Source organism: Numenius arquata, chromosome 5 (genome assembly GCF_964106895.1).
Source record: "Numenius arquata chromosome 5, bNumArq3.hap1.1, whole genome shotgun sequence".
In the NCBI taxonomy this organism is placed as follows: Eukaryota; Metazoa; Chordata; class Aves; order Charadriiformes; family Scolopacidae; genus Numenius; species Numenius arquata.
In genome coordinates, this window is record NC_133580.1 from 48,424,857 (window position 1) to 48,496,945 (window position 72,089).

Consider the following 72,089-nt stretch of genomic DNA (forward strand, 5'->3'; position numbering starts at 1 on the left):
CCTTAAAGATCGTCTAGTTCCAGCCCCCCTGCCATGGGCAGGGACACCTCCCACCAGACCAGGTTGCTCAAAGCCCCATCCAGCCTGGTCTTGAACACTTCCAGAGATGGGGCATCCACAACTTCCCTGGGCAACCTGTTCCAGTGTCTCACCACCCTCACAGTAAAGAATTTCTTCCTATTATCTAATCTAAATCTCCTCTTTTTCAGTTTAAAACCATTACCACTCGTCATATCGCTACACTCCCTCATAAGGAGTCCCTCCCCATCTCTCCTGTAGGCCCCCTTTAGGTACTGGAAGGCTGCTATAAGGTACTGGAAGGCTGCTGTATGTCATGTCTCCACTCCTCAATATCATATTCCTGTTTTTTACTCACCTGGCTTGAGACACTGCACCTCAGATCCAGATTTTGCCTCCATCATGCACCTCAGATCTATAATTTGCCTCCATCACCTATGTGTCTCCTGCCTCTGCCCACAGTTTATCTAATATCTCTTTGTGTCTCATTGCCTGTCTGAAATTTGATAAAACCAGTGCCTGCAATACATGGCCAAGCAGAGTTTGGATGACCATTTTTCTGAGTTGCAAAGCATGGTTTGTGTGAGCCTGGTCAAGGTGGACCTGTCATAGCTCCAACCTCCCTGTGGTCCCCAGAGGAGGCCATGGTGCCCTCCTGAGGGGAGCTCACACTCTGGGGCTGTGAGAAGGGCAACACCTCTCTTCCTCCCCCCCCCTTATTGACACTGCTTTTGACCATGCTAGCAGACGTAACCAAGGGCAATTTTTGATTGTCACCACAGGCTTTGATGTTTCAGGTATGTGGTAAATGACTGGAGAGAAATGTCATGGGTGTGACCCTGACTGGGGCAAAGATCCATCTACACAAGGGAGCTCCAACTGCACGTCAGCTCTGTTTTAGCTTTGACTCTGTGGGTAGTAGAAACAGGCCCCAAACTCAGCCATCCCACCTTTCCTGAGCCACAGCGCAGGTTGACTATGGACCTGAGTGAAGCCCCTAGGGTGCATCTTTATTCCATGTTGTTTGAGAGGTACAACAACAAGAGCAACAAAGGGACAAAAAAAGACTGGGGATGACCAACACCAAAAGGAGCTGCTTTCCCTCTGTATCACAGAGGGATGTGCACTAGAGCAAGGTGGGTTGCAAGTGTTTCACTGGGAAGTGAAATGAGAAATGCATCACAGGTTGGAATTAGAGAAGAGAGACCTGCACACCCTTTGGCATCAGTGTATACATCTGGACTGCTCCTTGGGCCTAAAACCAGATTATGTGCAAGGTCACTGCAGACATGATGGCTGACAGCCAGGATCCTCCCACTCTGTTTGGGAATACCACAGTCTGCTCACCCTCCAAAGCAAAGGCCTCAGCTGCAGGTCCTGCCCAGCCCTGTAGACCTACAAGCTCCCCACCCATTATCTAAAGGCTCAGCTGCCGCCTACTGTTCATCAGCATCCTTTCTGAGTGCTGCCTCTGGATGGAAACATGATCACATGTACTAAGGCAGGGTTGGCATCTTTTGGGGTTTGACCTTTCCATTAGATTTTGTGGTGGTGTTTTTAAGGCAAAGGAGGCATCCTGGTTTCCCTTAATTGCACAGCTTCTTCTAAAGTCAAAGATAACCATCCACTGGAGGAAACAGCTCTTTTCCTAAGGCCATATCCACCCCATATCTTTCCTTCCTGCTGTGGCTCATTAAAATGGGATATGCCATTGGCTCTTTTTTGAGGAACCCATAATCCCAGAGAAGAGGCTGACCTCTGCATGGTGGATGCTTGTATAACCTTTGGGCAACTGCATTTTATACCTGATTGCTGCTTCCAGTCTGCCTGACATCCACAGATGGTATCCCGTCTCATTTCTGCTAGATACCTCTAAAGAAACCGTCAACAGAAGTCCCAGTATCTTCAAATATCTGTTTCTCGCAGCCCACAGCAGTCTGCTAAGTCATAGGTTTGATAGTCAATGGTTTCTGCAAAGTCATGAGGGACCCCAATAGAGACAGACTCCACCTCTGTTTTGTAGGTGGCTGTCACCCCGCCTTTGCTGGAGCCACCGCGGATTTTGTTAGAAAGGCTGTTCATCTTCTCCTTCAGCTGGGTAGATGCTGGTTTCTGGAAAGGAGTGAGCATTTTCCAGCCCTTGAAGCTGAGTGTTCGGCTCTTACCGGCTCTCTCCTGCAAGGAAGAGTTAAATATGAACGAGCTGTTCAGGGTGTTAATCCTGGGCCTCAGGTCCATCTCAGGGTCTTGCACTGAGCTGTTAATGGAGGCCCCTCGCCAGTGATGGTCGTAGACACGCCAGATGGGCCTTCTTCTCCGGTGGCATTGGCATTTGAGCAGCCTGATGAAAGCTCGTTTGAACTCTTTGCTAGAGCACGGGTAGATTATGGGGTTCACACAGCTGTTGAAGTAACCCAGCCAGAAGATGACCTTGAAGACAATTTCGGAGGGCTTCAGAGATGGGAAGAAAGAACCTTGGAAGAGAGTAAAAGAAATATGGTTAGAGGAAGGAGAGGGGTGTGGCAGTGCAGGGTAGCAAGGGTGGTGGTCAGCCCAGTCTGGAAGAGGAGACACCTGCAGAAAAGGTTGAAGGTGTGATTCTGCTGTTAGGTCCTTGGCTAGCAATGTTGTTGCCACCAGAGTGAAAAAATGACCACTGCAGGACTGCAAGCCATCAACCCTAAAGTAATAATGATGTACAGTACTATGTCTTTACCAGGAGCCTCTTAGCCCCCACTGCAAAAGGGCTCCTAGCAATGGACCCAGCACCCTCAAACGCAGCTCTGAGCCATTAAGGCAAGCCCATACAGCTTGCAGGGAGCCTGTTAATTGTTGCAGCAGCTACACAAGTCTAAGGGGTGGGGGGGTGTGTAGAGGATTTTTCTCACACCTCCCTCCAGACCTCCATCCAGCTAAACCCAAGTCCAGCATGCACTCCAGAGGCGAAAGTCCTGCTGCAGAACCCAACAGCCAAACCTGTTTCCCTCAGTGTGGGTTCAGCCATCCTGCTCTGAACTGATGCAGGATACTTGCACTGAAGATGTATCTTCCATATCTAGGGGGTGGGTTTCTTTCTGAGACCCTACAGCAGGGGATGAGGGCATAATTTGGGGGAAAAAGTTCAGTGGTCCCCAATGCCTCCTTGGTTTATCAGCAGCCAGGCCCTGCCCCATTCCAGATCAGATGGAGAAAATTGTTGCTTGGACAATGATGGGCTGCATCAAAATAAGTGGGGCCGGGAGGTTGAGGGAGGTGATTCTGCCCATCTGCTCCACTCTGGTGAGACCCCACCTGGAGCAGTGAGTCCAGCTCTGGAGCCCTCAGCACAGGAAAGGCATGGACCTGTTGGAGCGGGCCTAGAGGAGGCTCACAAAAATGCTGAGGGGGATGGAACACCTGTTTTCAGCCTGGAGAAGAAAAGGCTCCAAGATCTTATTGCAGCCTTTCAGTCCTTAAAGGGGGCTTACAAGAAAGACGGGGACAAAGTTTTTACCAGGACCTGTTGCAATAGGAAAAGAGGTAATGGCTTTAAACTAAAAGAGGGTAGATTTAGACTAGATAGAAGGAAGAAATTTTTTATGATGAGGGTGGTGAAACAGTGGAACAGGTTGCTCAGAGAGGCTGTAGAAGCCCCATCTCTGGAAACATTCAAGATCAGTCTGCTGGGGGCTCTGAGCAACCCGATCTAGTTGAAAATGTCCCTGCTCGTTGAAGGGGGGTTGGACCAGATAAACTTTAAAGGTCCGTAACAACCCAAACTATTCTTTTAGTCTTTGATTCTGTGTTTTTCAGGGATCTGTTCTTGGTGCCTGCTTCTTCCTACGTGGTGCACTGCACAGTTCACCACTGCAATGTAGATGGATGGATACATCCCTGGCATCTGCACTAATGGAAGAGCAACACCCTTTCACCTCCTACACTCACATATTTTGGATCAGCAGTGTCACACATCCCCTGTTCAAATTTTGCACTGGTGCTAAGCTGGACAGTTAAAGAGGACTCAGATAATATCCACCACCCCAAACTTGTATCTGCTGCTTGAAAAACCTCTTTTGTCTACCCTAACCCATATTTATGCTTTTGTGCTGGAGGTTCCCGGTGGTTTTCTTGGTGAAGAAGCTGGAGATTTTTTTTATGGCCAGAAGATGTCAGTGTTGCTCCCACATGACTGTCACTCAGCATTCCCCACTCAGATCTGAAATAACTTTCTGACTCAGCCTTAATTTCTTTTAATTTTAGCTCTGAATGACAAATTGTGCTGCCATGTGACCGAGCGTTAATTTGTATTTTAGTAAATAACATTAGCTCTAGATATCATTATTATTTTTCCTGTGCTCAAAAGCCTGGTGTCAAAACAGTAAAACAAGTGCCAGGAGCCAGGAATTTGGGACTGACACTACATAAAATCTCCCCAAGCTGTTTGCTGGAGAAAAACTATCATCCAGGAAACCTAGAGAACTGGTTCCAGCAAAGCTTTCTTACACTTACCGCTAAAAAGTGCAGAAATTACAGCCAGACTCAGCATTAGGTACGTGGGCTACTCCATCATGGGGATATGGGAGAAGACAGACAGATCTCAGCATTTTCTAATGGCAGGAAAAGCACAGATGTGGCCATACAGCTTAAATATCTGCTGAAGGTCAACCCAAGTTGTAGGGCTAGAGTACTGGCTGTCAATATGTGCTGAAGGAGGTATCGAATAAGGACAGTAAGCAGGACTGACATCTCTGAGCTGGAAAGACCTGGGGCCTTCATGGAAATGAATGGCATTTGCAGTTTAATGAGCAGCCGCTGGTGTCGTAGCCTGTGGTTTTGAACAGAGCAATAACACCAGGGTTAGGTTTTGTAGAGGTTGTTTTTGATTATCATAGAATCATAGAATGGTTTGGGTTGGAAGCGACCTTAAAGATCATCTAGTTCCAACCCCCCTGCCATGGGCAGGGACACCTCCCACTAGACTAGCTTGCTCAAAGCCCCATCTAGTCTCACCTTGAACACTTACAGAGATGGGGGATCCACAACTTCCCTGGGCAACCTGTAAAAAGTGGGTTTATTCTTTCTGGGACAGTCGTGAACATTATAGGTTAGTGCTAGGCTGCTTGAATCACCACAGCAGAAACACCAACCCCTGCATGTTTAGCCAGGAGCTTTTAAACACCTCAGTGGTGATGGGGACGAAGCACCTTTGCATTGCATGTAGTATTTCTGTTCTCCATCCAGCCATGGCTTTGAGCCTTGCCCCTTTCTCACACTGCCCCCAACCCACCACCTGGACCTACAGGCACCATCCGATGCTTTGGGTAACATGGACCAGCAGCAGCTTTCCAAGCCTGGCATCAATTCCTCTCCTAAGTCTCAAGTCTTGGCAATAGTGGATGGGTCTGTTTTTCTGCCCAGACTCCCCACTCTCTATCCTGCCCAGGGATCAGCCTCTACCCGGAGCCCTGTGCTCTCTGCAAGGTGATCCCTGGCTCTCAGCCCTAAGACATTGTGTTGTCCCCACTTGACCCCGCCATAGCTCAGTGTGAACGTTTGGGGCCAAGACAGGTGAAGGACTTCATTAAGCATGTAATCCTGCTCATTCCCTTGTTGGGGAGAGGTTTTGTGCCTCAGTTTCCCCACTGGAGAAAGAGGCTAATTACCATAAACTCTTTCAACAGTGTTGCTGTGAACCCTGTTTGCAGTGCGCATTGGGTTCTCAGAGGAGCTGCAGCTTTATGTAGCATTTTTTAACTTTAACAGAGAGAAAAAGAAAACAAAAAGCTATGGTAACAAAGCAAATAAAAGAAGGGTCTCCTTAGAAATGAGGCTGGTAATTACTGCTTGAGCCGGGCCACTTAAGAGATTGGTGCTTGCTTAAACAGCCTGATGGTTGTTAAAATAATAACTTACATCTAAGGTTTAGTGGTTCATTGCACAACGCAGTTTCTGTACTACATGCTTTGCCTTTTGCATCCAGATAAAAATTACAAATTGAAAAGATAAAAAAGCTATGAATTCTCTGAATTTCAACTTTGGCTGTTTTTCACCCACTAGAACTTTGTGTACATCTGAAGACAAGGCGCTCATTACCATCCTCATTACCATGCAAATAAGCGTGTCCCTTGGAAGAGAACTGTACTGAGTGCATCCATAGTTTCCTCATTTGATCACACTGGGATGAACAGAACTAGGCAGGGAGCTCCCAGAACAGGTCTTTGGCTGGTAACTTTGTACATGCTGGGGTATCAGACTGTCTTGATAGGCACTGGGAGGCTGCACGTGAGGAAGAGTTGTGGGATCTTATCTAGGGAATGAGTAAAGAATGGAAGAAATTAGCTCTTGCTTTCATACACATTTTGAGAGAGGGAGGTTTTTTGGACTGGGCTTTGTAACAGTTACTATATAGGAGCATAGATGTTGTTCGGATGCGTGGAAGACAGTACTAGGTAATGCAGAGCCTTGTCTTTCATATTTCCCACTGCTTTGTTGAGAAGGCTCCATGTTGGCTTATGGAGATCCTGCTGAGGACTTTGTCTTCTCTTAATAAATAAAAAAATTATAATAATACTGCTGGGCGCTTGAAAGTCTATTTGGGCCCTTAATACCTTTTGTCATTTTATAAAATGTTATTCCACGTCTTGCAAAGTCTGAATCCTAGTCACAGAGCTGGGTCTGAGCAAGCGCTGCAGGTCCGTTGTAATTCTAAATAATTATCTTCAAGATCATTAAGAAATTAAGAAAGCTGCAGTTGAAGTCAGGGAAAGCCTGGCGGCACCATGCAAAGTGACTTGACTCAGAGACTAAACATGATCTGAAGACTGAAATTCATTTTTTCGGTGGTGCAAACGTTGAGCCAATAAAGTATGTGCTCTGAAGTGGAAGCAAAAAAGTAATTTATTTACTGTTCTTACAGCATGTGTATATGTGTGTGTGTGTGCGTGTGCAGGACATGCATATGTGTCTGTATGTTGTGTGTGTGCTTACACTTTTTTTTTTTTCCTAGTTAATGTCACCTGCTCATAAAAAAACAGCCAGGTACAAATCTCTGAAGCCATTGGCATTCTCCCCAACGTTGTGACACCCTGTGTTGGGTGGCTAGTGGATGCAATCTCTCTTCCACATATCCAAATACATATCCCATATTTTTCAGATTGTTTGGGCTAGCACATTCTCATGATTTTTTCTTGTCTGCACTTCTCCACCCTGCCCTCCCCATGACTCACTTGAAGGTGATATCACTGGATTGTTTGGAGAGTTGCTGGTCCCAGTGTTCAGCACTCAAAAATAAAGCAAAACAAGAAAAAAGACAAATGCACAAATGAAAATGGACCCAGTCCAATCTAAATTCTGGCCCCAGCTCCCAGTACGCAGCCAAAATCTGTGAGCAGACTTGCTTTTTGCCGCAGTTGGCAAGGGTATCTTTGTTTTAAAAGGGCCCTGCTTTACAGCATGTCCTGAATAGTCCATAGCACAAAATGCTGCAGACGTGATAGCAGGTGGGAAAAACAGAGTGCCAAATTCGTGGCTGTCCTACCATGAATGGGAAACGTGAGGACCAGCAGGATCGTTCACACTGACAAGGGGCCTCGCTGTTCCTTGGTGTGGGCTTTGAATGAGGAAGGGCCCTGGACAAAAATAGCTTATGTAGAGTTGGACCTTGCAGGTGTTGATGGAATGTCACGGAGAAGGCAAACAAGGAGCTATTATTCACTGCCTTTTCTACTATGAACGTCATCACAGGAGATGGAGACGGCGGGTGGTAGGTTAAAAGCCAAGAAGAGGAGACAGCTCATCTCATGGCACGTTGCTCAGCTGTGGATGTCCCTGCAGCAGGAGGCTGTGGATTCTAAAAAATGATGGGCCAAACTCAAGGAAAAGAAAAAATGTACCAAGGTGCAAACCACTCTGTTCCTGAGTTAGGAAGCTTCAGAAATCCATATATAGGATTAGGCCTGTGGTGGAGACAGATGTCCTATCACCTGAGCTTCTTATGAATGTGGCCTCAAAGGTCAGGAGGTGTCTGAGGACTCCCTCAGGATGTATCAGAGCAGCAAGTCAAGAGAACTGCAGCTGTTACAGGAAAAAACCTGACATAGGAGGTACCATAGCTGCTGAAGCTCAGCAGGCTCAGCGAAGCTCAGCGGGCTCTCCTGGCCAAAGAAAGAGTCAGTCTTTTCCTTCCTTTTTTCTGGTTCTCACAAAGTAAATTGATTAAATCCGATCCAAAGTAATCATGAGCTGCCACTTTCTGTTCATTACTCAGCTTGCATCCCTCCTTGCCAGCTCCTTCCTGCGCCCCCATGATGGATAACCTCCCTGATGTGGCTGCCAAGCTATGGGAGAATGGGCTGGAAATCAGCAAGGATTTCTGCCTATGTGTGGGACTGGGAGTCTCAGCTTCTGACCAGTCTTTTTTGACCTCCTCCATCCTCTACTGACCACCTCCACTGGACATCTGTAAGTGTATCAGGGTCCCTAGAGGGTTAACACCTCCTTGCAGCTGGTGGCGTGTGTTGGAGTGATGAGGGAGTTCACTGCCCTCCTAGGATGGATCCAAGAGCTGCTTGGCGTAGGGAGGAGGACAGCACGTTCGCAGTGACTCCAGTGTTTTCCCTGGAGGACGATGGCGTTGGGATATCGGGTGGAATTCCTCAGGCCTGTGAGCCTTCCAGCCGACACCATAAACAATGTCACGAATAAGCGACAGCTTCTGTCACGCCAATGAAAGTCCCTGTGAGCTGCCTGTGTGCCTCTCTGTGCATAGGCATGACTGCTTGCTCCAGCTTCTGCACCCTGATCTGGCCATGAAGAAAAGCAGGGAGAAGACCCTGGCCATGCCAAAACTCATGGTGGGGTGTGCATATCTGGCATGTAGGGTCTCCATGGGGAGGGAGTGCAGCCTGTGGTGTGGTGGGGCTCAGGGAAGCATGGTTTAGTCTGGGGGTGGTGGGTCAGTTGCAAAGGCAGGAGAGAACAGCCTGGGGGGCATCAGGGCCTCTGAAAAACACCAACACTCTCAAGAAGAATCCCCAAGTTGAGGTCTGAGTGCAGTTTGCCTGTCAGCAAGAGAATGATAATGCAGCAGAGCCTTGTTCTGATCATTTATTGGTCTAATTCATGGTCGTCAAACCTGGCCCCTAACCTCTAGGCAGTATGGTCCTAGTGATGTCTCCAAAAGCTTCCCTCTAAGTTGCAACACATCAGTAGGACATTAACTGAAATTGTCCTTCATTTTCTTCAAAGCTCATGTTGGAACTTTTCTCGAAGCAATCCAGAGAACCTGGACCACTGATAGGAGTCATTGCCATAAGGATGTTTCTGAGGCATCAAATTTCCTGAAAACAATGCGTCTCTTATGTGAATCACCTAACTGAATTTAGGTATCTCAGCAGGTCCCTGGGCTCCTCTTACAGTGAATGGTTTAGTCAGTAGACTCTGTAGTGAGAATGAGTGACCCATCTCATCCTAAGTGTAAGTCTGTCCTGGGTAGGTGGATCACAGTAGGTTTCAGATGATTGGACCTGGCTCATGGGCAACCACATCATGGGCATCCGGGCTTACTCCTGATAGATTTCACCCTTAATGTCATTGGCATCTGGTGGTCTTCTCCTCTCTTAGGAAGAGTTTCCAAAACTTCCCATGCATCAGGGATAGGGGGCAGGATAGGATTTTCTCTCCTGTGCAGGATAGGACTGCCATCACTGGAAGAATTTCACCAGTGAGCCTTTCATAGTGGTGAACGGTGACATAGTGAAGAGCCACACAGGTACATCTATGCTGTTACCTAACAGAAAACTAACAAGTAATACCAAGTCTTGGATTGTGCACGGTGATAATTTGTTTAGCGTGGTCCAGCTAGACCTCTCCAGATAAATTTGGTCCAGGGAACAGTTCACTCCAGAGACTGTTCCCAGAAGTCTGTAAAGATTTGACACCTCCGACAGTGTCCCAGCAGACTTTGCACCCTTAATTACCTCCATGTGCCCTCATGCCACATCATAGGGCATGCAATGCAAAGCATCTGTTTCAGACTGAAGATCCGCTGTGGTGGGCTGCCACACAACACCGCCTGCTCTTCCAGAGATTCACAAATCCACAAGACAGTAATTATGTTGTAGGACCACTGGGGCACTGCATGGGGCCCAAGAAGAGGCTTTGGGCCAGGTGCAATAAAGTACTTAATCTGCTCTAGTCTGTTCTAGATCCATTGCTCTGGGGTCTTGTGACCATAAACTGGCTTTTTTTTTTCTACTTTTTTTTTTTTTTTTCCAGAAGTATAGTTGACCTCTAGTAGTTAGCTTGGTTCCTGAGCAAGTTGAGCTAAACTTGTAATTTGCTGCATACCATTGGGAATATGCTTATGTGATACTATTCCAGACAGGTGAGGGGGCCCAAAGAAGGTTCAATATGCCAGGTTTCTTGGGAGGGCACTGACCTTTCGTTTGGGGGCACACAGCTGAAAGCAGCAGCAGCAAAACCCCAGAAGGTCATTACATTCATTGCATTCTTCTTCCAAAGACCTGTGTGTCCCATGCTAGCAAATGCACAAAGCTTCATTGCCCTGAACTGAATGTACTGCATTCCATCTTTCATTAGGAATCTATAAAGAAGAAAGTCGTGCTCAAGATAATAAAGGAATAATTAAGGGATTGTGGCCAGCCACTGCAGAGATGTTGATGTATAAATATTTAGAGTATTGGGTCTGTAGAAGGTCCAAGAAGGGATTCGCTCCAACTCTGTAGCCCTGTGTCATGATGACACAACCATACTTTTGAAGTATATATGTCAGCAGGATAAGAATGTGGGCAGAATCAAGGAAGACTACAAAGCCCTAGGGGTGCAAGTGCAAAGTATCGGTGCACAAGTTATCTTTTCTTCTGTTTTACCAGTTAGAGGAAAGGGTGCATCCAGAAATAGACATATAATGCAAATCAACTTCTGGCTTCTTGGCTGGTGTTGTCGTGAGGGTTTTGGCTTTTATGACAATGGGACATTCTTCAATGACTATAGCCTATTAGGAAGGGATGGCACCCATCTGCCTAGAAGAGGCAAGGAAATCTTTGGTAGCAGGCTGGCCAACTTGGTGAGGCAGGCTTTAAACTGAAGGACTTGGCGGGCAGGGTCCAAAGTAGCAACTCTCATGCCATTGCAACCAATCGGGGAAGAAACCAGGCCAACTAGAGCAGCCACAAATGTTCCATCCCAAGACGAGAACCAGAAGACCAATGATCTCTAGTGTAAGTATACCAATGCATGCAGCCCGGGGAACAAACAGGAGGAACTGACTGACTGTGCCCAGTCAGAAAGTTACGATGTCATAGGAATAACTGAAACATGGTGGGACAACTCACATGACTGGAAGATCACGATGGATGGCTATAGGCTGTTTCATAAAGACAGGCAGGGAAGAAGAGGAGGAGGAGTTGCACTCTATGTTAAGGAGAACCTTGAATGTATAGATATCAACTATGGTGATTGTGGAAGCCCTATTGAATGCCTCCAGGTAAAGATCAGAGGTATTGTCTGCAAGGGGGATCTTACAGTAGACATCTGCTACCAACATCCAAACTGAGATGATAAGGCAAACAAATCAATATTTGGGTCACTTAAGCAAGCTTTGGGTCATCAGAACTTGGTTCTTATGGATGATTTCAACTACCCAGACATTTGTTGGAAGAACAATACAGCAGCTCACGTGTCATCCATCAAGTTCCTGGAATGTGCAGAGGACTGCTTCCTCAATAAAATGTTAGATGTGCCAACCAGGAAGGAGGCACTGCTAGACTTGCTACTCACAATCCAAGAAAACCTGCTTTGTAATATCTCAGCTAGTGACAGCCTTGGCTGCAGTGATCACAATATTGTGGAGTCTGGGATCCTGCTGAGCACACTGAAGGTTAGTACTAGGACAAATGTTTTAGATTTTAGAAGAGCAAACCAGCTCACTCAGAGCTCTGCTGGGAGGGATTCTGTGGGAAGCTTCCATGGAGGATAAAGGACCTAGCGAGTGTTGGGAGTTTTTAAGGAACACTCTCCTGGAAGCACAAAAACAGTTCATCCCCTTTAAAGGTAAGAGACGTAGGCAGAGTAAGAGACCTTCTTGGCTTAACTGTGAGCTTCTGAGTCTGCTCAAAACCAAGACTCCAGAGATGGAAAAGCAAACAAATACCCATAGAGAACTACAAGGTCATTGCCAGGGCATGCAAAGATGCAGTTAGAAAAGCAAAAGCTCAGCACGAATTGAAATTGATCAGAGATGTCAAAAAATTACAAGCAAGGGTTCTTCAGATACGTAAACATCAAGCAGAACCAGAAGGAAAAATAATGGCCTGCCATTAAACAGGAGAGGTAAATTAGCCACCAACAATGCTGAAGAGGCAGAGGTTCTCAGCCTCTCAACTTTCTTCACCTCTGTCTTTATCAGCACCGTTGTGCCCAGGCCTTGGGAACAACAATTCAGGTTGATGCAAACACAGACCCACCATCAGTGAAGGAAGAGTTGGTATGTGAACTATTAGAGGAGCTTGACCCCTACAATCAATGGGCCCTGATATTATCCACCCAAGGGAGTTCAGACAGCTGGCTGATGTTGTGAGGCTGCTCTTGGTAATCTTTGAGAAGTCATGGAGATTGGGGGACATGCCAGAAGACTGGAAGAAGGCTAATGTCACCCCTGTCTACAAGAAGGAAATTATAGGCCCATCAGTCTTACTTCAGTCCCTGGGAAGGTTATGGAACAAATCTTTCTGGAGGCTGTCATAAGTCCAATGAAGAAGGTGATTAGGAAAAGCCAGCATGGATTCACCAAGGGCAGATCATGCTTGACAAACCTGATTACCCTCTATGACAAAGTAACCTGCTTGGTTGATGTGGGGTGCATGGTGGACATTGTCTACTTGGATTTCTGCAATGCTTTTGACATGGTTCCTCCCAGCCTCCTCACAGAGAAACTGATGTGTTTATGGTCTAGACAAGTGGACTGTGCAGTGGGTAGGAAACTGGCTGGCAGGTCGTATCCAGAGGGTGGTGGTAAATAGCTCATTTTCAAGTTGGCAACCTGTCACAAACGGGGTCGATGTTGGGCCCCAGGGATTGATATTGGACCCAACTCTGTTTAGTATCTTCGTAAGTGACCTAATGATGGGATCAAGTTTTCTGAAGTTACCTGATGAAGTTTTCTGATGATATCAAACTGAGTGGAGAAGTGGACTCTTTGGAAGGGAGACCCACCTTGCAGGAAGACCTGGATAGGCTGGAAGAGTGGGCTAACAAGTATGTTATGAAGTTCAACACGGACAAGTGTAAGGTCTTCCATCTGGGAAAACATAATCCAGGAGTGTAGCACGGGCTGGGATCTACCTGACTGGGGAGCAGCTCTATGGAAAGTCCTGGTGGACAAGAAGCTCAATATGAGTGACCAGTGTGGTGCAGCGCAAAGACAGGATGCCGGGCTGCATCTACAAGGTCATCACCAGCAGAGATAAAGGAGTCATTATTCCACTCAGCACCTGTCAGACCACACCTGGAATACTGTGTTCAATTTTGGTCCCCGCTATACAAAAAAGATGTGGGCAAGCTGGAGAGGGTCCAGAGAAGGGCCACAAAGATGATCAAAGGATTGGGAAGCCTCCCATATGAAGAAAGGCTGAAAGAATTGGATTTGTTCAGCCTTGAGAAAAGGTGGCTTAAGGGAGACCTTATCACTATGTTCCAACATTTAAAGGGCTACAAAGAAGATGGAGAGTTCCTTTTTACCAGTAGTCAAATGAAAAAGAAGAGGGGCAACAGGTACAAGTTACTTTTGGGGAGATTCCAATTGGACACAAGAGGAAAATTTTTCACAATGAGAAAAATCAACCATTGGAATAATCTCCCTAGGGAAGTGGTGGATTCCCCACCATTGGACACTTTTAAGATTCAGCTGGACAAGATGCTGGGACATCTTGTCTAGACTGTGCTTTTACCAAGAAAGGTTGGACCAGATCATCCTTGACATCCCTTCCAACCTGGTATTCTATGATTCTTTGAGTTTTTCCCTGCTTATTGATTTTTAACAGGAGCTCTGTGGACCTTTTTCCAAGCCTCAGGTCTCAGGCTTCTAATACAGACTCCCTTAAAGGTAATATTTTTGCAGTGTTTCTTATGCTTGAGAAAGATATATGTGTATCCAACTGCCTATTCCTTTATGATTCACAGATAATAGCCTCACTCCAGCCTCAAAGGGGACTTTAAAATGAATCTTAAAATCCTGAGCCTCAGCAAAAGGACATAAATGAAATTAGGAGGAAAAAAAAAAAAAAGTCTAGAAGATTGCCCAATCTGGCAAATCCAAAGGGAGGTATAAGGAAGGTTCTTATTTGCCAGATGTAAATGAAGAAAAAGAAATATAAAAATGCCTCCTGAGAGAAGGAAAAAGTCAGGGTAACAGAGTTGCATGTCTGAGCAGGAAGAAGACTGGAATCCACGTGCTGATGTTAGAGTGAGCATGGCAGAGACCACAGTGAAAGTCTTGCCTGGATGGTTCAACAGAGGAAACACGCTTGGGGTGGTTTTGAAAGGAAAATTTCCATCTGGCTCAGGATCTGAATGAAGACAATGGCCTTCTGGGGTTGCTAGGTTCCCTTCAGGGCAATGCAAAAATCAGCGTGTCTTTCAGAGAGGAGCACTCCTGTGGCTCTCCATTCTGCAAATGTGGAAGTGTCCTGAGCATGAAGGTCTTGCTGCATCTGGGCCTGGGAGTCTCTTCTCTGCACGATGGCATCTCAGGCACACTTCCGGGTAACAGAGCCAGCATGACCAGCCCTCGGGGAAGGGAAACATTTACTGACAAGCTGACTAGCTGCCATCTGCCAGCAGGAGCAAGCCATAGCTAGAGTGTCTCATGGGCAAAAATCCAACCAGAGGTCAGGTCACAAATAATAACAGGCAAAGATGCTGCTTATTCAAGTTCTGTATGAGCTTACCAGTGACTCAAATAGTATGATGGCAAACCATGAAAGTTCTTGGCCTTGGATAACTTTGTCCTTAACAAATGCCTTGCAACGGCCTTGCAAAATGCTCCCTTTTGGTGGAACGTAACTCTTTGCAGTAGGAGGCTATGTCCTTGGCTTCTTAATGCTTTCATTGCTGTCCCACTGTTGTGACTTGTTTAGACATAGGAGGCTAGGATCATTTTAGACACCCAAGGTATCTTGGTCTACTGCTAATGTTTCAAAAGACTTCAACTTAGCTCCAACATAAAATGTCCCTTTCTGTCAAGCTCTCTCCTCCACTCTGGTCAGAAATATTGAGAACATGTATTTTTTCTAACTAAAGAGTGAGCTTGGGAAATCCTGTAGAAAAGAAGTGGAGGGGAATGATTCTCAAGCAAGTCATTCAAGTCTCGGAAAAAACACTGTGTTTGCTGGGTCGGACCCAAGACTACTCTTTGTTTTTCCAACTCAGAAGTTCTTTTCTCTGCACTTGGTTTTCTAAGAATGTGAACTCACCCGCCCTGTCCTGTTTACAAGCTCATAAATATGTAGATCAGATTTAACTGTGGGGCAGGCCTTGGAGGGGTTGAATCCTGCTGGGAACACATGGCATTTTATGTATAGTGAGGCCAAATCCAAGCTGCACAAAGGAAAAAGGCAATTTTTCATTGGGCCCAACCCAGGAAAAAATTTTGCCCCACAACAAAATGCATGACTCCTTACTGTAATTTATAGAGCAGGGTGAGGAGAATTTACCTTAGGTGGGTGAGCATCACCAGGACCCAAAGAGAGATAAGACCATTGATCTAGAAGGATGCTACAGTGGAAGGCTTACTTAAGCCAATTGCTGGGAAAGCTGGTGGCCCCAAGCCTGGAGAACTTGCTAGTGGCGGAACGCCAGCGTTTGGAAAACACACTATCAAGGGGAGGTGTGGGAGCTTTCTCAGCACATTTCCACCATGCCGGTCCCAAGCACATTCTGTTTATATCAGAATTGGGCAGACAGCACGTCATCGGCCATGGAGCCTGGCACCGCAACACTTTCAGCCCATGCCCCCCTCCTGGTGTTGCTGGCTGTGAAGGATTCTGAACAGCATCCTGCGGAGAGCCGCACTGCCGGACCCAGGCGCTGTGACGTCACGGAGGAAAGGGTGGGGAAGAAAGGATGGGGGAGGTTGATATTTTCAGCTCTGATGAAAAATTGGGATTGGCTTTGCAGGCTCAGGAGGGTTTATTCAAGACCAGCCAGCCAACTTCTTGTTTCTTTTCAGGCTTGGAGGGGAAAATCCTCCAACGCCTGCCCTGTTTCCGCACCCAGCTCCAAGGCACAGCCCTTCTGGCTTTTGCTTGCATGGGAAAATCTGCAGAGTTTCTCATCTCTTGCCTTCTCTTTTTTTTTTTTTTTCAAGAAGAAGGGAAACTTAAAAAAAATAATCATATTTTCTTCTTCTCCCCAATGTGGAATTATTCAGGGGAGATAGCAAAGAGTTGCTCTGTCTCTCTGCAGGCCTGGAAGCCAGTGTTCAGCTGATATCAAGCTCTAAAAACATTGCACTTCAAAAAGAGATGTTTTTCCCCTCTCAGAAAACAATGGGTCAGTGTAACAGGGCTCCAAAAATATAACAGGAATGGTGAGATAACAACATCCTCATCACTCCCGACAGTTCCCGAAGCCCTTAACTTGAAGGGATAAAGTCTCCTGTTTAATGTTGCATCGGTTGCCTGCAAAGGATTGTTCTTACTTGGTCTTTTCCCTCATCTCCACAGCAGGGGGGTCATGTCATCCGTCTGATGTGACCAGCTGTACATCTCTTGTCTGGGTATTTGGCAGTGATGCACTTAAGCCATATCTCTGTGGTACAGCGAACAGGAACAGGACCAGATTTTGATGCAGGGACACCCAGACTTTTAGCATGGACCCTGGCATTACTCTGGCATGGACATGGTGCATTGGATAGCAGAGGCAAGGGATGTACCTGCATGCATATCCCTGGTTGGGAGGGTTTAGTTGTGGCAATGCCAGGCACATGGCTAACATATTGACCCTGATGCCATTTATTTGCTAGCATCGATGTGATGGGGGGACCACACTTTGTGCTAGGTACTATACAAACAGAGAGTGGTGGGAAAACCAGTCCCCAAAGGTGGTGTTTGCTATCCAATGCTGAGCAAAGGTTTCCTGCATGCCTACAGCACACACAAGGTTTGTACCCCAGGATTTGTGATCCAGCAATGTGTCTGGCAGTGTGGATGGGAGAGACTGCATGGGTTGCACCACATCAGGAAAGGAGAGAGCTTGCGATGCCTGAACTAGAGCAGTCTCCAGCAGTGCTGGTAGCATGATACAACCACGCAGAATGGTGTCAGGAACTGTCAGTGGGAAGGGATGATAAGCCCGGAAAACCCAAAATATTGATATTTTTTGTTACCTGAGCATTCCACGTGGATGTCATGGGTGAATAGAAAGCAAAACGACACAAGAGGCAAAAACTGGCTGCCTGGTTTTGTTAGGCACAGAGTTGAGCCTGGGACAAGCACAAAGACATATGGGAAGGACCAAGAAATGTGGCAGCAGACCAACCATCATATCGCGGTGGTTTTGTTTAAGCTTTACAGCCACATGGAGTTTTAAGGAGACATTTCAAGAGAGAGAGAATGCAAGAAACTTGCTGCATTGCCTGGTTTAAATGCATGCACAGGGCAATGGGATCTCTGCTGAGAAGAGTTGAGTGTCTCAAAGTGCCTCATTATGGTGATGAGGCTCATTCTCCACTGACATGCTTCCTGCTTCATCTCTGCCCTATCTCTATTTCTTTTTTAATCTCTGATCCTAAAGGAAAAGGATGGAAATTTGCATTCAATTTTCATGGCAATTTGAGTACATCCCATGAGATATCTGCCTGCCTCTCTCTCGCCTTTTCTTTAGATAAACAAGCCTTTTTGCCTCCTGTGCTCTGCACTCACTGTTCAAAAGTAATAGCCATGGGATCTCAGGTGCACTCCCTGTCTTGATGTGGCCTTGATTCCAAATTAAGTTCTGGATATGCTAATTTTGCATATTCACTTCTCATTCCAGGGATGCGACCCTAAGTGGGCTTTATACCCCTCCTTAGGAAAGTGCTGCTTTTGAGGACAACCCTTGTCAAGACTAGTGTCACCTCAGGTAATTATTATCTCCTCTTCTTCCATCATCACCAGCTAGCTTCTGACTTGCCACCTCCCTCTTAGGAGATTTTGATGGGTCCTTATGTCAAGGGAACAAAAAAACTCATGCCATGTAAAACTTGCTTTTCTTGTATACTTCTACCAACAACAGTGTTGTCTAAAAGTGAGGTGACTGGGGGTCCAACAGGGGGCTTCCAGTGGGTCCCCAGGATGTCTCAGTCAGTAGGTCTGCAAACAGGTATTCAGTGTTATCTTGTGCAATGAATCTATGGCTGGGTACGGACTTTACATTTGCTGTGAGACTGGATCCAGCTTTCCTACAAATGCACATCCCCCTACTAATTGCTTCCAAATATTCAAAACGCTGAAAGGAGCAATTTCTCTGGCAGCTGAAACCATCTGTCTCAGACAACATCAGTGATATGCTTCTTTAAGACTATCAACTTGTTTGTACCAAGACAAATATCTTGTAGTACTGGGTGAAGCTAAGACATCTGATGATCCCTAACATAAATGTTATGGCACAGATTTTAAAGGTAGCTACACATTGAATTCTCATTAAACTCATGGGCATTAAGCATGAAAATATCTTCCGAACATGAGGATTCCCAGTATCAATCCCAGTATTGCATACGTTAGCAATACTGTCAGCTCTGGGTTAGTATTCATGCCTGCTCTGGATAGTAGCACATGGGAACATTTTGGTGAAATGGCTCTTTACAGGAATATCAGAGAATCATAGAATCATTTAGTTTGGAAAAGACCCTTAAGATCATCAAACCTAAACCTAACACTTCCTCGTTCACCACTAAACTATGTCCCTAAGTGCCACATCAACATGTCTTTTAAATACCTCTAAGGGCTATCTTTCCCTCCAGTAACAGTTGATGACTTGCTTTTACAGCTACCTCCTTGACAGAAAGGCTGTCAAAGCTGTTGACAAAAAGGTATGTGTGATCCACCTAAGAGTAGCATTTCAGAGACCGCTAGTAATAATAACGCAAGCTCAGATCATAAAAAAGCCAAGAACAGGAACAGATGAACAAGACCAAGGAAGACTGAAAAATGGAGGCTGCTCATATGGAAAATCAGGTCCCATTTTGGTGCCCACAGTGCAGAAAAGAAGCCAAGGAGACAGAAAATGCACTGAGGAGCTCTATGAGACAACACAGAAGTCTGGAAAACTTGATTTAGAGCGTGATATTAAAGGATCTTGATCTATTGGCATTATTCAAGAGAAACGAAAGCAACTTGCTCATGCAGCACAGTGAAATATAGGGGAAGCTCTTTCTGATAGCAAACGCATATTTAAACTGGCCAAGAATGGTAGAAAAATGTAATGGCATGAAGTTATAGCTAGATCAATTTAGCCTGGAAAGCAAGCAGTCATTTTTAATAGTAAGGATCTAAAGCAACTGGAAAAAGAGTAACTAGAGACATGGATTCTCCATTATTTGTAGTTCTGAGTTAATGCTGAGCATCTTTCTAAGGACAAAACTGTTTTTGAGTAATGGGGGAGTAGAAGAAATTATTGAATGAGGTGTTCAGTGTTGCAGTCATCTGCAAATCACAGCAGGTAGTCGGAGAAGTCCCTTCTAGCCTTGCAAACTACAACTACTATTAGCAAACTCTATTCCAAAATGTGGCAGGTCCTGAATATAGGAGAGTTGTAAAAATTACCATGTCACAGAGGGTGTGCAGACATGATAAGTGCAAGAACTGTTTGAGAAACCATTGATCTGTTCCAGAAACTGCTTTAATTGAGAAGATCAGTGGACCTTTATTCCCTGCTGCAAGATCTTTCCCCGGGATCTTTGACACACGTGTGCTATGATGTCTACATTTCTATGCATTTAGTCTTAATTAGAGGGACTGACAATGAGTCAAGCATCTGTGTCAAGGGGTTTAATTGAATATAATGAAGGTTTTGCTTCTTGGGGATCATGTCAACATTTAATTAATTACAATGAGCTACAATGTTGGTATTTGAGACCAGTTAGTCTCTCCGCACTCCCACATCCAGAGCTAATACCCTATGGTGTACTAGTAATTACCCAGAGCAAACAAAGTTGGGAAGAAATAAGCATAACAGAGGGCTTTCTGGGTCCCTTCTCTCAAAGCAAGCTGCTGCCTTTTGCTGGCACTGATGGCAAGGTCTGCAAGGACCTGTGGATGCCATGAGCAGAGACCTAAGCCAGCTGTGAACAGTCGTTCAGGTTCCAGCAGCATTCAAGCTGCATTTTTTTCGCTGCTAAAGAAATTAGTGTGTGACATGCTCATACTGCTTTGCAGCTCTGGGGACAGCTGGTGGGAGCAGCCTGGGGTACCCCTGTGCTGCACCGCTTGGTGCCTGCCTGCCCTGCCTTGTATATGCGGGGCCCACAGACAACCTCTGTGTGGTTCTAAGGACTCCGGAAAGAACTGGAAGAGCAGATGTACTGATGTAAAACTCAATAAAAAAGAACTTTTCTAATAACAACCCTTTCTTCTGACCTGTGAGATTTCCCCTCTCAGTCCAGCAGAAAACGTAAAACCAGTATCAGGAGAAAAAAAACACCTCTCAAACAACCAAAATGGCTTATTAAAAATTTATCTCCCTTCTCCTTCCTACCCGTAGTGCTTTCTCTGGGGAGACTGTCCTAAGGCCCCCATCAAAATACCCCCTCCTTCCTGTCAGGGAAAGCAAACAGCCTCTGCCAGTGACTCTTTCCTGTGCTTTTCACAGTTGCATCTCACTCTTGTAGGGACAGGTGCCAAAGGACACACACTCATTCCTGGCCATGTCCAAATGAGGAAAATCAAACCCAGGGCAGCCCTGCCTGCAAGAACTGGCAGATTCTGCCGGTTGCTCAGTGGCACTGGAGTCCTGCATAGCATCAGCACTAGGAGTTGGGAGGCTTTGCGTCCTGGCACTCACATTACCCTCCATTGCTTCTTCTCTTAGACATGGGTAGGTGACTGCCTTGTTTCTCCATTGCCTCTACCTGATTCCTCTCCCTAAGGTGTTTCCACCTTATGTCCTTGGTTGCCTGTGGCCTTTTCCTTTGCCATTATACTGCCACACAAAAGGATTGAGGTAGACATTTGCTGAGAAAGTCAGAAATGGAGTTTAGCCATGCCAGAAACCAGCTGAAGTCATCGAGGTTAGCCACAGGGACAAAAGTAAGTGATGGGATGGCACCACAGCTGCTCTCATATTTTCCCAGGAATATACTAGTGTCCCTCAAGGAGAATGTTTAGCCCCATGAAGACAGGTCAGGGAGAAAGCAAAAAAGTTCTCCTCAAATGTCTCTCAAGGTGAGTGCATCTGTCCTTTGTATGCCTGCCCATGTAGACCTACACAAAAGGAGGTTTTTCCAGTGGCTTTTTTCACCTTAGTTGAATCCTTTGGCTCCAGGTGTCAGATACCTTGTAGGAGATATGGGCTTTCTCATAAGAAGATCTCAAATGCCATGACCGTAGCACAGAAGCATCTGGGATATTTTTTTATCCTACCTGCAGATGTGAGTCTTCAGTAATCATCACCTCGCTTCTGTCTTTGAGAGGTTCCCTTATGTCCTGCTGGCCCAGAGGAGATGGGGCTGCTCTTCTTAGTGACTTAAATGGGGTGAATGTCACCTGGACCTCTTGCTGCAAGGTGCTGAAGGAAATCCTTGAGGGATGGTACTTTCAAAACCTGACTGCTCTTCTGGGTCAGACTGGGCAACTAGAGCTGGTCCACTTTCCAAAATGACATGAATATTAAGAAAATAGTAATAATAATAATAAAATCCCTGATGAATGGGCCAGGATGCTTTTTGGGATACAGAAGAGATAGGCTGAAAGTGGCTGGGACTTGAGACTCTTATGTCCTTGGGAAGCATGTCAGCATAAGACTATGAGAGAAAAGGATGGCTCTTTTTCAGAGAATATCTTGAAAAGCACTGCAGGCCAACAAACACTTCCTTGGTGCTAGATCTCCAGCTGGAGCTGTCCCGGATGGATGGAAAGGGGGGTACACAAGGCTATAAAAAAATCACACCTATGTCTCAACACTCCTCCTTTGTAGGAGTCAGATCTGTAGGTCCACCTGGCACTTTGGACCTCTCTCTCACTGCTGTGCCCCTGTTTTCGGAGGAGCAGACTGTTGTGCTGAGGAGCCAGATGCAGCTCTAAGAGGCTTTGCAGAGCCAGGACTGGCCTTGTGTATCTACTGCCTGCCAAGAAATCACTGCAGATGTGTGCCTTAATAAATATAGTTTATTCCATGTGTACCTTGGATGCTGAGCTCTCTATTGGGCTAAGCCCGATGATACACAAAGTGACCTCCTAGCATTTGTCTCTAGAGGAAAGCAGATAAATCCCCTGATCCTAGCTCTTCCAGTACTGTGTATGCTGATGGATACTATCTCCCAATTATGCATCAGGCCACATAGTATCACTCGGATACCCCAGTCTTTTTAGCATATGCATCTGACTTCCAGAGTGCATGACCCAAGACAGCAGGGAATGGGGCTGTAATTACCGTTTGCAGCCAGACAACTCCTTCACTGTTTAAAAAGAAATGATTGCTTTTCTAACTGAACCAAGCTCTTATTTAAAATCTTGATGTATGTGTGTGTGTGTTGGAGTATCTGCATGAAGAAAAAGGTATTTGGGCTGTTGTTCCTCTATATGGGGCCCAAAACACAGAGATTATATGAGGCTTGGCCCTCCTTCAACCCTGGATACCTGCAAGTGAGGCCTTCTCTAGCACCCCTGAGCATTTTTCAATCCTTCCATTACACTTGGAAGGCCCAAATCACTCCACTCCACACATGAATTTTCCATGAAAGTAGAGCTTATTTGGTTCCAAAACTGCACGCAGCCATGTGGCTGCCCAATGTCTAGTTTCTAAGGTTGAGCCTTTTCAGGTGTATTTTTTCCTACTGTCCTCCAAGCTTGAAAGCTCAGATTAGCTCTGCTGTGCTTGCTTTGGTCTGATAACCTCTTTAATACCTCTTAGAAGTAACTACAAAACATCAATACACTGCCATTACTAATACCATTAAGTCCATGTCTAAGCAGAAAAGAAGGAGCTCCTTGCCAGGCATGGAATTGGATCTGGAGTGATCCTGGATCCAAGGAAAACCATTTCAGATTTGCTGACATGTCTCTGCACACAACATCTTGTAACAGATACTATGTCACTGCAGGAATAGATAAACAGGACTGGGCTGAGGTGCATCAGTAGTAGAAGAGACAATAGCAACAGCAAAACCAACTAGATTGCAGAAAGTGAGTTAGAGGCTCCCGTGTAACTCCATAACTCCCTTGAAGATAAAAGGTCAGCTTGTAATAGACATTTCAAGCCGTTGAGTTGCTCAGGTTGTTTTTGAAAAAGTACAGTCCCCAAAACTTTGCTGTTTCTCTAGACTTCCTCTACCATGAAGTTCTCTCATAGACCAGAACAGCAGCTCAGAACAACCACAAGTTTCACTGCAAGCTCACCAGGCAGTTGGAAGGTTGTCCCATTAGGGCAGCCAGATAGTTCCCCTAGCTGTTTGCTGACAGGGATGGAGATGGGTGGACTCCTCAGTTCAGCTGGATTTCATTCCCTGTGTGCCAGCAAAGCCAGCACGAAGGAGTCAAAGGTCAGAATCTGCACAGCAGCAAGCTGTTTAGCAGATGTGCCCTTACTCCATGCATAGACAAATGGAAAGATTGACGCTTCAGAGTTCTGCTTCAGTAAAGAAATTAAAATGTCAGCTCAGAGTCCTTCCTTGATAGTGGCACATACATTTGAAACAAGGATAGGCTCAGTGGATCCCAGCAACCTCTGGAGGTGATGGATCTCATAGCAAAGAGCAGGAGAATCAAAAGACCTGCACAATGTTCACCTAGGTGCACTCATGAAGTCAAGTTTCACTTGAAGGTGGAGCCAGTCAAATGAATACAGGCAACGATATGGAGGGAGCAGAGAAAATATTTTCACAGTACTAGGATTTGTTAGTCTTCATGGTTGGACTGGACCAAACTGTTTAAAAAAAAGGAGATCCACCAAATGACAAGAGGAAGCATAAGAGATGGTTTCAATGAGTCAGAATATCTGGGACCCAGATTAGAGATCATCAAGGGTAGGATTCATCTCACAACTTGACCCCTAAATTTAGTCATTTGCATGCGAGTGGAAGGCTCAATTCTGATGCCCATGCAGAGGTGCCTCATGCTGCTTGACATGACACAGGACATCCAAAACTTTCACATGGGACTGGCAACTGTGGCACAGGACCTACAGGAGATATGCCTCTTTCTGCAGAAGAGATTGGAGGTTGGCTGGGACATACTAGGATATCTTCAGTGGAAACAACATGATGCCCCATACCTCCCTTCACAGTGATGAGAGTTTAGGTATCTCCCTCCCTCCCATGTAAATCCCTGGATGTGTATGTCTGTCTTCTAGAGCATTAGTAAGCCATCCAGTTTGCCCTGGCTTCATACTCATTGAAAATATTAAGCTTTCCTAGGACTACCCCTACCACTGGAGCAGACATTTCCATGAAAGCAAAATGGAACAACTTTGGCCTGTGCAACCAGCACAAGGCATGGTGTGGGACAAGAATCTCCCAAGGTCCACTGCCAACAGGTGGCTAGCACGCAGCCAGACTGTTTTGAAGGCTAAGAGAGTTCACTAGCTGAGATGAAGGCTGTCATCTTCCAGCTGGCCTAAGAGTCTGGTAACTTCCCAGGCATTAGTTTACTGGTATAGATGCAGCTTACTTGTCTGAAATTTTGAGACACAGGTAGGAATCAACTATCTGATGATACAGGCCTAACAAAAGGTCAAAAGTGGAATGAATCAAGTATAAAAAACTGAGTCAATTATAACTTTACTGATTTATATGGCTGTCCAGTTTCATCTGATTTTAGAGACACAGAAAAAGTGAGTTTGGAAGGGATTTCTGGAGGTATCTGGTCCAACCACTACTAAAACCACAGCCAACCAAGTTTTCTATGCAAATAGCAAAGAGTATGGCATTGGTGCCCATCTCTCCATTGGGCCCCAAGTGTCTGGTCAGAAATTTGGAGATTTTTCTAAATCACTAAATCAACCAAGGCATGGCAGAGCATGCCATGGTTGAGAATGGCAAAATTCCAACAACACATGAATGAGGGTATATTTTTAACAAGTGAAAATATTCACCAGTTGTACCAAAAAATAGTATCAAATCAGGCTTTATCTGTTTTAGAGATAAATAATTCCGAATAACAGATACCATTTTCATGCATTTAACCTACATATGAGATAATGTGCACTCCTTTGAAAGTTCTGCTGCTTGGAAACATCTGCTGGTAAACCATACTTTCAGCCAACTCATGCCATAAGACACGCAGCTTAACTTCAGGGAAAGGGTGCCGATGTGTATCTGGTGTGTAAGGGATTTCATAGGATAAAGAAAGCCAGTTAGAAGAGAATGGGGCAATGGAGCTATTGGGAAAGAGGAGGCAAGCTTTGAAAAGGCTGAAGTTAATTATCAGGAGTTGGATTTAGGGTCAACTTATGTCACAGAGTTTATACTTGCACTGCTGTTGGATGGTAGAGATTTTTCCTCAACAATCACCCATATGGAACAGACTGCAGATACTGCCTGAAGCAGCAAAAGCAGATCTGCATGCTGGAACCAGTTTCATAGCACCAGAGCAACCAGAAATTCCCATGCAATGGAAATAGTCTACTTCATACTCATTATATAGGCTAGATCCAGTTTCTCTGACCTGAGGTCAAGGGATGGACTAGACCATCTCTCAGTACAATTTCCAGCCCCCAACAATCTATATTTTTACAAAATCAGTGGCACAAATCCCCATGATTTTAATGTGACAAGATGGAATTGTTAAGACTCAGTTTTTGCAGAGTGTACTGATCCATGCTTGGGAACAGAGCTATCTGGAAATCCAGATGTCTGTTTTGTGGGAAATTTCAGTGTTCGATCTTTGTTTTCTTTCAGAATGCAATAAAGAAATTAATGAAACTTTCCAAGGAACTATAAATTAAAAAAAAAATTAATTCTAAGAACCTCCAGTGCACACTGTTGTCTAAAAGGGATGTATCCCTGGAAACCTGACAACTACCAGCTGAGGTGGAAACACTTGTTAATCCATGGAGACAGCCATGCCAACAGTCAACCACCACTAGCTGAATCTGCAACATGAGGCAGTCTTCTCCTTCCCCCCCTTCTCAAGCCTCCCCAGCCACAGGATACAGAAAATGCAAGGTCCTTGGCAAGGTACATTCCCTGGGCTTTCCTTGGGCTGAGAAACAGAGGAGATCAGGCAATGGAAGCCCTTGATCCTTAGAATTTATGAATCTGAGAATCTGGAATGTCTCAACAGTCCCCTCAATTAACATCCTTGTTGTGGGAAGCCCTGAAGCATGAAAAAACTCTTTCTGGAGCCAGGGTGCTCAGGGTTTCCAGGTTACTTTTGCTGGATTCAGGAGTCAACCCTGGGTTAGTGCAGAGCTGCCAAGGTTTTCACTCTGCTGGTTGCATGGTAAGAAAGCCATGAAAACTTGGCATGAAAGGGCTGCCCTGGAGCTATGAGTAGTGATTGAAGTAGAGGTTGTTAAACCTGGGACATTTCCATTTGGTTTTTCAACTGGCATTTTCCAATTAAACCCTCCTTCACTGGCCAGTGTCCAGACCCACTACTCGGGAATATTGTGAGTTCAGCATTTGCTTAAATGGTTCACTTACACTGGCCACTGCACCCAGAATGACAAGTGCTTTGCAGATGTGCAGGAGGCTGAATCGATGCCCCAAACATTACAATGAGAAGGTCAAATGAGGCTGATTTGCAATCGCTGCTGACTTTGGAGTGACAATGGAGAGCATACGGAATTCTGGCATGGCTGCATACATGAGGGAGGAGGGGAGAGGTTGCACAGATGGAACTTTTCTCCATTCCCACTTTAACCTCTGCCTAATGGTTTTCTTTTCTTGTTTCTCACTCCTCCTTCTTCATTTATGTAACACACCATTTCCCAGCAATTTAATGCAAAAGATCCCAATCAATCACCTGCAGGGAGTTAAACTGCCGATTTTGTATCTGGAATAGCCATTTTCAGGTTTGCAAATGCAAATACATACAGGTCTGCATGACAGTGTTTGTGCCTTGCAGCAGCATAGATGCCATCAGACATTTCAGACTTGCACCCCTGACTGCTGTAAAAGCCAACACTTCCATCCCCAGCCACGCTGGATTGGACACAAAATTAAGCTGCTGATTTGGAAGTACAGAAGTGATGCAAGCAATGGGAAATAGAGGTCTCATTTTTTTGATCACTGATGAGAATGGAGGACAAAGTGCTTCTACTCAGACAATTTCACTTTCTGTTTGAAGAAAGTTCTTCCAGTTATTGGAGAAGATCAAAACATGCCTTGACAAATGGATGCTGACTTTCAGATTGTCCTGGGGGCGGGTTTCCCAGTTGAGTTCTCAAATAAGATAACTTTTGCTTCTCCGCATAATCAAAGCACAGAGACATTCTGTTGAGTTGCAGAATATCCTACAGTGACCCTGTGAAGGAGACAGGGAAGGGAGCATGGCTGTTCCTCTAAAGCACAGTTTCCAGATGATTCCCTGTCACTGGGGTGACATAACATCACAGAATTATAACACGATTTGGGTTGGAAGGGACCTTTAAAGTCCATCTAGTCCAAACACTCTGCCATGGGCAGAGACATCTTTCACTGGCTCAAAGGCCTGTCCAACTTGATCTGGAACACTTCCAAAGAGGGCAAATCCACAACTTCTCTGGGCAACCTGTTCCAGTGCCTCACCATCCTCATAATAATTTTTTTTTTCCTTATGTCAATTATCAACCCAACCTCTTTTAGTATAAACCCATTGTCCTTTGTCCTGTCACTACAGGTCCTGGTAAAAAGTCTCTCTCCATCTTTCTTAAAAGCCCTCTTTATATTGAAAGGCTGCAATAAGGTCTTCTGGAGCCTTTTCTTCTCCAGATTGAACAACCCCAACTCTCTCAACCCCTCTCCATAGCAGAGGTGTTCCAGCCCTCTGACCATCTTTGTGGTCCTTCTCTGGACCCACTCTATGTCCATGTCTTTCTTGTGTTGGGGACCCCAGAGATGAACACAGTACTTCAGGTGAGGTCTCATCAGAGTGGAACAGAGGGGGAGAATCACCTTCCTTGACCTGCTGGCCATGCTTCTTTTAAGGCAGCCCAGGATGTGGTTGGCCTTCTGGGCTGAGAGCACGTGTTGCCGACTCATGTCCAATTTTTCATGCACGAATACCCCCAAGTCCTTCTCCACAGGGCTGCTCTCAATCCACTCATCCCCCAGCCTGTACTGACATTCTGTCCTGCCTTTGCACTAGGCTATTTAAACAAGAAGAGGAAAAAGTTGGGTGAGATTAGATGTTTTCATTGGTGCTGGGTGACAAATCAGCCCACATTCCACTGATAGAATTCTGTCAGGGAAGGGGCAGGGGGGGTGAGAGAGGGGGGACGTTGGCCCAGCTGGGAGATTGCTTTGTAGAGGAGACTGCAGGGAGAAGGTGGTCTCTGCCCTCCTTACACTCTGGGACATTCATGCTCCTTTGTTCATTCTTTTTGAGCTCCCTTGGCTTGGTTCCCCTAGAGAACTCCCTGAGGAATAAAGAAGTCTGGTATCAATTAGCTGCATGAGACAGCTGGTTATAATCTCCTCTTTGATGTCCTGGCACAGAGAGATCCCTGGATGCTCCCTTTTGAGAGAGAGGAAACCATCCAATTTATGGGCTGGCTCTGCAGAATGTGAGGGCTCCTTTTGTACTTAGCCTGGGAACCTCCATGGTCACCAATCTGTTCTTGTTCCTCATCTCCTGTGGCACAGGTGTCCCAGATGTGGCCCATGTGAGGAGATGTGGGCAATTCCATCTATGCCCAGAACCTCAAAGAGGTACTTTGGGGTTACACTGGGAAGAATTTGGCTCCAATGCTGAGCCTGACCTGGTGCCTGGCCCTCGATACTGCTCCCACGGCCAAGTGCACTGACAACTTGCAAGCCAACAATGTCAAACTGACCCCTCCTGCCTGGATTTTGGAATAGCTCAAGGGTAATAGTTTTTTAAGGGCTGGGTGACATCCTTTTTCACTCTGCCACTGCTAACAGTCCATGACTTTTTTTGAAAGAGGTCACTTACTCTCCTAAAATGGCTTTTGGGATGTACAGAGCAACAAAGGTGCATTTCAGTCTGGGACTTGTTCTGCAAAGGGAAACAAAAAAATGGGTACAACCAAGAAATACCATGGTTGTACATGTGTCTGCTTTATTATCCAGCCTTGTTAATCAATTTATACAGACAAATTCCCAAGAGATTTCCAGGCTGTAACAGGGTGTCTCTCCTGACAGTATTGTCATGCAGCCTGCCAGAAAAAAAAGACATCTGACGACATCAGGGCAAAAATTTATTGGTTGCTTCTTTCATTCACTGAAAAGCATACAGATTGGAGGAGACAAATACAAATTTTCATATAGGGCAAACTCATCAAATTATTTTGCCTGAAGCAGATGAGAGAGAAAGAGTATTTGAAAAACAAATGCAAGTTTTAAGGTTTAAACTTTTCTAAGCAAGACTTTTCTTCTGGGGTAGGAAGGAACAGGCATGCCAAAGTATTTTGTATTAAAATTTTCTTACATTTAAGTTTACAAACCAAACCAAACCTAATCAAAACACAAAAGGAAATAGGGCACTATGGGTCAATTTGAAAAACAGAGTTTAATTTTCTTTTGTTGACCCAACAATTCTCTCTATTCCTTCACTAGATCCTAAACCTCCTGATAAAAGACCATTATCAGCCTTCCGGATCTCCCTTGGGTGATTCAACAACCTCATTATCCAACTTTTCACTGAAAAAAATCGCATTTTAATGCTTAATACTCTTCTAAGCATCTTCTGTGGATCAGCACTTGTGATAGTACCACAACCTCATGGTGGCCAGAGGTCAACAATTTGCACAGTTAAGCTCACAAAACCAAGGCAATAAAGTCTTTAGAGTGAGGAATTACCATTTTGCTATGGGAATTCCAGGTCCTACATGCATGCTCCTGGATGTAACTGCATACAAACAGACTTTATTAGTAGGAATAACAAATAATGAATTGTTCCCAAATGATCACATTCTTGCATTCTCTGTTGGTTTTGGGTGTTTGTTGTTGTTTTTTTCTCCCCCCCCCCTTTTTTTTTTCCTGTTTGCTAATAGCAATAAACAGTTCAGTTTGCTTTTCACTGGTAGGCCTCTTCTGCATGGGTTTGTAGGCATTCCCAAATTTAATGGAAACAACTGTCTAGTGGGATGCTTTTTGCTCCTTACCAGTATTTGGGGTAATAGAGGCACAGCTACTGCTTAGCACTGATGACAGCCTTGCTGGTTTCTGCCAAGATCTGAAGGACTCAAACTCCAGTTTACCTGCCAAAACCTGCCATAATGTTTTTGTTTTGTGTAAGGAATGAAATGGACAAACATACAATAATGATAACCTAGGAGAGGACAAAACCAAAGGAAAACTTGCTAGTGTTGAAACTTTTCTAATTGACCAGCCTAGCACCAGCAGAGTTGATTAAACGAGGCGTTCAAAGTGGGATGGAGACCAACAGCTGCTAAATGGTGAAGGATTCAATCTTGTGAAGGAAGGAAGCAAGCTCTGGGTACAAGGACCTGTGCCGGTATTAGGGTGGCACCAGTGTTGACTTCAGTGACGATCCCAATGCAGACAACTAAATTCAGTGTCTTACTTTGCAGAGCCACTAAAAATGTCCACTCCATTGCCTGGGTGCCTGCCAGAGCCCTGAATAGGATTTCTTTCTAACACCAAGAGATAGAGGTGTCCATTCCTATGAGGAGGGGAGGAAGGAGAAAAAAAAAAGCAAAGAGGTTCCTAAATTTTTCATCCCAGAGGGGCTTCTAACCTTGAGATTCTTTGCTCCTGTGACTGGTGCAAAGGTGTTTTCTTTTTCTTGGGTGCTGGGTGCTAAGCACTGGTGTGATGCATGATTACCTGTCCTGGAGACAGCCTGCTTTATTGCAACCCACGCTAACTTACAATGCCTGTCCACATGAGAACCTTATTGATGGAGTATTTGGTGGGAAAAGAGTGGGAAAACCAGGTCCTGATACCACCTATGGCTGGCTCGGTTCCTCTGTCTCCCTCTTCACAAGCAAAGTGATTTCTCATGGGCTGTGTCACCTTTTTCAAATGCATGTGGTAGAATTGCCTCCTTGATGATTGCAGTTTGGAATAAAATAAAGTCTCCTTGGTCCCCTGCAAGCTGTTTTATCCTTGAAATGCAAGGCACTCCCAGGCTGGAGAAGGAAAAGGGTGAGAGGCAGGCATTTGGAAGTGAGAAGAAATAAATAGGGAGAAAGAAAAATGGACTTTCCCAGATCATTTTTCTGAGGTGCTTGACCCAGTCACCATGGTGACCATACGTGAGTGTTGGAGAGGCAGGATGATTCACATTTGGCAGTGGAGCAGCATTTCTTAATCCACATTTCAGCACTTGCTGATGGGTACTTTGTGGCTTCGAGGTGTGCCCCATCCAGTGACCTGGAGAGATATTTCCAGCTGAGTTTGGAAGGAGGTTCCTTTGGAGATCCCTCCATTATGGTTCAAAACTATTATGATCAAATGATTCTATAAATAATTATATATATATTATATAAATGATTAAATTATTATTATTATTATAATAAAATTATTATGGATCCAAATAGCAGCAAAAAAGATGGACTTATGAAATAAACCCTCTGGCACAGTCCTGATCGTGTAGCACCAAGCTGCATGGGTTGTGTGGTTGGCAATCACAGGGGACCACAGTACAGGTGGTTGCCTTCTCTACCTCTTTTCCAGGTGGGAGGTGTCATCTGCCACTACTGTTGCTAACAGGGTCATCAGGATTACCACAAAGGATTGCTTGCTCAGACACCCATTTGTCTGTTGCATCTTCAAGAGAGTAAAGCACAAGGTTGGTCTCCCAAAGCATTCAAATCATCAATGATCTGCTAAAGGGAAGTAAATCCAGATCAACCAGTGGAGGAATATGGATGATAAAGGCAAAAGGGAATTCATTCAGTGGGATGAATTTTCGCTTGTTCAGTGCAGCAAAAAGAGGCTACAGGGGAAGAAGACCTCTGACCACCTGTCTGCCAGAAGGGTGAAAGACAAGGAAAGAATAGAACTACTTAAGGAAGAAGATGATATGGACACAAAACTAAATGATTGCAAATGAGGCACAGATATGTTCCCATTGCAAACAATAAATTTTCTAAGAGTTGGATGCAAGAAGATCCAAAATGGCTTCCCCAAAGGCACAAGCAGCAGAGGGTCAGGGACTGTGACACACAAGAAGCTCAAGTGATTTGGAACAGGATAATGCAATATGGTGATCTGCAGTGGCAGTCACTCCTTTCTTGAAATGGTGACAGCTGCCTGTGGTATTTGCACACCAAAGCCACAGAGGGGTACAGATAGGGGAAACAGGGAGAGGAAGAAGATGAAGAGCTACAAAGGAAGAAGGCACTCAAGGGATTGCCAGTGCACTTGGTGGGATGGCAGACATGATCACATTTCTGGCTATGTTGCTCTCCAATGGCTCGTCTGAGTTCTGCTGTGAGTCACCCAGTTCTGCTTTGAGTGGTAAATGCTTGTTTTTGGAGCAAATTATTTTTGTTCCATACATTAGACTGCTAATTTAATCACCTGTGGTTTCTCTAAGTGCATGCTGATGGGTGTGCAGTGAGAGTACACAGAGAGAAGGAACAGACCTTTTCCAGCTGAACGTGTAGAATAAACCCTGACAGGCTGACAGCTACATTCAATGTAAACAATCTCTGCTTAGCCCCCTACCCTTGCTGCCTTTGACTCAGACACTGGGAAAGTTCTGGTTTGAATGTAAATACTTTCCCTTGCCCTGTCATTGCAGCAGGAAAAAGAAGCTACCCACATCCTGATTCCCCTGAACTTTGGGGGAAGTTCATAGATCCATCCTGTAGGAGAGCAGTAGCAATACTGCCTGCTGGGGTCATCAAGGGATGTTAATGAAGCCCAGGAAGAGCCTGCACACCACGTGTCATGTTGCTTGTTTCTAAGCTTGTTCTCACATCTCAGTGTTAGCAGGTGGGCAAAGATCTAAAGCTGTGATGGGACAAACTTTGTGTGCACCACCACCCAATCCAACAGCCTTACTATCACTACATGTCCTAAATGGAGAGGCCAAACCCACCACTGGCAGGTAACTCCGTGTTTTCCATCTATTTGGCCAGCTGGGTCCTACTTGCCTGGATAAAACCGACAAGTGATGTATAGGAGAAACAGAGAGGTCAGACCAGTAAAGTCACTTAGATGGCTTTTCTTTTCTGTTTCTAACAGTCAGAAAAGATTAAGTCCCTCCTTTAAAAACTTTTCCATATATTTTCTACTACTCCTACACTGAAGTGTGGTGCCCGTGGCGTTGTTTTTTAATGCTTCACAGTGATGTACAGGAAGCCAGATTGATTCTACATAGGCTGCCTGAGAAAGCAGCAGTGACCCCTTTATTTTTGTTTTCAGGGCACTGCTTCAGAGTTAGTCTGTGGAAGGGTGCATCTGAGGGGAAGGTAACAACACAAGATACCAAGCTTCAGGGCACAACCTACACTCCAGTTTATGGGAGAGAGAAAGAAATGTTTGTGTGGGCAGGTTACCAGAAGTATTTTCGATGAGGACGTCTGTTTTCCTTTTGAATTTTTTGGGAAAGTAATCCAGGGTGCAATCCAGGTCATTCTAAAGTAGACATAGAGGTTGCCTATGTGTCTCATACCACTGGAGATAAATGCCCTGGGATGTCCCCCCTGACTCTGGATGTCCCTCTAGAGGAGCACAGGGCTTCTCTAGGTCCTGTCTTGCAACCAAAAGCCCCATAATTGCTTCATCTACCTCAGGGGATCTTGGAAAGCACTAGGCATCTCTTAGGGAAGTAAACTGCACTCAAAATCTGGTTAGCAATCTAGCTCTTTAAACATGGACAATAATGTGAGTTGAGACATCCAGCTCATTGCAGACACCTACCCATAGACAGCTATACATTAAAGTTTTCATCTGTGAGTCCTGTCTTACCCCTCACCTCTTTGCCTCCCTGCAAACCAGAAATAATGACATGCCTTGTTTATCGGAGAGGCATGGATGAGAAGGGAAGCACTGGTAAGGAGATATTCAGGGCAGGGGGCTCAGGAAAGGAAAGCAATGGCCATGGAGGTGATCAGATGCAATGGAAATAGGGCCCTCTCCTTGGTTGCTTTTCTAGGCTAGCAGAAGCTACCTGTCAAAACTTAGACCACTATTTCCCACCCCTTTGCCTGCATGCTGGGAAAAATGCAGTCTGCCTGCACACAGATACCACGGGGTGTTCTCCTGCCTCCCACATCCATCTGGATCCACCACTTTGAGCTCCTCTGGGCTAGAAATAACATTACTTTTTGTACAGCACCTGACACAAGAGGGGCTGAAGCATATGACTAATGGGCTTGTGCATCATTAGGATCTCAAATAGACCAGCCTGTAGAGACCCCCAAAGTGCTGTAACCCAGTGGTATCACTGGAAGTGAAAGACAGTGTGATTAATCCCAAATAACTGCTTTTGCAAGGCAGAAGAGATGGACACATGGAATATTTGGAAAACTCTGTAATTTGCTCCTTCCTCCCCTATCTCTGCATGTTCTCTGAGAAAGGAATACACAGAAAGCAAACCCTGTGACGTGAAGTTATTCTGTTTTGTTTCCCCAAATCCCTAGCCTGAGTGCAATATTGAGGGAGGCAGACAAGCCTGTGGCTGGTCGCCAGCTCGACTTCACAACGCATCCTCACAGCTTTCCAGATAATTCCTATGGAAGGGACCCTGGGAACAAAAATAGCCCATAGCTGAAAAACTTTTCCAGTGCAGTTTGACAAGTCTCTCCTAAAGGATTTGGCTTTAAAGGCAGAGGTTCAAGAGCTGGCAGCTGCTCTGAACCCAAGGCCTCAGCTGTCTGTGCTCAGGCTAGGTTGGTGAGCAGTTGACAGCGTCTTCACTGTTCTGTTGTGCATGTGTGTGTGCCCCATACCCTTCCAAATTGCATTTCTGAAATCACTTGTGGAGTAGAAATACACATGCCAGTTCCCCCGCCTGGGACACAGGTGAGAGGGCTTTCACCTAGGGCAAGAAATAGTACCATTGCCAGCTTCACCTGGTGGACCTAGGGGCTTGAAAGTGGCTCTGAGTCCTGGATTTTGGGGCCAGTCCCCTCCATGATCCCCATTGTTACCCATGGGCTGTTTCTCAGCAATCAGTAAGGCTGGTCCAAGGCAATCTGCAGCTGGAAAACAGCCAGGGATGAGATATAGGTAACCTGCTGTGCTGGTTACCTCCTCCTCTTGGCCCAAACTGAGATGGCAATGCCTGGCCATCCTCTTGCTGCACAGAGGACCTATCCTGGTCATGCTGCCCTAACCCACTCTTGGCTCATTGCCACAAGAAAAGAGCACCATACCATGACGATATCCTCACTGTCTTCATACTAGAAATCAACCGTTTTAGGTTAGGATACGAATTTCCTCTAAACAAGTTTATTTCTTTGTTTATTTTACCCCATCTAAATGCTTTCACAAAGGTCTTGTCTGTGGTGGAAGACCTGGACCCAGCTCCAGCACAGCCCCTCCAGCAAACGCTGGGGCAGCCTTCTTTCATAACAGGGGCTGTCCACTGCTCAGTGTTTGCATAATTGATCCTTGCATGGAAGATCTCTTGCAGGCTTCCATATGTATTTTTTTCTCTGTCATGGACATCTTTTGGAAGATTTGCATCCTGGTTCTTGTCTTGTGCTTTCTCAGCCCTTGCAACCTTGCATTGCAACAATCTTGCAGGGGAATGCAGCCAGGAGTTGTTTAATTCAGGAGATCAAGCGAGATAACTCCTGTGGTTTGCTCTAGCCTTTATCTCACTGGGGGAAGGGCAGATCCCATTAACTGAGATAAATAAAAAATTGCTGAACAGAAGAGGGGCAGGCCTGATTCCAGGTCCTAAACCCAAGTGGTACCAACCACCTCATGTTCATACTGCTCCAGGCAGTATGAACTTGGGCAGATTTCTGTTGGACAGCTGAGTAGGGCCAGTCCAATACTTTCTGTCTCCTGCCGGTCCTGCTTTACTGAGTGCCGTCAATGTACCCACTGTGAGCAATGGGAAAGGCAGCTTGGACTTGTCTGGGGCAGGGATTTCTCCCAGCAGGAATCCCTTGCAAATGTTTTGGGGTTGGGTTTTTGTGGTTTTTTATTTTTATTTTTATTTTTTTTCCAGCTACTGGAGGGGGTAAATATAAAAGAAGCATTTCAGGGGCCTTAATGACTGAGTTGTGAATTGCCTCGGGTTGGAAACTTCCTGAGAGGAGGAAATGCCCTCTCTTTAGCGAGCTGGCAGTTGGTTTTCTGCCACTGGACCTGGTGGTTCTCTGGCGCAGCTCCAAATGCGTTAGCTAAGGAGCCCTCTTAGAGAAAGGCTATTCATTAGGAGTAGCTAAAAAGCCATATCCTGTTCCAGCCACTCCAGTAAATCCATCCCTGGGCTAATCGTGCTCATAAATTACGGTGCAAGGAGAAGTAGAGTCTTCCATTTCCATGTGACAGTTTTATATAGCACCAAAACAGAGAAAGCAGGACAGGCAGAAGTAGCTGGTGTGTTAGCAGTACTGGAGATCTACCAAGTGACCACAGGCATGTAAGTGGTTTCTCAGATTCCCTAGACAAAAACGATGACAAACAGTGTTGAAACAGGTAGGTTGTCTCCCTCCCTGATGACATTTGTGTGTGTTCCCCTTCTTCCTATTTAGTCGTATGAACTTTGGAGCTGGCACCACTGGGATAAAATTGTCCCCAGCACATGTTGCGTGGGAACATATGAATGCTACCTCTGCCACACAGGCAGGTTTCCTCACAAGCCTGAACAGGATAGTCAATTCAACAGATCAATACCCACTTTGCGATGGTTGGAATTTGCTTTGGAGGAAGGATTTTTGAGAGATCTCTGGATGGGAAGTGCTCGTAAAGGCAAAGCCTTCAGAAGGAAGAACTCATCACTCAGTGTTCCTAATGGCATTTTAAAAGAAACATTTACAGCAAATAGGAATGGCAATTAACTGCCAAATCGGAAAGCAGCTCTCCTGTGGAAGCAGCCAGCTGCTGAACTTTAATACTGCAGCTATTCCTCATGAACTACCCTCGTTCCCAAATCCCCAAACCCTTTCAGCCATAACCAAATTAGGAGCAGGTGGGTAAACAAACACAAGAACATAAAACACATTTGGCCCTTGGAAACACTCTTGTGAATTTGAGCATTAGGAGAGAGAGGGGATGGTTCTGTTTTGGGGCTCAGCAAACCCTCTGTTGTAGGATCACCTCAGGGAACCTTGAAGCCCTGACACCTTAGAGCTGCTGGAGACAAGAAGGGCTCCCTGTCCAGACTTCCTGGCACCTTGTTAGCCTCACTGCACCCCAAGACTCCTACTTTTCCTCCTCATCTCCTACTGTGCCTTCCAGATCTCCAACTCCTTTCCTTGTCCCTCATCACTGATCTTGCATAGAAACAAGCTACAATGGATGAGGGGCACCACCATACAAGGGACTGGCTGTCTCCAACCCCATGGTCACATTCAAGAAGTCCCTTGTGAGGGAGAGATGAGTGCTCTCACATACTACACAGAGAAGACCTTGCTCGCAGGGAGTTACCACCCAACAGGTGCCACATGGCAACTTGATGGGACACATACGGATGGGTCCCATATGTGAGGTCCTCCTGAAAGACAGGGCACTTGGATTACCTAAACCCTTCTTTGCCAAGTTGCCGACAACTGGTATATTATTGTATATTGTATAAATGTAATCCATTTGCATTAAAAATGGATCAAAATAGTAATTAAGTCTTAGAGCCATTGTGATACCTTGTGAAATCTGGAGAAGACTCTGTGTTGATGTGGATGTGCAAGTCTCCTCCAGAGAGGACTGGCTCTGAGTTATGTGGATGTGAGTCACTGCACTATTTCGTTGGTGAAAGTGCTGGGTTTGCTTCCTGGTACGAGTGCATTTATCTAGTGAATATAGTAATAGTGAAAATCTCAGTGTAGCACCTGCTGTGAAGAGCAAAAAAACAACACCCTGAACTTTGCAGCAGCTATCCTCCTCTAGGGCCTGGCCCATCAGCAAAACTCACCAGTGCCTGCACCACCATTTAATAGCCAATGTACAGAAAAATAAAACACTGTCTACCCTCAGAAGAGTTATTTTGGGTTGAGGCATGCAACAGATCTGTTTTGATGATAACCCGAGAGAAAGCAAATGACAACCTCAGGGTTATGAGACCACACTTAGCCTTGCCTCATTATCACATGACAAGGAAAGCAGGTAATTAGTTCACAACGTAGAGCAGAAAACCACATTTACAAAGTGTAGTTAGTACCAGACTTTCCTGGGAAAAGGTCTGCTCAGAGAACAAAGCTGATTCACAACCTCCAGAGAATCCACTCAACACAAGAAGGATCAAGTTTTCCTGTAAGGAATGATGGACAAAAAAACCCCGCTTTGTACCCTCAAAGCTACGTACCTTAGGAGGACTTTGGAATTTTAGGTGTAAAAAGAATAAGGAGACAGAACAACTTGTGTTGGTCAAAAAAAGTCTAAACATCTATTAATTGGAAAACTGAATTTTTTACTAAGAACATTTAATGCCAGAAGCTCTTTACAACCTTGTTTTGCCCAAACACCAAGCAAACAAAGCCTGAAATATTTTCTATTGTCAATTACAATATCATTCTTTGAGAGTTGCTTTCCTATTACTACTTGTCTGGAAGATGGTATAAGCCATGATGCAGCCTAGGCTAGCACTTGTATCTTGGCTAAGTGGGAGACAGTGGAGCATAATAGGAAATGTAGACAAATTAGGAGGATCACCATGTAAAGGACAATAAGGGTAAGAGACATGGAAAATGTATACCCAATGGTGCCACACACCATACAGAGATATCCAGGGGTAGAACGGTGGTTTCCTGAATTGAATTTTTGTGGAAAGAGAAATTTCAAAGGAAAGCCCTGTGTTCTCAGGCTGCTCCTGTCCTCATCAGTCACTTGAATTTGGGAGTTGATATTAAAACATAGACCTTGCTGCAGGCACCACTCAAAATCCCAACAGTGTCCATGGAAGGATGATAGCTGAAAATGGGGTGTGTAAACCACAGCCTTTGCAACTGCCGATTCTGGGCTTCAGCTGTTGTAAAGATGTATTTTCTCATTCAGAGAAAAAATATTTTAAAATATTTCCAATTTCTTTTCTTTGCAATTGCATTATGTGTTAAAAATTGTCTTGTTTAACTCTACCACTGTGGTGAACACTGATTTCTACTGAACACACAGAAGCTTGCAGACAAGTTATACTGTATAATAAAACTGCTAAATGAACACTAAGAAGTTGCAAAGTTAAGGACTCAAAAGATCGTCAAGGTCAAAGTGAAAATCACATTTGCAAAACTTTGGTTTCTTACTTTTAAAATGTTTAATTTCAGGATCATGCTCTATTGTCTCTGCAGTGTCCCTGCCATAGTTGCAGGGAAAGGTGGGTGGTCAACAGTGACAGCTTGGTTATCTATTCAGTATCTCCTCACTGCCCAGTATGTGGCTCCATGCTACAAATTCACCCTGCTCAGCTCCGTTCTGATGACAGAACTATTTTTTTCCTCATGGATATCTGAAGGTACTTAGGTCAGTTATGTCCAAACATTTTGCAAACATATATCTTTTTCTTTTCACAGCTCTCTGATGAGAAAAAGTTGCTTTAGAGCCATTTTACCACCCATCTATAAAGCAATGCTGAAATATGTCTATATTTTGAGTGCGGATTCCTGAGCCCTTGGTGTTACAAAGCACTTCACGTAAGTCCTATCAGCTCCAGCTGAATATGTGTCAGACTTTGGCAAAACTGGTCCCAAATTTGGCTTCACAGTGAGATTCATCTCAGCGAATGTAGATGTGCACCTTGGAGCTAAGGATCTTTGGCCTCCTTCAGGGGCACTGAGGAGATACTGGTGCTTTTGGGCTGTGACTCATCTGACTGGTTTAGAGAGCAATATTAGGATGAGATGAGCTGCAGCCTCAAAATACCTATTTTTCATTTTTGGTTATGCAGAAAGCTGAAGAGCAATTAGGTGAAGACCATATACTGTTGGCATCCAATGCCAGGAACCGTTTTGACTTTGGGGAAGATGGGAACAGTGTGGCAATGAGCAGTACAGGGGAGTGCAGAGGAGCAGAAATTCCCATCAGACACCACCAGGTCATTGCTCTTAAAAGCCCTTCCTCAGCAAGCTCCAGTCTTGCTAAACTGCCCATCCTTGACAACACCTCAGAAACATGCTTTCTTCTCAGATGTCTGTAACTTCACAGAAGTTGGCCACATTGGGCCAGCTTTATCTAATTCCTGCCCTGTTCTGACATAAAGCACCCCCCAACCTCGACGGAGGAAAATGTCAAGTTTTCGCTCTGACTCATGGTACTGCTAGAGCTTTTTAAACTCAAGGCTGTCCCCATAATATTTCTTATAGGAACTGAATGTTGTGTTTTTTCCTGTCATCTTTCTCAGATATGGCTATTTCATTTTGTCTCACATTTGGCAGAACAAATTCAGTCTGTTACAAAGAGATGGAATGGAAAACCTTATCTAATAGGTAATGTTTGGCACCAAAAATTGGGACTTCATTCCCGAAGGGTCCCATATTGTTAATAGGTACTATCAGCCCTACCTAGAATACAGCACAGTAATCATATCAACTAAAAGTCCTGACTGATCGATCGGAAGATAATTCAGGTTGCTTTCCCAAGGAAATATACTCATTTTCTGAAGACCCTTGAGCAAAAGTGCTGCACGTGCTAACTAAAGTGAGTACACTTCTAATTAAAACCCTACAGGTAGCATGAAGCTTTTACACTGTTAGTTGCTAACATGACACAGTTGCTGGTAGCTAGTTCATGCTCTTTGTTGTGGCAAAACCAATCAAAAGCAAGCTGGTAGCAAGAGATTAAACAGCCACCTTGCATGTTCATACCAAAGAGCATCCCCACCCTTCCGCTCAGTCTTTGTTACATCTCATTAACCAGATTATCAGAATTAATAAGCAAATATTTATCCACATATGAATTAATGAAGATAGATCAGGCTAATTAAAAGCTCCTTCCCAGAATATCCAGGACAAAGTTCTGTGTGTGCAACTACAATAAAACAGTCAGATCCAGCTTAATGTAGATGTATTTAACGTTATATAGCATATTTTGGTATTGGTTCCAAAACTCCTGTTGGGATATTTTGCCCACTGAAACACAGTAGCTTTAAATTTTTCAGGATCTATTTTTTTCCTGTTTGTGGTACATCCATTATAGCAACTGCCTCCAGATGCGTCAAGCCACTTCAATATAAAAACAGACATTTGGCTTTAAATAGTTTTATTTGGTGGTGTGGTGGGTGGACTGGAAGCAGAATGATCCCACACATAGGTCATGGGAGATCTGGGTCCTATTCTCAGCCACTTCACTGAATCACTGCATTACTTTGGCCAGGCAGAGGCAAAACATATGTTCAGAATTGGGTGCCCAAATCATTATTTGAGGTGCAGAACACTGCATCTCTTGCAACAGCAAAAATTGTACTAAAATCCTTCGTCTGTCTCTGGCTGTCTACACAGGGTAATGAGTAGGAAGGGAAACATACACACTCATTTGGGGTCCAAATAATGATTTTTTGCTGGCTATTTCCAAACACACATAGACTGTTTCCCTGTTGTTCTGCACTCTGATGGCTTCTGCACTACAGCACAAGGAGTGAGTTGACACTGTCAAATGCTTTAGCTACATATTTACTCACAGGCTTGTTATTCACGTAATATGTAATTCTCTCCTATGTCCTTCTGCAGGATGCCAACGTGTTCTCCCTGGAGACAAACCCAGATCACAGGCTGCTTTTCCACTGTATTATCTTTAAACAGATACAGTCAATGCAGATGACTCCAAGCCAGGTCCCCTGTGCCTGGACAATTCATCCAGTGCTATCCCAGTGGGCTGTATACCCCCATGTATACCCCCTTCTATCATGCCCTAGAAATGACATTCTGGTAGGCTGTAACACAGCCCTAATGTAATTTCAGTCACTCTGAACTGGAAAAAAAAAAAAAAAAAAAAAAAGAAGAAGAGGAAGAAGCGGAAGTTACATTTGAGGGCAACTTAAGCAACAGTATATTTCGCTTGGGAAAGCAATGGATTTGCAATACTTTAAGTTTAGTCTTGGAAAACAGGTCAATAATAGTTTAGGGTCAAGAGATCTTTCCCTGAGAAAGGGAGATGGGCTGGAAGACCCATCCATCGCCTATACTTAATAGAATTTATACTAATCTGGCAGGAGCCCATCTGATGGAAACATCCTGTGGTGCTAAGCAGATGAGAAGAGTCTTGCCTCTTGCTTGGATGATGTCCAATAAATCAAATTGGAGCCTGATGTCTAGCACCTTTTGAGACTAGGTCTATGTCTTTGCTGTGATTTTTAATGAATGTATGGTTCCTGTGGACCAGGATCAAGGGGGGATGTGTGGCAGATGGAATAGCTCATTGCAATTGCTCCTGTTCCAGTTTGATTCGATGCTCTGGGCCATAGCTAATTATTCCAAAACAGTTGCCCATTCCTTTTTCCATGCCAATTGTGCCACTTCCACTGTGACTTAGAAAATTTCAGGAGATACAAGTTACTGCACTGCCAATCAAAGCAATCAAATAGTCTATCTTTCATCCTTGTCCTTTTAAATCACACTTTTGATCAGGTCTTCCTGTGCACAACAAAACTAAAGAAGTTGGTTTTCTGTGGAATTGTGTCTCGTGGTGGATTGTTAGTGAGTATTTGGTGATGTCTAACCAGAGGCTGAGCTCACTCTGCAACCTTCCTTCTGTGGGAGAGAGTATAGAAGTTCCCACTCCTTTACCCATCTGCCCAATTTTATAGGAACTTGATATATTGAGGACTTTTAGCACTTTCTCAAATGTGATTGAGACTGATGAAACAGTTCAACAGGTGGCGGGGAAAGGCTTACATGAACACAGCCAGCGTGATGACACAAGCCCTTTTTTTCTTAGGAAACCATGCTAAATGCTCTTCTACCAGGATAGAATTAGATTCTCCTCTTCTAACAGAAAAGACTTTGTCTCATCTAGAATGTGCTTCTACCTACATTGTCTTCCTCATCATTTATTTTACAAGCAACAGTTACCGAAGCCTGAGCACTGCTATGCCTCTATGAGTCCATCTTCTGCAAAATGATTTGTGAAAGGACTTCTGCCCTGTGAAAGACAGCACCTACAAAAAAATTTTTATTTTGGCTTGAAGGAGACCTTTCTAGCCTGGTTTGTGTAGCACCTGCCTTTCCTTCAGGATGCAGGTAAAAAAGCTAGTACACTGTTTTCTTCAATCATACCTGGCAACGAGTACCAACTTCCACTGCAAAGACAGGCAAGTCACTACTCCAAGGCAAACATAACACCATGAATATGGAGGGTTTTGATTGTGCTGAGGGATCTCTCAGGTCATTCCTTTGTCTGGGTAGCCTGCTTCTTGTGGAGGGACAGGGTGAAGGGAGCTGTTGGCTGTGACCTTCACACTTGTGTGGTACTAGCTATGGGTGCTGTTGTACCTTTCTCAGACCAGCCTTGATTTTTAACCAAATCCAAAGAATAACAAACATGGGACCCCATCACCCAGACTAGACTATGCTTCTTAAAAAACAAGGGCCACTGAGGAGTGTAAATTGCCATCCTGGGTATTGGGTAGTGCGTTCTTGATCACAAGGGATGGTTGTTTCCTCTTGGATACTTCTGGGGCGATGATGGAGAAGGTCTTTGCCTCCACTCCTAAGATGGCCCCATTTGGGGTCCCACACTGTCTTTACATGCTCTCCAGCCACTGAAGAGTGGCTCTATCCCTCCTCCTATTCTTACTTCCTACAGGGTCAGGTTTGAGAAAGCAGATAGCTATCTATGGGTGTTTTATAGGGGGTTCTGGTTCCTTGACTTGTTGCATAGATGCCTTAATGCAAAGACAAATCCAGTACCTAACTTTTAGCAGGACTTTCCATTAGCAGAAGAGCCAGCAAAACCCCTATGGTTGTGTGTCTTAAGAAAGAATTTCTATGTTGATTTTCCAGTGTCTAATAAAGGCTTGTACCAACATAGGATTGAGCTTTCCCTCACCTGGGTATCTTACTTCCATTAGACTCCAAAACATCCGGACTAGATACATCCTACCTGCAGTGCAGACACCATCATCTGGTTAGTTGTCCCTGGCTACTTTTGTAGCCAAGAGAGAGGAAGAGGCAGATTGACACCACAATTCATCTCTTTCTAAGGAGGATGTCAAAATAGGCCAGGTGAGTCACACTTTCAGGCACTCCCCTTGGAAATCTAAAGAGAGCTTTGGGTGAATATTACTGATTGCTCTGGTATCAGTGTAAAGTTGCTTAGAGAGGGAATTGGACCTTCAGAGGTCCTGGTCCCTTTCAACTAGCATTTCCATGATGCTATGACTAGCTGAGATGAAGACACAGATGTCTGAGACAACCAAAGGGAGATGAATCCTATCCTACAAAACACCCTTAAACTCCTGGCCCACATCTCTGAGAAGCCTCCAATTCTGTTCTCTTGACAGGTCTTTGCTAAGGGAAGAGCCATCCTGGCAATAAACCAGGATCCCCAGACAAAACAGCTCAGCAGAGTTCTACTGCACACCCGGCAAAAGACACAACCCACATAAGAGTTCTGTGGGTAATTAGGATTTCATCTCTCGTAGAACAACCAGCTGCTTAGAGAGTCTCATTAGCCATGCAGACTGTTAATTGTGTTAAAACTCCTGGTGATGGCATCCTGTGCTTGGGGACACGTATCACAAACCCAAGCAAGCTAAATTACTCAGCTGATAAATAATCTGTGGAGGTATTGAGGAGTCTGAGCTGATTAAAGAAGAATCTTTGTAGATTATTCAAGCATGGAGAAATGGATGACTACATTCAGCACATATATAGGTTCTGTTATTTAACATTATTGGTTATTTCAGCTTCTGAACAATGCGGGGATAAACATTACTCCTTTTTAACTAAGATGGAAACTATTCGGCAGAAAGATGCAAAGATCCATGCAGACTCACACAGACACTGATGACAGGGCTGATATAGAAATTTCTGATTGCTAAGTCCATGCTAAGTAGAGCTGGGAGTCTTTTTTCAGTTGACAAATTTACTTATCCCTTAAAAGTATAATCAGGCAACAATCAGCCAACAGTGTAAGTCACTCAGTAGCAACTTATTGCAAATTCATGTCAAATAAAAAAAAAAGTCAAAACATTGTTCTATTTTCAGAAGACAATAGATCACTTACTCATTTTAATGTGACAGTTCATTTTGAAATGTATCTGAGTACTCATTTTTTAATAAACTCCTATTCACCCTTTTCTTAAATTGAAACAATATGTTTCACTTCCATTGAAAGGGATTTTTGTTTCTCGCCAGTGTTTCATTTTCATTTAAAATGTGTATCAATATCATTTCCAGTTGGTCCCAAAGTATTTCAAGTAAGTTTGTCTAACAAGCAAATAAAAATCCATTCTACCTAACCATTTACAATCTTCTTTTCAAGGAGAATTGGCCCCAGCATGTTTCAGTTTGTGGCTTTACAGTGAACTTTGCTGATTTCTCTGAGTTTCAGACCTGTCTCCTGAGCTGTAAAATCAGAGATTATTCCTTGCAGAAATTTCTGTTCTCCTTCTAGGCAGCACTGAAGGATTCTCAGATTTGAATAGGAAATTGCAATTAATAAAAGGGGGGTGAAATCAAAGGCAGCATATTTTGCAGTCATAAAACAAATGAAGTTTTGTTGTGTTTATATTATACGTATAATACAGCAGGAAGTTCAAAGCTATGTTTTTAAAGAACTTGACAAGTTGTGTGCTTGGAGGAAGCAAATGGGTTCACGGGAGGTACTTAAAGAATGAAGTTCAGATTTTTAGCTGGTGTAAATCAGTGTCTCCTTTGACTTGAGTGCAACAGTAATGATTTACATCAGTGAGAAGCTGGTTCAAGAGTTTCGAGGGAGGACAGACATGGTAAAAAAAAATATTTTTTTCTACTGAAAAGTATTTGCTTGATGTTTGTTCTCTATATTCAAGTACTGGGAATAACTCAGGGGATCAGGATCCCGATTCCCTGCTTCATTAGCTGTAAGGCATAAAGGCATGAATGAGGCTTGGAGTTGACTCCTGCCCTGCTGATCAGCCAAGGAGGTGGCTGTCAGTCCAGGGCTGCCCAGAGAGCTCAGCCTTTGGGTACTGGCATCTCCCTGAGCCCCACAATCCCCAAACTATTTATTTGCAGGCTACAAAAATCCCACAATGCACCTGATCAATAAAATGGAAACTGAGGCACAGTCAGACAAGATAATTCATCTAGGGTCTTGCAGTGAGAGAAGTTCACAGCAGCCTTCTGCTCCCTGCCTCAATTATACCCCTGTTTTCTCATAGGGTGAAAACTCTTCACAGCAGCAATTTCACTCCTATAAAGAGCTGAGATAAACTCAGCAAATACCAACCCCACCCAGAGAGAGAAACTGAAGCAGAGAGGTACAAGACAGCAGCATGGTGAGATCAGCCACCTACACCCTTGATCCACCACCCTAGGGACACCTCAGCTCCCAAGGTACCATTGATCCTGGTGAATTATCCCACTGGAGGGCAGATAGGGATTGAGTGGCCTTAATTAGGTGTCTAATAGCCTTCAGCTCCAGCTGTCCCCAGGGGGACAGATACAGTGCGGGAAGCAAATCAAAACCTCAGCAGGTCAAAATTAGTCTTGTGGTCACGATGCTGTTTGCATTGACTTGAGAGGCAGCCTTGAGCAAGAGAATTTTAAAAATCCTGAGAAAAAAGTGCATAACTAGTTATAGGTTTCCCTGGCTGCATGCTTACTTGGACACAAGTCCCTGGTGGGCTGCGGGACTTGCAGGTCCCACCGAACAGATGGAGTGATACACCTCTGCTTTGCTGAGCTCTGTGCAGAGGCCATCCTCTATATTCGTAAGTTATTTAAATCTCTGCCCCCCCTTCCCCGGCCCTAGGTTTAGCTACACCACTCCAGAGGGTTAACGCAATCCCCTGAACCTGGTGCCTGTTGTTAGATGAGGCAGTGATGAAAAGCACTGGCTTTCCTGCACTTTATGGGCTGCAGGTAGCACTGGTGCTGGAAGGGATATTGCTTTGGACATCACGCTTCCCTGGTGGGCTCTGTTCCTGCTCAGCCTTCTCTGCATGCAGGGGGCTGCATCCTTTTCAGCTGGGCAAACAACTTCCCAAAACTTTAGAGCACAACCTGTCAGACAACTCCAAGTGAGCACTCAGTGACACAGGCACCATGGCAGGGCCAGGAGCTGTGGGCACAACTTCTGCAGGAGGTAGATCAGTCCTGGGAAATCACCTAGGACCATCATCTTTGTAGGCAAGATCTGGTCCTGCTCCAGGTCCCTGAACAACATTGTCATCCTAGGAAGTCAGCGAGATTTATGCTTCAGGCTCTTACATGCTCTTTGCGGAGATCAAACCTCACTCATCTCCAACGTTCTCACCAGTTCCTAACAAAGGTGGGAGCCCTGTGCCCACAGAAGCAGATCCAGGTGCCCTCCTCCAAATTGGGAGAAAGGGAGGCTGAGGACAGGGATGGTAAAGCTGTTTGGAGACCACTGTGCCGTAATTATAGTCTGTTTGAAACAGAGCTGCTTCCTCCTCAGCCTGAACTTCATTAATTAAACTGCTGAATGCAGAATGAATTAAATCAATTATTATGCTGCTATTTTATTCATTTGCTATTTACTTTGATTGATTATATGACTCTGATTAATAAATATTGAATAAGTGTTAATTAAATGAATTAATTAATTGCTGGTTTATTTACCTACCGGTTACCTAGACCTCAGCTCCATGCATTACTTGTGTCCTGAAAGTTTTTCCCAAGAAGCAGGTTCCCAGGGGCTCAGCCATGGCCACTGGGGCTGGGATAGGGGATAGGGTCACTTACCAAAAGGCAAGACAAAGAAGAACGGGAACCAGCAGAGGATGAAAACACCCACAACAATGGCGAGAGTCTTGGCTGCTTTTTTCTCACGGGAGAACTTGAGGAGCCTCACAGAGAGGGAGCTCCGGAAGTTGTGCCCCTTGCTCCGGGTGCTGGAAAGAGGCTCCTCCAGCACGCTGCGGCAGTGGATGCGCAGTACCACCTCCATGGATTTATTCCTTTCTTTCTTGACCCCTGCCTCCAAGCTCCGGGTGGTCCTCCTGGCCACCACGTAGATCCTGAAGTACATCACCAGGATGACCATGAGGGGCAGGTAGAAGGAGAAGAGGGAGGAGAACAGGGCATAGCCTGGTTCCTCTGTGATGCTACAGATGCTCTCATCTGGTGGTGGTGGCTCCTTCCATCCCAGTAGTGGCCCAATGGAGATTACCATGGAGGAGAGCCAGACCACCACGAGGATGACCCCTGCCTTCCTCTCCGTCATGATTGTGGGGTACTTGAGGGAGTATTTGACACCGATGTACCTGTCCACAGAGATGATGCACAGGCTCATGATAGAGGCAGAGCAGCACAGCACGTCCACCGCTGCCCAGATGTTGCAGAAGATGCGCCCAAACACCCAGAAGCCTAGCACCTCCAAGGTGGCTGAGAAGGGCAGCACAGTGGTGCTGAGCAGCAGGTCGGCGATGGCCAGGTTGACGATGAAGTAGTTGGTGACCGTCTGCAAATGCCGGTTGCAAGCCACCGAGAGGATGACAAGGATGTTCCCCACGATGGCCGAGAGGATGAAGACAGCCAGGAAGACCCCAACGCCCACTGCCTGCACATCCAAGGCGAAAGTCAGCGTGGTGCTGTTGCCCTCAGAAATCTCCTCACCTTGCAGCCCCCAGGACCAGTTGGCACCGCTGTGGCTGCCCTGTCCCGTCTGGTTCCCACTCAAGCTGCCATTGCTCAGCTCAGGGAAAGTCATTGTAGAAAAGGTCCGGGCTCCATGGAGGGCGAGGAGAAAGCGACGCCGAGGCACAGCCTCCCCGGCATGATCCCTTCAGCCCCCTCCAAGGCTCGCTTAGCACCTCGCTTTCCCCGCCACCCCGGGGCAAGTCTCAGTACCCCAGCCGGGATGGAGGGCGGGCAGGATACGCTGCTCCTCGTCTCCTCCTAGCCCGCTTCACGCCGGCCGGCCGCGCTGCTCCCCTCCCCGCCACCGGCTCTGGCCGCCCCTCAGCCCCGCCGCAGGCTCGCCCGGGGGGGCGGCGAGGTCGGTGCCCCCCCGCTGCCCTCGCATGCTCCGGAGGGCTGCGCTGGGCAGCGGCCGGCAGCGCTCGGCGGCTCCGCTCTCGCCTTCCCGCTCGCCGGGGAGAGCTCCGGGAGGGACGAGGGGAGGGAGGGGCTGTCGGGAGCCCCGCGCGTCAGGTGCCGCCGGAGGAGGAGGAGGAGGAGATGTAAAAAGAGGAGGAGGAGATGTAAAGAGAGGAGGAGGAGGAGGCGGCTGCGGGACGAGGCGAGCCCGGGTCAGGGTGAAGTCGGTAGCAGCGCCGGGCGCTTGAAGAAGCGGCGGGGGGAGGCGAGAACAACGGCGGGGGGGGAGGCGGGAGGGAGGGCAGGAACGCACTTGAGGGGCAGAGACCCGCTCAGGGGGGTCAGGGGGGTCCAGGAACAGACGGAGCGGGCAGGCACACACTTAGGGGGTATGCACCCACTCCGGGAGAGATGGCACCCCCAGGGACTGGTGGTCACCCACTCGCAGGGAAGGGCACGCAGCACTGGGGTGCAGACACTCCGCGGGGGTGGGGGCAGGTACCCCAGGGGTGCCGGGGTCCCGCCGCGGCGCCGCCCGCCGCCGCCAGGGGGCAGCAACGCGCAGGGATTTCCCGGCGGCGCGGGCGGCCCGGCTGGTCCCCCCCGCGCCGCCCCGGGGTCCTGGCGCTGCGCTGCTGGGAGCCTGCGCGTCCTCATTGGAGACCGGCGGCCCCCGCACCCCACCTCTGCAAGGCTGGCACGTCTCCTTCAGCCCCAGCATCCCACGAAGAAGGATGCTCTGCAAGGCTGGCAGGTCTCCTCCAGCCCTAGCATCCCACCAGGAGGGGTGGTCTGCAAGGCTGGCAGGTCTCGTCTCTTGCCCCACATCCAGGCTTCCAGCAAACGCCTTTCCCAAGCCAACCCTGGTACTGCCCTCCTGCCTCTCCAGCAGGCGTCCTGCCCATGTTGCAAGCATGGGCTGCCCCTCACTAGTTCCTTGCAAAATCAGAAGGGACAATCAGCGTCTTGTATCCAGTGACAGCGTGTGATCGGCAGCTCTGCATCTGTGACTTAACCCTGCCGCAATACTTGGAACCGGCAGCTTGTGATTAAAACATATAGGCGCATATTTCTGGCTAATTTAAATAGTGTTGTTTTTTTTCCCCACTGATAAAAGCAGATCCTGTTTACACTGGTTTCCTCCCAGTGACCCTACTCTCCTGCCTCCATACATTGTGATGGGGACTGACCCCAGTGTTGAACAGGGGCTCTCCCTCAGCTCCTTTCTGCTGTACACAGGAAATATTTCCTTGGAGTGTGTTTATCCATGATTTTTAAACTTTTCTTTCTTAAAAAATTAATTTAAAGGGCAGACCAAGTGGACAGTGAGGTGATTTAACTGTTGCTCTGTCAGAGCATGGGAGATCTGTTGATTCATTGGATCTGAGAGTGGACAAAAATATAACAGTATATTCATTCCCTTATTTTCCTTGACAATCATTGCAGGAAATGACAGATTTTGGATCCTTCTGATTTCTTTCATGCATTTTTCTCTTCCTTAAGATTTCTCCGTCCTTCCTGGGAGGGACCCTGCTGAGAACAAGCAAAGTAGAGAAACTGGAAAACACAAGCAAACAAGAACAAATACTGTGCAAGGAAAATGTTCAAAAGGATGTTTTTTCTTAAAAAACCCCCACCCAACAAACTCTTTATTTTTTTTTAATGTGAATTAAAAAAACAAAACAAAAGCAACCAAAACAAAACAAAAGCACAAACATCTAACACTTGAGGTCAAATTACTTATTTTCCTTATGTTTTGATGAAAACATGTCAACCACCAAAATGAAGTGCGGGGATGCTAAGCTCAGCATGGGATGATCTCAACCCATGGAATTTTGTGGCTGTATCTTTGCAGCTACACAGATTACTGTCTAGATAAATATATCTCGTCTAATCTATCCAGTGACATACAGAGATAAAGAAAACATGTGCCTTTCTCCAAAGTTAAGACTGGACTGAACTTCTTATAGATTTTAAGCACCTTTTTGATCAGAAAAGAGAAGTTTCTCCCAAATGGCATGATACCAAATGCTGTTAGGTTGAAGATTGCATCTACCCTGCTTCTTGCCCTCCTTGGCTGAGCTCTCATCCTCCCTGCTCTCAGGAAGCCAGAGGCAACTTGCCCACATTGCTGAGAGGCTGGAGCTGTCATGGACGGCAGCATTTAAATTGAATGTGGGGATAGGATAGCTGAGCTGAAGGTGGCAATTTTTGGTGTGGGTAAGGTTGCCGCTGCCACCTCGTGTGCTCCTCAGGACTGATGGACCTGCCCCAACCATACATAAAACCTTTGGGTTTGCACTGATGCTTTTCCCCTCCTGACCAAGACAGGGAGAGAGCACGTCCCACGTCATCACCACAGCTCAGCAAGGGAACATCAACTTATTAAGATCTAGTAACCTCATTGCTTTCCATCTGTCTCCTTGTTTCAGTCTAAACGAGGGTTATTATTGTGAATTTAAACTAATGAGGAACAGGTTTATACTAATGCACTGAAACGCAAATAAAAGTGTTTGGGGAGGTCTGCATGGAACAACTGAAAGGCTTGAAGTAAACACACACGGAGATCTGGGAGCACCTGGGACCTTGCCAATCTGTTGGGCTTGAGCTGGAAGGAGGTACAGCTCCTTCCTCTCTTGATGCGTTACATCTCTTTCTTCCTTCTTTTTTTAGCCTTTTTTAACCTTTCAGGGAAGAGTTTATCCTAGGACTTGGGTAGTGCCACATAGCAAAGTGAACAAGGCTTTTTAAATAAAAAGAAAGCCACATACACTTGATGAAGAGTGTTTGTCACACTGTAATTGTATGTTACACCAGAGTCTTGAAAAGGGAAGGCAATTTTTTTTGGTGAAAAACCCCACAGCTTAAAGGATTTTGATCAACATTTGCATGTACTCCAGGTTTACACAAGGCTCACCAAGGAGAGTCATGCCCTGGGTACACCCTTGCTCTGTGAAGCTGCAGTGCAGCTGCCTGCAGCATCTCCCAGATCCAGAGCTGGGAGAGATGGATCTTGCTCATATTCAATGCAGAATCATAGAATTGTCTAGGTTGGAACGGACCTTTAAGATCATCTAGTCCAAATATATAGTGCTGAAATTATAATATTTAAGTGATTGTAAAGATGGGCTTGCCTGGTTGTGGGCAGGTGATTCAACATTCCTCTGGGAAGCTGGGATCAGTCTTTGCTGCTTGTCCCTCTGAAGCTGTATCCAGCTAGAATTCAGTTAGCTCTGTTGGTTTCTATGTCCAGCTGACACACACCCCCCTCCCCCCCACCCCCCGGTCTTCAAGCATATTAAAAATGGGCTAGAAGTGGTTGCAAGAGGTGATTCCAACCTGTCCTTTGCAGCACCCAACATGGGGCTCTTGAGAAATTCCAGATAAGGACAGTAATTGGGAGAGGTAATGAGCAAAACATGGATTGGACATCACCAGAGAGCATTTGTGGGTATTTTTTCTTTTAGTTGTGATTAGGGGATGAAGGGTCAAGCGTGTGTAAATTGTCCACCTTTGTCGGTGTTGTGATGATGTTATTTTGACTTTGGTATGGGGAATTCTTTTTTTGTTGATGTATGTGAAGTTTGTGAAGATTGTGTGATGAATGTATGTTTTAATGATAGTGTTGTATTGTTGCAATTTTATTTGGATTCTATGAAAAAACAGGCTATACTTTGAATGTTTATTTCTTAATTAATGAGGTGAGAAGGATGAAGAGAGAAAATAGCTTATATTAGCTGACTGATAAAGGTGGGGGAAAAGAAAATCAGACAATCCTCTTGTGACACCTACCTAAAATTGCCCAGACGTGTTATACCGTCCCTTTCCCCTTGCCTTCCTCGTCCCCCGAACCACCCCAGCCACTCTCACCTCAACACCACTACTATATTTACTATGTTTGCCAGTTTTCTCCTTTGTGTGTGAATGTCTACTTTGGATTTGGTTTGGTTTTTTAACTGTTTGCTACCCTACTGCAGTTCTGGTGGCCATCAGTGGTGCCCAGACCACATGTGGGAGGGACAGTGGTGATCTGGCCCAAGCTCCTTTACTGAAGATGGAGTTGCCTCTTCCAAACCCAGCCTTCATGGTGGCTTTCTCCTCCTGCAGTGGACTGCAATGCCCCTCTGTCCTCTCAGTTAGAAAGTCTCCCCTGGCCTAGCCAAAACTTTCTTTGCTGTTATTTCGTGGCTTGTTGCCAGATAGTGCAGAGATTAATTTATTACCTTCTTCTTATGGATTTTAATTTAATTTTGGGGCAACTGAATAGAAAAAGGGAAAATAAAGGGAAAAAGAAAAAAAAAAAAGGGGGAGGAAAAGAAAAGGGTCACCAAGGACATTAACTGCTTATTTCTGACCACTCAGTGCAATGAAGGTGCTTTTACAGAGCCTGGCTGTGATTGACAGTGAAGATGCCCAGGAACAGAAATTATTTTGATTTCCTGGGTGCAGGAGCTGACACAGCAAGAGGAGGAGTGAGGCTGAAGGTAACACGAGCCCCTCTGAACTCAAAATGAGAGGTGGCATGAAATGGGGTGGCAAAGCATCTTTCAAGCTATCAGCACTCGCAATTGGTGCCTATCGACATGCATGGGCTACAGGCATTTCAGGAGGAGCAAACCTCCACCCTAAATCTCAGATACAGCCTAATACACTGGACAGGACCCAAGAAAAGAGGCCAGATTTTTTGTGTGCAGGGAGAACAGCTCTGAGTGCCATGCTGATATCTGCGCAGCCAAGGCAGGTGGGATGGGCAGATAGAACATGCAGATAAGCGTGGTTTATAGGGCTGGTTGGACATGTTTGTTATTTCAGTGGGAATGTTGATGTGTTCAAAATAAAGCATTCCTCAGGGATGTTCTTTCTTTGTCTTTTGCTCTTTTAAGAGCTATATAAGAAAATACTGCAATACTGAACAGAAAATTTTAGAACTGCGTTTCAAAACACTTTTTTTTTCAGGGGGAAATGAGCAAAACAAGGCCAATTACTTTAGAAATTACTAACAGAATTAGCAATTAGCAGGACAATTGCTAATGATGATGTAAAAAGCGCAGTCACTGATGTATAGAATAAAATAAATAATAGCATAAAAGATAAATCACAGCATAACTAAATACTTTAATAAAAATGCTACAAAAGGTCAAAATTACAACAAAGGGTTTCTCCATTATCACAGAAAAATATTTTTGTTGGCAGTTTTGTTTCTTTGAGAAATTTCACTTCCCCCAAAAAGTCAGCATTTACTTGCTGTTACTGTATTTTTTCCTACCAGTTAGAAATTCAGACCATCAGCTGCCCAAGTGGCAGGTACAGTTAGAGCCCTGAACCAAAGCCCCTCCGATGTGTAAAAGTCTGCTTCTCATGGCCGACTCTTCTGTTTATAAATAAAAGTACTGAGAAGCAGCTTTTGGAAAAGGATACCAAACTAGGACTTGGCCCACAAAGAGAAGTTGTCATGACATTGTTCCATCCCGGCACCCATAAGATAACCATAAAACTTGAGAAAGTCATTGTCCCAACAGCTGTTGTTTCAATAAACAGAAGATATAGGAGTTGGATAGAAAAATGGAGTTGTTAGCAGCACTAGGAGAGCAGAGTTAGCAAAGAGGATCCTTGGCTCGATGACTTCCCTTTGGCAATCAGGAGCAAGGGACACTTGCAGGGCATGAGGGTCTTTGGGTTTGGAAACCACTTGGTGTCCAGCATGGTGCATGCATGGGAAGGCACCTCTGAGCTTGGTCCTGCTATAGACCTGTCCATTTGTCATCCTGGAAATGAGGGCATGACAGGATGTGAGCGACGGAGGGGGAATAAAGTGGTGTGGCCACAACGAGAGGTGCACACAGGGCAGAGGGTGGCACTGGGTGATTGTGGGGTTGCACTGTTGGCAGAGGTGGGGCAAAAGGGTGAGTTGGCCTACGTGTGTTAGTTGAGGCCAGGAGCATGCTTTAGAAGCAAGTTAATGATCTTGATTCCAATAAAGCCCAACGGCCTAAAACCTTTTTAGTAAATAATTTTGCATGATGCATAAATATAAATAAATATATAATATTTCTATAAACTCAAGTTACATTGTAATTTCTCCGAGTATCTTGTTTGCTTTCTTAAGTGAACACAGGGACCTCCCAGGCTTCCATCCTCTAATTTAGCACAAGTAAATACAAGCAAATATAAATACGTGGCATGAAAAGGAGTGGCATAGGCTGAGACTAAAATTAAACTCTGCAAACTAGGTGCTGTTCCTCAACTTTGCCTTCAGTTAGAAATAACCAGAGTTACTTTAGCGGCTACCTTGTGACAGATTAAAAATATCTGTGTTCAATGTATGTAAACTTTAGGGTTGAAGCAAGTTCATCCCCTGACTGGCTTCCTCACCTCATGTCCACCTCGAGGTAGGAGTCAATAAAATGTGTGCTTCAAGCCAGCTACCTGTGGGCAAGGACACATGGCAAAGTGACCTGAGGGTGGCTCACTGTGAAAACTTCACCTGGAAGAAAAATCTCTCTTGCATTAATATCGTCAGTCACCAGCTTTATTTGTCTCCTGTTTGGTGGTGGTGTTTTTTCTGTTTCCTTTTCAACTTAATGCTGTGCATACTACAGAGACCAAATTTTAAACAGAGGAAGTTGAGCTTGTAGTTAGATAAAAGCATATGAGTGTCTTGTCTGCATGAAATGTTTGCAAAGCAAAGTGGTGTGGGAAAAAAAAACCTTAATGCATCATTCTTTTTCTTGCTTTTAATACCAACAACGAGTGGCAATGTCTGATGGAGGCTTGTTCCTGTAGTCTCTCTCAGTACAAATAAGGGCATTTACCAGCCCTCTGGGAACAAATTCTGACACCTTTTCCCCCATAGAAATAATGGCACCATCCTGTTTTACATCTTCTGAGAAATCTGGCCCAATATACCACCATGCTGTCCAGCTGGCTTTCTTCTTCATCCAGCTCAAACAAAATCCCTCCTGACAGAGATTTGTCTTGCCAGTTCTGGTGACATGCAACACCAGCCAGCCTAGGTTGCGTTTGCTTACCCAAGTGCTCCCGCTCCAAACGTGGCTGTTTCGGGAACTCATGTGCTCCCTGGGAATGTGCAAAGGCTGGACTGAGCTCAGCCACCTTTCTTCTTTAAAATCTTACAGACCTTTTCGGGTCTATAGCATGGAGAATTAGGGTCTGAGAGAGTTACAGCTCTTCTGTATGCCTCACTTTTTCCTTCTGCTAAAATGTAATCCATTGCAAAATGGAGGCCTCTGGCAGCACTGAGAGCAGGAGGACATGTCCTTATCCGTGTTTCAACACCTTGTTGATCAGCTCAGCCTTTCCTGATCTCCCCATGAAAGGTCAGAAATGCATCTCTGGGTCTTTTTGCTTGAAACTTCATGTGGTTCAGCTCGGCTCCTCCAATCCCCCATTAAACCAACAAAGAGTGTCCCCATGAGTGGCGCAAACCCACCAGTTTCTTAGTCTGGGAATATTATTTCCAATAAAGAGGTCATACATGTGCAATTATGCAAAGTTATTAAAAGAAGAGGAGAATAATATCTCTAGCTGCTAGTCTAAGTATTGCAACCTGATGAAACCTGGAGAGTTAAAAGCTCTAATGAATTTAGCAACAGGGGTAGAAATGGGCATCTAAAAGCATTCACTAGATGTTTGCTTTTAGCATGACATATGTAAGATAGGCTTGTTCTCTTCCCCGTGGCTCTAAAGTGACTACATGACTGCATTCTGATTTAGAGGCCAGAAGGGAACATCAGCTTCATCTCTTCATCTTTGCTAGTAAAAGCAAGAAAACATTGCTGATAGCTCTCTAGTTCAGAGGTGAACTAGGTCAGAGTAGCCCCATTAAGGCTGGTTTTGCTAAAGGAATGACCTTATTGCAACAGGTAGTCTATTTGGATGACAACATTGGTTTCTTATTAGTTGTTCCCAAGTGATTCTGTGGTGCTTTGTCATTGGAGCCAGTGAACTTGTCCTCCAGGGCAGGGCTTTCTGTTAGCAAGCAGAGCCAGGTTGGAGAACAGGCAGTGATAGATAAAAATATGCCTGGGACTCTAGAGGTTGAAATAGCAACTTCTTTGGGGGCATATGCAGATGTATTTACAAGGCGAATGTCATCCAAGCATGTAAAAAATATGATGCCCTTGCTAGGCTTAAAAGAGATGTCCTTGCAAGGCTTAAATGAGATGCCTTGAATCAGATTTCCCGTTTGTCCACTGTAAGGATGTCTCTTCAAATGGGAAATAGTATGAAGCTGCAGTTCCCCTGTTTCTGCAAATGACCTTCCATAAGGTTTGGGAATCTTCCATGTGGCTCCCAAACCCCATGGAAGTTTAGCAACCTTACTGGTGGCTGTGACACCTGGCTGCTGCAGAGAAGGGGAGGTAGCTCCTCTTCTGTTGTGCCATGCCAAGGTGCTTTACACAACACTGTCAGGTAAAATTTTTACCAGGATATTTCTGAAGCTGAAGCTTTTCAAGAAATTGCCTGGTAACTGTAGCATATACCCTGTTTCCTGGTCTTCCAGGAAGGAGGGTGGGAGACCCAGACACCAAATGTGGGATCAGATCTCTGTTTCCACTGGTGAAGGGCTAGCCTCATTTACTGAGACTGTCTTTCAAATTACACATCCCAATTGGAAGGAAGATGTTAGAGATAAATTTCAAAAATTTTACATATTATCTCCCAGTTGAAGACAAAGAAACAAAGGTATTAACCAAGATCCTTCAGGGAAAGGAGCCAAATTTTCTGTCTCCACTGTTAGATTTCTTGGATCATGATGGTCCCTGGTGAGCCAGGCTCAGCTGCCTCACAAGGCTGCAGGTTGCAAAGGCTGGGAGAGTTGAACTTCAGTCTGAGGACATCTTTGCAATGTTCAGAGTGCAAACAGCCACGATTTTACAGGAACTGTTTTTCCTTGGGGCTATCCCATGTACCTCCCCCCTTTTTCCTTTTTGAACATTTCCTTGGAAGTCAGAGAGTCCTTGTGGGGACACTGGGAGAGGGTGTATGTCACACAACATGCCAGCAACATGCTGGGTGTCAAAATAAATGTTTCATGGCACTCGGTAAGGTCATACTTTCTTCTGGTGATAAATCCATGAGGATTTGTATGAGTTACTACCTCTCAAGAGAAATATAGGTCTGACATGCAAGTCAGGAACAAACTCACAGAAGGTATTATCCAAATCAGTCTTTCTGATCTTGGCTATTAGGGATCTTGAAATCTAATGAGTCAATCAGACAGAAGACATGACTCCCAAAGACTCATGGAAATTACTTTGGAGAAGACAATGAATAATCTTCTTGCGTCAGCTAGCTAAATAGCTAAATCGGGTCAAGGAAGATCAGTCATTATTAAAACCATCATCATTATTTTTAGTAAGGACTAGAATATAAATATACAGAGAGGAAAAGAAGAAAAATACACTTCCAGAAAAATGTGTGTTCTGAGCAGCTTGACAGTCAGTGGGAGAAAATGGTACAGGTTAAAGGCAGCAATCTGGAAAGTAAGGCAAAAAAAAAATTAGTAAGGCCACATTAAAAAGCAATAGGAACCCAACACAGATTTTTTCCAGCTCTGTTCCAGGAAGGAAACAGGATTTACTGTTTGCTGTGCAGTGTTTGGATAAAGAAGCATTCATAAAATCCAAAAATATGTCTTTGCTCTAAAAGTTACATTGCAACACTGTTAGATAGAGGACGACTGGAATGGTTTTGAAGTCTGCAGCTGCTTCCAGCTTCTGGTTTGGAGCAGTGGCTGACTGCAGGCCACGATGCAGGAGCAAAAAGGAAAGTGCAGTAATCTAATACAGATGTTTCAGCAGTGAGTGAATCCTTGGTTTTGACAGCAGCTCTCTGGCATTCAGGAAATTACTGTGGTTAGAGATTAATGCTTTCTACTGCTCTGCTTTTCTTCCAGGATGAGGGAAACTAAAACATGAAAAATGAACGCAGAAGTTATTGAAAGCTGAGAGGCGGTCTTAGAGTTTGTTTTTTCCCCCATGTTTAAAGCCACATTTGCTGGAAAAAGTGTGAGAAGCTAATATTTGCCTTAGGTTGTATTTGTTTATGAAGAACATAACAGCCAATTGCTAGAGCCAACAAAGACCAGGAATCAGGTCCTCACCACCCAGGGGTGCTTCCTAAATCCAAATAATTCCACGTAATAGGAGTACCTTAAGCTCAGCAGTGAGGGCTCAGGAGAGAGGGTGAACGTGAGCAAAATTAGCATGAATCCCAGTAGTTTGTTGAATGCTAGGAAAATAATTTGTCTAGGAAAGCTCTTAGCACTCATTCTGTATTTTCAGCATGACCATGTATGAAAATTCCTTTGTATAACAGTGACCCATCTCTGATCACTTCTTACTTTATGAAATAGCTGGGTGTGGTACTGTAGTAGTGACAAATTCTGGATTTTCCTGCATAATGGCTATACCTTGACAGTGATGGCTGTGGCACAGCTACCAGATTATGAATATCTGAGGATGGATATCCTCTTGTTAGTTATTAAAGCAAAATGAAGCCAAAATTGGCAAGAAATTAACTAGAGGGGAAAAGGGCTGTTAAGAATATCAAACACAGAGGTATCACCTCTGTCCGTGGTTGGAGGAGGAGTAATACACCTATATAGTCCAGACATTATATAGGTGTACTACTACCTACCTGCTCTGCTGTTATGCTCTTTCCTAGGTTGCCTGCTGCTGTCAGAGAAAAGACTCTAGACCTTTTTCTTGTCCAACCAAGGCCACTCTGCATGCTCACACAGGGGAAAGAGGAGGAGCGAGGCCACTGCATAAGAAGATATGCTAACTTCTTCCCCCAAGGATTTCCCATGACAACAGAATCAAGAAAGAGTTGGAGAGAAAGCAGAGATACAACAACTTGCCAGAGGCCAGGCAGCAGCACTTTGGTAACACTAAGAACAGACTTCTGGTCCCCTGAATTTCCAACAGACTTCATCTTCTTTTAATTGTATTGATGCAATGAAACTTAAAACATATGAAACTGTTTAAGAAGGGGGATGATGGTATGATTTGGTGTAAAAATCCCTTTGTGTTCATAGCCCATGTAATTGGTTTTTGAATATGTCCATGGGCATCGTCTGTGTCTTTAAAAGTAACTAGCTGGATTCAGATTAAGAAAACCTCCTTGGCTGCATGGAGGCAAAACTAATTTTGGTGGTTTTTACAGCATTCTGGAAGAACTGAAGCTAAAGGTGGTGAGAATAGTGTGATACATTCAGCTGAAGCAATGCCTTCAAGTGTCAGCTGCAGGGACTGCAGAAATTATCTCCTTTCACACTAGATACCTAAAAATGCAGTGATTATAGTAGATACTTCCATAAATACCTAGGCTTTCTGTAAAACAGCCCAAAGATCAATATGGTAAAGCAAAAAACACCATAAAAGTTAGCAGTGGAAAAGAAAACACAGAACATTATGACACTGCATAAATTCTTTGGATTTTCCCACATCTCAAATACTATGTTTAAGTTTGGCACCCTTATCTCAAAAGAGATATAAGAGAACTATAGAGGAGCTCAACAAATCCATGTAGCTGTTTGTTAGCAACAGTTTTTCTATGAAGTCTGATTCAGTAGGTTAGGACTTCTCAGTCTGGGAAAAAGATGCTCAAGGTGAGATTCAAAAATCCAGGGGAATGGAGGTGGTGGAGAAGAACCACCTATTCCTGGTCTCTCCCAAAGTAAGAACTAGGGGCCATTGTATGAAACTGGTACATGTCAGATTAAAGAAACAGAAAAGGAGGTGGCCATTTATGCAACAGGCTTCCTTGCCAGAGGAAGCTGTAGTATAGGAAGTTTATATGGTTTCTGGGAGAGTTTGCACAAGGATTTGAAGAAATAGATTACAACATGAGAAAACTGCATCAGATTCAGGAAATCATCTGATCTGGATGCAATGGTAGACAGGGAGAATGCACAAGGGAAGCATCATGTTTTTATGCCATATTGCCATCTCCCCTATTCTGTACAAGACTAACAGAGAAACGTGGGCTACTTTTGTAATTTTAAAGCCAGCTCCAGGATCATCGCCAACAGAGAGTCCTTCCCAAGCAAAGGGATACCTTTGATGCCTCTCTGTCACATTGGAGATGCATGTTGTTACCCTCAGCAGTGCCCTGTTAGGGCTGATGTGCCTCACTAACCTGTGCTGCCCCATACATGCCCTCATCTACCCCAAAGAATTGTCTAGGGCAAGAGTGATGGACTCCGTGCTCTGAGGCTGTAGGTGCCAGCACCGGCAAGAAGGGAGGTGGACCTGCTGTCGTACTGGTACCATTCAAGACCCCGTAACAGGCTCAGTGGGTGCTCAACTCTATATGCCAAGCTGAAGGAGGTGGGGAGGGTCTGGGACACTGCTGCGAAGTGGCCTTCAAGAGCTGTCACAAGACTAAGAAAGGATCTAAAGCTCTTATCTGAAATTTGCCTTCGTTGTCTTCCCTTTTCTGGCTGTAAGTGTTGTATTTTCCCATAATGACTGGTTCAGGATCACCAGACTGGTTAATGAACTGGAAAAATTTCATAAGAGATGAACCCGAACTGGAATTCAGCCAAGAAACATAAATGGTTCAACTACCTGATTAGGAGATGAGCTTAAACCAATTTGCAAGAAAAACAAGGTCTGTGGGATTTAAGTCAATTCTTATTGTGGTCATCATCTCAGGACATGAAACATAAGAGAGATGAATCTCCATGTGGTTGGCAAAGATTAGAAAATTTGTTGTTTCCTTCTCATATGATATACTTAATTCCTAAGTATCTGCTGAATAGCTTGAGTGGATTCTTTGCAGAGCTGACTTTCCCAAAGCAGTGTTATATCCTTCAAAACCATGTACTCAAAGCAACATGTTCCTATTAAGAAAAACTACACAGCTGAGATATTTGCTTAATTGGAGCTTCTCTCCAGAAACTAGGTCAGCTTCACAGTAGCAAATCACAGTGATGGTCATTTAATTGAGATAACATAGCCAAAGCAGGGCACGCCATGCAAGGCCTGTGCAGGGTGTGATACATGTTCAGGTTTCTGGGACATTCATCCAAATGATGAACAAGCTGACCAGCCCAATACTTGCTGATTTATTTTGTACATTTGCATTGTATGCTTGCCTCTAACTCTTGGCAATCACAAGCACTAATCATCATAGACACTCCACTCAAACTAGTTTTTTCAGCTAGATGCATTCAAATCAAGGAGAAGCGATGAGCATGGCTCACCTAGCAAACTCGTAAAGTTGCAAGATTTTAACAAAATTCATGGGCAGTAACATTTTGCCTAACAGAGAGCAAACTGGAAGCTTCAAAAGAAGGTTTACATTTATGGGTAATTATATCATACAAAAGGCAATTAGTGATTGGATTTTGAGATGAAGAAGGGTTTGGGCTGAAATATGTAGAAGATCAACAGAGTCCATCAAATGGAAATTCTGACTGATGCTTTCACTCTTCTGATGCAATGAACTTTCTTAGAACTAGATAAAGTTCCTCTTGTTCATAGCAAAAAGCTGTCAGTGAGGCTCTTGAGCTAAGGACCACTGTATTTCTTGCCCTTGATCCTGACTTTTTAAACATCAGTGCATAGCAATATGTCTAATACAAATGGTGTATTTAGTAAAGAAGTCAAAAAAACAAGGAAAAGACTCCACGCACACAGTGGAAGGGGAAAGATGAGAAAAATGTAAATAATGTATGTAAGTCACGTAGCTTAATGCATTACCAAGTGCTCAGTCACAATGGCGATGTACATGATATAGATGAGCATACATCATAGAAGAAGAAGAAACCAAAGAGATAAGCCATGCAGTCAGTAATATTCACCTTTTAAACCTATCAAAACAGCAGAATCCAACCAATTTGCCTTTTATTGTTCCTCTGTCAGTTGAATGCAGAGCCCTAAATTAAAATAAGAGAAGTGTGAGAAAGTTTCTAATTGAAGCATTACAAGAAATTTCCTAGAGGATATTAAAATACTTTAGAATCAGCTTCTAGAGGAAATACAATGCAAAAAGATTCAAGCACTAATTAAGCAGACAAATAAACCACAAGGAATATAAACAAACCAGCCAATAAACTGGGAAAAAGTTCTTCTCTATGGAGCTTGGTCATGATCTATGTAAAACTGTGTAATCAAGAACCACAATCAGAGTTGATGCCTGCAGTTGGAACAGCCTTTGGGTTTCCTATAAAGCTAGGACGAGAACGACCCCAAAACTCCAGTGCTGTGGAAAGCAGCCTTGCCTGCTGTGTGCACCAGCTGGATTTTGATTTGGTTTTACTGTTTATAAGAGATGCCAGAACTGATATGCTTGTAAAAAGGTCTCTGGTGTAGCAACAATTCACTTCTTTGCTAAACACTGATTACATCTTGGTTGTGCGCCACAACCATCTTCCAGGTCTCAGTGTGAAAGATTCACTTTAAAGATTTGAATCTGTTTCTGGAAAATTAACCCAATTAGAATCATAGAATGGTTAGAGTTGGAAGGGACCTTAAAGATCATCGAGTTCCAACCCCCCTGCCATGGGCAGGGACACCTCCACTAGAGCAGGTTGCTCAAAGCCCATCCAGCCTGGCCTTAAACACTTCCAGGGATGGGGCATCCACAACTTCCCTGGGCAACCTGTTCCAGTGCTTCAACACCCTCACAGTAAAGAATTTCCTCCTAATATCTAATCTAAATCTCCTCTCTTCCAATTTAAAACCATTACCCCTGTCCTGTCACTACACTTCCTGACAAAAAGTCTCTTTCCAGCTCTCCTGTAGGCTCCCTTCAGATATTGGAAGGCTGCTATGAGGTCTCCCTGGAGCCTTCTCTTCTCCAGGCTGAACAACCCCAGCTCTCTCAGCCTGTCTTCATAGGGGAGGTGCTCCATTCCTCTGATCATTTTCGTGGCCCTTCGCTGGACACAGTGATACCTATTGGTAGCAACTGGGAGATGTGACAAAGGAATTCCTTGACCCAGACATACAGCAGGGTACATAAAGAACCCAGAAAACTCCAGATGTTAATAAGAATAGATTTTTGATAAGCAACTGAAAGAAAACCCCAACCAAATAGAAAAGATGTCACGACTTTTTATAGAATAGGTGTGTACGGACTGGGAACATAAAGATAGAGGACAGCTTGGATGAGACTGAAACAGTATGGATGGGTCTTAGGAAGAGAAGGCAAGATATTGATAATGGTCTTCAGAAAAACACATTTCCTCAAATGGACATAGTTAAGATCAGTGAGGGAACTATTTTAAGGGGAAAAACGGGAGAACTGGAAATGCTTTAAGAAACTTCTCTTAAAGGAAGACATACAGACTATTTCAATGTGAAAAATGCTTTCAGAAAGTTGAAAGAGACTTACTTGGCCAAACAGACCTTTGGGGACCCAGAGACAGGTAGAAAACATACAGGATCCAGGAACTTCATCAAAGCACTGTGGACAAGTTTATTAGACAAGCACAAATATATAGGGACAAAAATCAGATAGACAAAGAAAAATGAAAACCATCTGATAAGTATATGAAGAATGAGATGAATATCCATGGCATGGTTGTTCCTCATCTCAAGGAAGAGGAAGATGTCAGTCAAAGACATAAAAAATAGCACTGTCTCAAAAGCGATTAGGTTTTTGGCACAATTAACACTACTGAAAAGAAATGAGAAGTCAGGCTATAATGGGAGAAAAAAAGATATAGCAGGTAGATGATTCAAATGATCTGGACTTGACAACATTCACCTATGTGTATTCTGGGAGAAAGCTGGAAACAAACACAGAGATATGGTAATGACCTTTGAGAACAAAATGTGGGGGGTGAGGTGGGAAAAGACTAACACAGTGCCAGTTTTTGGAAAGGATGGGGTGATACAGTGCATTAGAATCATTCCAGTTTTCAGAATAATGTTGAAATAAATACTCAGTCTGTAAGCATGGAGCAGACAGCAGAGGGATGAGGGATGAATAACAGCCAATTTTATTTTTTTTTTAAGAACAACCTGTGTTGAAATAATTTAATTTTTATTTATTTATTTATTTATTATTTGACACAATATGCCTGGAGAATAGGAAAGAAACCATAGATGTCAAAATATTGTGAGTTAAGGTCTGGACATCATTTCACTAGATAATCTCCTAAGCAATTTTGAGTAACAAGGATGAGATAATGCTACTATTTATTGTACTGGCCTTTCACTGGAAAATAGCAAAGCATTAATAACTATTCTATAAGAAGTATCAGACCAGAATGATGTATTAAGAAACAAAAGCATAAGTCTGCCATAGGACAGGTACCAGTCAACAGATTTTATTAATGACTTTGAGATTCTACAGCCTGATGGCATTTGCAATTCATGTGAACAAGTAGGAGCACAAGATTGAAATCCAAAATTGTCTTTACAAGTTGGAAAAATTGTCTGCAAAAGATAAAGTCCAATTCAATAAGCCCAAATGTGAAATTCTAGCCCTCAGAAGGAACAATCAGCTGTGTCATACAGGAGAGTGGGTGAGTGGCAGGAGCCAGTGGACGAGAATCGGGTCCATGGCAGGCACCCAAGGAACATTTGTCAGGAATTCACATTGCTCTGTAAAAGGAAACTACTCTGCAGAGATGGGAATGCACCAGGTTGTAAGTAAGTAAAAAATCAAATTCATAGCAACTCTTGTTCTCACTTAAACCATACTAATATGACATAATGCTCTTAAAGTACATGGAATCATATTGCTGTAAATGTATTGGAAATTAATATAATTTTCACAATTCTAAGATTTTTCAGGATTTGGGATATTCTTATTACCTTATTACACTTCTAATTTGGATACTAACTAAAAAAGAATCCAAGAGAGACAATGAGGTCATCTAATGATATGGTCATGGCTGAGACTGATTTTTGCACAGAAATCCTGGTAACTTTGGTATACAGAAAGTCTTTGGCTTATGATGAGCTCTACTATTAATTCAGAAAGGAGATGGCATAGGACTGTTGATGGTGACACAAGGGCTATCTTTAGCTCAGTAACGTTGGCTGGTCTGCTGGTGTCCCAAATTCTGGATAGTGCCACACTTCTGTGAAGGGGGACACAAATATCTCAAGGTGAACAAGCTTTTATAAGTTAGGTACTGTGCCACACTCCTGTGATTACATTCCTCAGGTCCCAGTCACTCTACTGGAAACGAAGATGTCGGCCAGTATATTGATATTGGCCATTGTGGGAAGACTAGTTCAGCTGGAATTTCATAGAATCTTAGCATCAAATTTTAGGTTGGAAGAGGCCTCCAGAGGTCATCTAGTCCAACACTGCTCAAAACAGTTTTCACTAGATCAAGTTGCTCAGAGCCATGCCCAGTTGACTCTGGAACACCTCCAAGGACAGAATATTGCTTTTATCACCTTACCCCTGTCTTTGCAGTATTTCTTAGAGGGACTGAAGGGGTGAAAACCTTATCAATCCTGTGGTAATCCTGAAAGCCAAAATTCAAATGGTACAAGCTGAAAATGCTGAAAAGAATGAATTACAAGTATAAAATAATTTAAGCAAAGAAAGAAAAAGGATGGGAGGGAAGGGGGAAAGAGTTAATTCCTCTTTTTTATGGATTGCAATATGTACAGACAAAGCGATAACAGGGTGCTAATGTCCCGAGTTCTTTAATATTTTGATTGGCATTAACTACATAAATAAGTCAGCCATAGTTAGAGCTTGTTCCTACATGTCCAGACAGCTCTGTAAAAATGTAGAAATTTAAGGAGAGATGAATCCTGCCAGTGCTTACCCAGACATGTTAAACTGCTGAGTTCAACACCGCTACTTCTGTGAAGAAAAGTTTTCAGGACAGTGTGCCAGGCATGTCCCTTAAACAGATTAGTCTGTGATCCTTGGTCAACAGTGTTTCAAAAGCACATCCGATTCCCAGGCCCTTTGGAAACCTTACCTGGCATTAATTCCATTTGTATTTACAAATGCTGTAAATTATAGGTGCCACATGGACTGATATCTGCAAAAAAGGCTGTTATTTTTCTACTCTATGGTTAGGAATAACAAGTCTTCTTACGGGCCAGAAAACATGATTTCCCATTTGGAAGAATTTGAAGAATTAATTATTTGGCAGAACAAATGTACTTGTAAAATTAAGCATCAGAACACATTTTGCCCTTTGATTCCCTCTATAATTCTCAGATAAACGAACTTACCCCAGATGCACAAATCATATACATCAGCTGTCTAGCAGGGAAAAAGGAATGCTATGTGTAAATGAATAAAAGATCTCTGGATTTTTAAAGAGAGGAAGTAACCTGAGTCACCTGAAATCTTTGTCAATCCACAAACAATTTAAAAATGTTTGAAATTTAATTATTTTCTTGTTTTTGTACATATTTTTCCATGTTTATCAAAAACCTTGTGTCTGGAATATGTGAGAGCTGTTCCGAGAGATTGTCAAGACCAGTATAAATACATCCAATTCTAATCCAGAAGTGCAGAAAATATCACAATAACTTGGCAGAACCTGAAGCCAGTAAGAATTCCTGCTCTTCACCACCCTGTTGAAAATCCCAGCCGAGAATATAAGGAGGACTTATGTAGATACTTATATACGTTTATGTATATATGCATTAAAAAAAAATATTATTTTTGCTTTGGATCGATTAACAATAGATTGCATCAAGCAAATTTTTTTTTTTTTTTTTTTTTGTGAAACTGGGGAAAAAAAGGCAGAAGAGCAATTGGAATTCACTGAGGCCAAGAACTGTGACATCCACATTGCATTTTGCAAACAGTAAAGATTCCCAAGACAAAGAGCAGCTCACTTCTGGGATGCGTCACCCAGCTTAACAGTTGCAGCAGATATATCTAATAGTAGAGGAAAGCTTCATTCCAAACAACAGCAGTGATAAAAACAAGTATCTTAGATGGTTTGTGTGTGATATACCTCTAACCTGGCTAATGCTGCTGGAGATGACATGCTGCCCTTTTCTTTTACTTATGAAGCAATTGTTTGAACCAGGGTTTTTCAATATTGGACTGCCAAAATTATGACTATATTTAGATGTAGATCAATGCATTGGTACCCAGAGGGTTTTCTCACAGGTCATACAAATCAGAGTTAATTAGATAGTGATCAATGAATCAGCTGCTAATAGTGTTTGCACTGTGATTACAGTTTGGTAATTACAGTTAATATTTGCATAATCACTCAATGCAAGCCACACTGCCCTGACATTGACAGAACTTGCAATAGCACCAGGGATAACTATCTGATTGAGTTACTGTGGCAAAACACTTCTCTTTGGTAAAATGCCTTCCAGGCATGGGTCACGCTGAAATGCTGTACAGCATCAAAGTCAGAGCAAACAAGAGACCGAAGCACAGCTTCCCTTAAGGGTCTTATGTTTTACCCCATAGCTGGCCATGGGGGCACTTCTAGTGCTGATGGCAGAAGATATCATCTTTGTTTCTCCTGAAAACAGAAAGTGGAGTGGTGGTGTTGAAGGTGAAGCCAAGGAAAAAAATAAAAGGTGACAGTCTAGATTTCTATACGGGCAATAAGGCTTTTAAGAACATCAGGAGTTAAAAAAAAAAAGCACTCTGAAAGCATCAACAAATCTTAACCCTCTTAGCCTATAGTCTAGATAGAGTATCTGGGAAAGGCAGAAGGTATGAAAAAAAAACCACAGGAGAACTTAATTCTGCAGTTGCATTGGTAGACATGGAACAAGGGAGGAGAAGAAACCAACTTCTTGCTTTGCTGGTGAAGAAAAAGGTGAGAGCAGTCACAGAGTCTCTCTCTTATGCCTGGCCTCCTATTTTTGCACAAATTAGGATGTTTTCTGTGAGAAAAAAAATAATCTTTGGACATGTAACAGGAGTTAGAGTTTTTTATAAAGAAGTTACAAGACACACTCAGCAAATACAATTGTGGGCAGTTAACAGTCTGGAAAATTCAAAAGAGCTGCAAAAATATGTTTGATCCTGCACCAAACAAAAGGATAGAGAATAAAAAGTGAGAACAAGCTTCTTTGTTTAGTGTTATTTGCCTTACATTGTTGGGTCCCTTGTAAGTTATAAATAAAATTATTTTCTTTATAGATATCATGTGTAACTGAGAACCAAGAGAGATGGTAAGGAAGACACATAATTTGAAACATCCCTTACAGCTGCAGGAATGGGACCTGCAATGGTCAGGATGTAGATGGTCTGGAGAACAGGAGCTCTGGTTTGTGGACGTGACCACCAGAAACTACAAGACTGTACATACTAAGAGTTTCTATGAACTGCCAACACACTAGATTATGTTCACAAATTCCTTTCAGTTCATAAATTGAGGACAGTAACATCTCAGTGTAAACTGAGGCACAGATTACTACAAAGGCTTTCGCTCAGAATCAGATCTCTGGCTATTTCTTATATGGCCACTAAACTTTGTTGCCATGGCCCATGACAAACAGAAAAAAATTAGAATAGAATAGAATAGAATAGAATAGAATAGAATAATTATTAATAAATAATAAAATGCTAAAAATGAAATGCAAAATTTATTTAGCTTGGGTTTTTTTAGAAGAATAGCACTGTGGAGGACATCTGGATCTACTGGAGGTGGTGAGGTTTCACCCAGCATCTGGCACCCCAAGAGTGCTGCTGGCAGCCTGTTGCTTGCCAGAGAGGGATTAATTCCTGTGCTGATGTTGTGGCTTTGGCATGGATCAACATGAGGGATGTCAACATCACGTATCTGTTAAACTCATCAAAATTATATGACCTGGAGGGAGAACAGCCTTCCAGACCAGACTGGCTGCAGCAGGTAGAAGCAAGTCACCGAGATTTTATATGGCTGTCTCCCTTGCAAAGAAGTTCTGTGGTTCTGTTTTTACTCCATGGGCACGTAGTTTAATTTGCCAAACTGTAATCATGCCAATATTAATTATCCATAATGAGTCAGTCATGCAAGTAAAATCTGACCACCGGGGAGATATTAGAGGTGATGTGCTTATTTTTTATGTGCATATTACTCCACTAACTTTAAAGAACATTGTTAGACTGAAAAGGCACTCATTATTTAAATTAGGATGAAACTTATAAGGCAGAAAAGATGCTGAATGATCTCATGAGGCAACAGTGATTTACAAATATTCATTATTAAAAACACAGAGAGGTTGTGTTTCAAGACTTTAATTATTCTGTAAACAGTATCTGATTAACTTGTCTTAATCTTATGTTTGCTTGTTTTCTTGACCTGTGTGAATGGCACAAGAATTTGTTAGCATTTGTCATTTATATTCATTTAGCAAATGTGTCAAGGTGATAGAGTAACTGAGGTTACAGGCTTGAGAGGGAAAGAAATGATAATCAATGTCTACTTAGCAGGGTGAACTTCAGCTAAGCAAGTGACTGTGAACCGTAGCCATGCCATGTTCTTCAGTTATGTTAAACTTGTCCAAAATCGCAGCATTTCTCAGACTGAAGTGTGACATCAAGCGGATGACTCTACTAGTACTGAAAACAGGTTTGTTATGTTCATAAGTAATTAATCTAAGTAAACTATATATTTGCTGACTTTGAGATATGTAAAGTTCCCCCAAAGACAAATAAGATAAGGATATAATCTGAAGTATTTTAGGAATGTTGTGGCAGCATGCTTAGATTAGTCCAAAGGGATAATGATGTTTCTTTTTGAGCATCCTTTCCTGAACAGATTCAAGATAACCCGCATGACTCTGCTCTCCAAGGAGAGCCCTATGTCTAATCCATTGCAAAACCATCTGTGCCTTTTACTAATAATCTAATAGACTGGACCCAGCTCTGAAATTTGGAGTGCCGTTAATATTGAACCATGCATTTATGGGTATTAACATAATATGAAATAGTGCCATTTCACGGTAGCTGATGAATTGGAGAGCAGAGAGTGTCACAGTCCAGCAAAGAACAATCGAGGACTTATAAGAGCACTTCAGTGTACAGCCAATAACTATTAAATAGCCAAATACACAGGAGAAATTTTCAGAAAAAAACCCACCTTGTATATAATAACGAGAGTCTCAGCACACAGGAGGTGAAGCCAAAGATATTTGAGAAAGGTGTTAGGTCACAGACCACTTAGAGCGCCCAGTATCAAGGCAGAGATGCCTTTGAAAAAGCATCATCTGTTAATCAGATTGAGATAGAAAAATTGTAAGAAAAAAGGCACATGAGCAGTGCAGAGCTGCAACAAGCTGCCAGCCAGCATAATAGTAATAGCATTATAATGGGGCTTTTGTTCGAAGACTTTGAAAGAGTATGAGGTTTAAAAAGACCTGAAGGGCTTGTGGGAAAAGCCACATGCCTAGGAGATGGGTTGTTGACTTCTAACTCCATCTGTCTCAGCCAATGCTTCAAGCAGCACACAACAGAAAGAGTTCAGTGGAAGGTGTAACAACCTTTTTGGAGAAATCTTATCTACATGCATATCGCTAAAACACATTTAGGAGTTGCAGTATCTCTCATGAACTAGAACAGTGAAGAGC

At 44.1% G+C, this 72,089-nt stretch overlaps 1 protein-coding gene across 1 annotated transcript; it reads right to left on the reverse strand.

Moving 5' to 3' along the window:
- Window positions 1–1,923: 1,923 nt before the first annotated feature.
- On the reverse strand, window positions 1,924–49,264 carry ADRA1D (adrenoceptor alpha 1D). Its single transcript, XM_074147815.1, has 2 exons — window positions 48,298–49,264; window positions 1,924–2,492 (listed from the first exon to the last, which is right to left on the reverse strand). Exons 1-2 carry the CDS (start codon window positions 49,262–49,264, stop codon window positions 1,924–1,926), a joined length of 1,536 nt encoding a protein of 511 aa, XP_074003916.1.
- Between the last annotated feature and the right edge of the window lie 22,825 nt (window positions 49,265–72,089).

What these genes read in the sequence shown, in the direction of transcription:
- ADRA1D (XM_074147815.1), bottom strand. Translation starts at nt 49,264, where the DNA reads ATGACTTTCCCTGAGCTGAGCAATGGCAGCTTGAGTGGGAACCAGACG. An exon ending in CTTCTTTGTCTTGCCTTTTG is followed by an intron (nt 2,493 to 48,297) that starts GTAAGTGACCCT and finishes CTCTCTTCCAAG; the next exon opens with GTTCTTTCTTCCCATCTCTG.